The following is a 72,089-nucleotide window of genomic DNA, read 5'->3' as shown; positions in this document are numbered from 1 at the left end:
TTTCGTGTTTTCTACATCGTAAGACAGAAAACTTCGGTGGAAAGTTTTCGGCGAGTCACCCTATATATCGAAATTTGACTGCGATGTGTGATGATTTTCGGAAATTTTTAAAAATATTTAGAAGCGCACTACGCCACTGATTTTCCATGGATCGAAATCTAATAAAGTTTACATACATTGAAATGGAGTACCAAATTTCCAGAAAGCCAGAGGTGTGCAGGGCCATATTTCGAAGCCATGAATATTCACAAACATTCAAACTACGAAACTGATATTTACATACATATATGAAATCAAAAGAAATTCAAAATTGAGTTTTTGAAGCGAGCCTGGAGCTTTGGCACAATCTGTCGGAACGCGTGCCCGACTAAGGTTTTGCAGCCTTTTGAATATCTTTTAAGAGATTTAACTGCGTTTCGAACCTAATTAATCATCAGTTTTTAAAAAAGAAAATGTGTTGATATTTCGGTATTAACGAAGTGATTAAGTTTTCAATTAAAATCAGTTGAAAGTAAAAGAAAAAGAATTAACAATACTCTTTAAGGCAAAAACTATTGAAATTGTGCGATTTGAAAGGAAAACCAGTTAAAACATCGTGATTAATTTGTCAATCACATAAATCGAAATCCCATTAGAAGCCGGAGCTTCCAATAAAATCTATAAGACAAATTAAACCGTCGATCAATTAGAAGTCTATTAAAGCAAAACACTCTAATTATCCCATTTCTCAGATCGGCGTATTAATGGAGTGCGGGGCCTAGATAATGAATTTCCACTCACCAATGGAAAGTTCTGAATAGGAGAAAAACTTTACCTGCTTTATTCTCGGATCGTCGGGCTGCAGCTGAGGGATGTTTAATAAAGGAAAACTTCCTTCCACTGCTTTTTCCTGTTCTGCCTTGAGATCCGACTTTTTGTTGCTTTTTTGTTTCAAAGTTTGAGACTGGAAAAGATGGTTCCGTCTTTATTGGAAAATTATGCAATTAGATAAGGTTATCGATCGATTCTTCATAGTGACACCCTGATTACGAGAACATTACCTTCTTGGTGTAGTAGTTCATGCAAAGGGGCATGAAAACCTCTTGGAAATTGTTAATGGCTTGGGAAATAATAAGCATCGTCTGCAGCTGACTCCTGAGCATATCAATGTCTCGTATAACAAAAGCGATGTAAAACAATGAGAGGAAGTTATTTACAAACTCGAAGAGCACCAACTTCGTTACTCGATGCCTTTCGAACTGAGATTGCGTTCGGTGGTTTTCTAAAACAAAGAAGTTCGTTTTTGTGCTGGATAATCGAAATTCTTGAGGCATGTGTAGTAAATCGCTCTAATCGACCCTCCCGATTCCTCCTTCCCAGATCGTAATGGGAATAAAATTGCCCGATTTATTGAAACCTTAAAATCTCAATTTAATTATAATATTAGGAAGGTTTCGTTTCCGAAAAATCAACTTTCATATTGTATGTTCTTTTAGCTACTAAAACGCAATTTATTCAAAAACCAAATGTTTTCGTTGAACTAACGATATTTTGAGGTTTAATTTGTTTGTCCCCGATTTACGTGCCCCAAATAGTTCCACACAATTGAATTGGTCCCATTGAAAACGCTGGAATTCACCCCAATTGTCCCAAAATAATTTTTCAACCATATTGTTTGTTTTGAATGAGGGTGTGAGTTCGTGTTTGTTCCTACCCCACTCGGTTAAATAGGCGGCAAAATCCTTGAAATACACACTGATCACCATTACAAGTATCGAGTACACAACGCTGGGCACCATTATAAGGTAGTCGTTTTGGCCTTCCATTTGCTTGATGTAATCCTCGGCCCAAATGGATAGAAGCATTAAGTAGAAGGCGAGAATCATACAGAATATTACCACAGGAATCGACACTAAGTACATCTAGAATTTCAACGTTTCTTAGGAAAAATTCGCATATCGCGAACAATAAAAATGTACCTTAACATAAGTCATGTATCTGGGGCTCTGTGGACATACTTTTCCGGTTACAGCATCCACGCCCATTACACCTCTAAATTGAGGTCTGGGCTCGTCTAAGCTGGTCATTCCAATAGTGCCCCATTTGTAGGCCAATTCGTTACTTTTTCTCTTCCAAAGCTGAAGGCATCAAAAAGGTATTAAAGTAGCTACTGATTATGAGAATGAAGGAGGTCTTGTTTGGAAGTATCTAGGTTTTGCGAAAATTTATTATTCAAAATTAGGAGATAAAAATAATTTGTGAATGTTTTTAGAAGCTTGACATGCTTGTTTTTTTGATAATAGAAACGGGGATTAGAAAACAATAACATTATCAATTTAATCAGTTTGCTGAAATAATAAAAGGTGATAATGGTTTATTTACAGAGTCGTGAAGGGTAACAAGGGTATAATATCATAAGATACATGCATAATTTTCAACAAATGGACGTTGCCCTTAAAATTTGCATAAAAAAATGCACTTTTATAGCTATTTTATCCTGAAATTAATCGTTAAACAATCTAAAAGCCTAAAGGAGTCAATGCTATATTATACAGAGAAATGAAGGGCGAGAGTTTTTGAATGGCAGACATTACATAATTTTAAATAACCAACGCTTTATTTTCCAAAATGATGATAGATAAGAGTTTCATAATATATTATAATTAAAAATTATATTAGAATCAAACATTTTTATTATCACAAGAAGCTATTAAATTTAGAAGTCTAATGATCCTCAACGACCTAATTCCATAAACTGGTATAATTTTAGCTAACAACTGACGCTTTACATGTAATTTTATTTACTTTGATTTATTTAAAACGATAAAAATGAGCTTAAAAATCTATAAGTAAATCGACCTGAAACCGTTTACAATGTCGCTTTTCTTAGTGCTTTAATAAGAGACTAATCATAATTAACCTGATATAACTTTTTTTAACAACGTTGAAGAAAATAACATAAATTAGAAACGTGCTATTTTTTTCAACAGTGGTAAATGCGCGTTACCAATGAGCTGTGATTCAATTTGATTTAATTTTCCTGCAGGCGACATCTGCCGAGAGTAAGTGGAGTTATTGAATCAAGAAGACGGGGTTACTAGCACTAACTAACCTGATCTAAACTGGGTTAAGGCATTAAAACCTTTCTTGAAGTGTCTTGAACCTGAATTAATCTGCAGTAACCTGTATTAACTATAGAAACAATAAAAAAATTCTTTGAAGTTTCCAAGGAAACGAATCATTCACTGTTTAAAATCCAATTAATTTCTTGTTTGCAAAAATTCCTACCAAGACATTCAAGTTCTTTTCAATTTTTTCCCGACAATTCCGCTTCCCAGACACACCATTAACAATTTAATTTTAGGGCACGTCTACGTTGAACCGGCATTTCGCTAAACGAAAAACAATTTCCTTTATGGCCATTGCCGACGATTTCGGTTTCCCGGCGATATTAAAAGAAGTTCGGGGAAAGTGTCATATTTTCATTGGAGATTTAGGAAGAATTGTTAGCCAAAATTACTTTTTTCTGCTTACCTCAAGAAATAACGTGACACAAATGACGTTAAAAACGCAAAAAAATGGGACAGTTTCCGAGATTATGTACCCCAATAAACCTAGAACTGCGGAAACTGAAAGGGCCAAGGTATAGAATTCCAGGAAGGCGAAGTAAAGGGCGATGGATTCGCCAAAGTAATCCATAATATCACCTGAAAATTACGATTTCTATAGTTGTTTTATCCGGTTTAGCTGGAATATGGAAATTTTGCCCGGGAATAAAACACTATAGCTTCGCAGCTTAAACTTGTTGCCGTTAATATTTCAGGAGAGATTTAAGAGTATTAAACCATCTCATTTAAGCCTTTATTGTTAGGGCGTGAAGCCGGGCATTAAATCTTTGGTCTAATCTACCTGAAAATCGATTTTTCGTTTCCCAAATTATATGCAATTATAATGCAAAATCGATCGATTAACTCTTCTCTCGAACCCGAATCCATCAAATATGGCGTAAATAATTCGATAACCTGTTCAAAATTCGGAAATAATTGAATTTTGCGAGCAAAATTCTCATAAACAGTCCTCACGCGTAGTTGCCGCCATGTCTGAAAATCAGCCGTTTCAATTAAAATGTTAATTAAAAGCAGAGCGGTCTGTGTAATAAAAAATCTGCGGTTTAAATTTAATTTGGAAATTCAATGCAATCACATATATGAGGTATTCGGAATTTTGCTGCAAAGTTGATTGGAAATTACTCAAAAACAAAGTAGAAATTTCCAGGCAAGTTTGATAAAGGCACTGGCCCTTAATGCAATTTATGCCCCTGTTTCCAACTTTTTCAATCCATCACCCGTGGCGTTTATATCCAAAACGTCGAAATAATCGAATTCCTAAACGTAACGCAAGTTTTATCATATTATACCTATGGGTTGTTTAATAAATCTCGGCATATACCATGTTCCAGCCAATTTCTTCAATGCCTCATCATCGTGTAAAGGGTAGATTTTCGTTATTAAATTGCAGTTGTGTGCAAACGGGACTATGGCTTGATTCTCGTATAATTTATTCAATGGATAGCCTGCCAAGAGTTGAAAAAATTACCTTAAAATCCCTAGAAATGCACACTGCAAACCTGGAATAAATTTCTCGTACTCTAAAGCTCTTATATTCTCCAGTTCATGCAAAACCATGGACTGACGGTCTGATAGAGTCAAAAGATCGTCTATGGTTCTTCCATTAGTCAGGCAATCATTTATTTCAGCTACAGTAAATTCTCTCCTAATTCCTCGGAAATCCACTTTTGTCAGTTCGATATCTTCAGCAATTTCCAAAAGTTTGATTTTTGTTGCAGATATATGAAAAGTGTATTCCTGGAGAAATAACCAATACAAAATATCCTAATGGAATAAATTCTCATTTACCTCTTGGGCCTCAGTCTTGGGTTGCAATATGGCGACAAGTTCTCCACCCCCATCCGTTTTTTTGCCCCTAATTTTGGTGGCCAGCCATTGAAGGGCCTTTTCATGGATATCCGGTATAACTTTCATGACAACATACGTCGCCGGTAACTGTGTCTCCTTGTCTTGTAATTCCAGACCGGAAATGGATCCAATATCCACATGTAGTCTTTTTGACATGATTCCGGAGGTTTTTGCTACTGGACACTATATGTCTTGAATGACAAAATTAAAAGGCTAGGAAACGTGTTACAGCGTTATTAAGACGTAAGAATGTGAATGGCAGAAAGAATAACAGACAAAAAATGAGAAGGGTAATAAGGTCAGTTTCGGTTTCGCACTTCACAGATATGGGTCAAAAATTTAAAATTTTATTTCACCAACGCTCGTCGTGTGAAAAATTAACTCAAAAAATTAGTACCACTAGAAGCGAACTGTTATTAAAAAATATCGGGAATGGAGTCTGTCCTTTTCCTTCTCATCCGTTCTGAAGTCTATAACAAGGATAAATATATCGCAAGTTCAATATTATTATAATTTTCTTTTAGGAAAAATGATAGAAAGTGAGTAGAATTACAACGCTTCAAAAAATATCAGAAACCTCAGACAAGGATAGAGATATCTAAATTTTTATTCACGATAATTTTTCTTGAAAAAAAAAAAAAATTAAAATTACTGTAAATATTTCTCTCATGACAAATATCAAAGTTGAGTTATTTTTTATACGTTCCCTTTCTTTTATTCTTTACGATTTTTTTTCTTTTTAGAAAGATTTCTTTCCTTCCCTTCCCTTCCTAACGGTTCGTCTACATGTATGGTATATCAAAACTGTATCCTCTTTCGCATTTATACTGATGTGTACATGCGCTCTCTTAAGAGTGCGCATTTGTGGGAGGGGTTTCGACGCACACGATGTATTTCGTGACTAGCAGCGTAGCCTAAGGCATATCATACTTTCCATCTGCTCTATGGAAACCAACAAAATTGTCGAGATGGCTTGCCGTATTGGAAAAAGTTTAATGATAAAAAACGGTCCTGCAGAACACACGACAGCGTAGGCGGATGTAAATATTGAGAAAGATCGTTGCGGATTTCCAATGCGTGCGGAGAATAAGATGACAGATCTCGTATGGACATTGATCCAATTCCTCCAGTCAGAAGAAGTGAAGGTGAGCTCACAGTCTGGAGAACAGCTCGATTTAAATTTCTTGATCCAAGACTGAATATTTTAAAGAATTATTTTTTTTTTGTGAATGGATTAAGACAAATAAAGGGCAATTATTATTTTAAATTGTCATTTTTTCTCTGTTTTTCCCCTTGTTAAGAGTTCGCCAAGTCCCCTAACAACTTCGGCTAGTTCGGAAAGCTGAAAAAAAAAGTGAACAGGCCCAGCCGTTAGCGACTCACTCAGTCTCAAGGGACATTGAAAAACAAATTTCACTCGAAAAGAAAAATTTTTCTCTATTGAATTAACTCGAAAAAACTACGCGTCTTCGACATGGGATTGCCAAGAAGTTGGTATATACTCTGATATAAAACAACAGCACAAGTTTCAATAAAAGATGAACTTGTCTTAATCCAAAATTTAACGGTTTTAGAAATATAGCGTAGACGGTAAAACAAAAATAAATATTATTGGAGACATGCAGAATCCAATTTATTGCCTTTAAAAACTCCTTACTTAGAAAATTTTGCGCAATTACCGTGATTACAGGAAAAATAATTTTAAAGAACTTTAATAAAAATCGCTAACTTTTGGACCAAGGCAAGTTAGGTTAAATCGTCGAGTATCGACCTCAGGAATCAGTGGTAGTGTTGTACAGACCATTTAGAGACATTCTATATCTAGCAAAGGTCATAAATAAATTTGGGAAAAATTAAATAGATGTTTATTATGTTTTTGTTTAAATACAAAATGTGTTGATAATAACGATAATGACAAATAGAAGACTATTAAAGACCTTCTAGCGTCTTATCCTAAAATTGTTATCGCCCTGGTAACTTCAGTATAGTGTAGTATTATCGCAGTTCCATTAAATTTTTGTCCAATTATATTTTTAAAACTTCAATAATAAATTACTAATAATCAATATTAGAACTATATAACGTTTTGGAAGTTCAATTATTAATCTTCTGTTGACTTTAACATCAACCTCGTTCTTGCAGAAACTAAGAATTTGACCCATATTAAGTTTTTTTCAATATTCCTGTTAAAGTTAGTTGCACACTAATTATTTGGTTTTTAATTGCATAATCTGTCTGATTATGTAGAAATTAATTAGTATATTAATATTAGTACAGAATAATTCTTGATTTTATGGTGAATAGGCTTTTTCAACTATACTGAATTTGGTGCTGTATACGTTTGGACAACTCTTGATTTTATGGTGAATATCAACTTTTGTGCAAATGCTAGTAGCACCACGAATACATTTAGAACAAATTTAAGATACGATTATTATGTTATGTTGTTGTTTAAACATAAAATGTGTTCACAATGCTGGTAATGAAGAATTCTAAAGTCTTACCCCAAGATTATTATGGTATTGACTACAATACTATTATAGTTCTATTGGTTACTCACCGACACTTATAACTACTTATAAATTACTAATAACCTATTTGTATAGTACATATGTATAACACGTTAAGTCACGTAAACTCGACCTGATTATTTATTAATAAAATATTATGTGTTAAAAATCAGATACACGAGACAATTTCCAATGGAAAACAACCGAAAAGTTTGGGGTTAGAACTGCATATAAGAGCGAAAAATGATCTCATTTTTATTCAAAATATTTGCTAGATGTTAAAAATAGCAGAACAGTACCATTTGATGAATGTTTACTGTATTTATTTCAAGGCAGTTTCCTGCAATTCTCAGTTGTCTTTATGGGCCTATAATAGTGTGAAAATGTGCCCGACAAGAATGCTACATGAAACTCATTTTTAAACTATTTTGAGGCAATTTATTTAGAACAAAACAATTGCATCAACTTTGTATAACTATCATAATTTAAAATTTTGGGAAATCGCCATGTGAATTAGCACAAATCTTGATAGATTTTTCTCAGCATCTGGCTGATATCATCCAACGTAGGCCTACCATAAATTTAAATGCAAATTATTTTCGAAGAGGGAGCCATCTTTTAGAAATAGGCTCAACATTACGGCGGACACAGTTCTCTGTTTACTGTAAATCAATATGTAGTTCATTAAATCAAATCAAATATGGAGTTGGAATTAATCAATAGTTATTTGCGTTAGTTTACACGAAGAAATCATTTTTGATTTTAACAACAGTTTACGATTAAAGGAAATAGAGTATGACCAATTTATGAAAACCTGTAATGTGGGGGTTTAGATCAAGCCTCAGTAGGTACACTGAAAGACAGATAGTGCCAGCAGTTCTATAGATTAATTTTAATATTTTTTAAGTTTGAAATTTGCATGAAGTCTTATGTTGACAGTATTGATGGTATGTTGCAATGTTAAAGTGAAAGCTTAAAGTGCTTTGAATCTCTGTGAACCACAATCATCCCCTTTACCATGACAACTTCTTTCCTCTGAAACATTTTTGCCCGGTTTTACACTACATTTTTGTTCGTTAGCCACCGTGTTTACATCCACTTTTCCTCCGCTCCAACTCTGCAGTTAAACTGATTCTGAATGAGGATGGCATGCCGAAAAAGACGCCCTATACAATATTTTCGCGCTTATTTGCCTTTCCAATTTTGAATTAAAAATTTTACAACTGCATGCGCTTATTCCTTCAGGTACAACATATTTACTTTTCCCTCAATTATCATCCTCGAATAAATAAAATGTTCGCGCAATTTTGAAAATTCGCCGGTGAAATGTGATTAAAACGTCTTTTTTTGTTGTCGAAACCGAATTAAAAAGAGGCGAAATTCCTAATGGCTCTCAAAACTTTCAGGTCTTAAATCTTCTTCTTGTTGAATATCTTTGCTTTAGATCGGATAAGAAGATGCCCGGGGTCCTCGAAAGTAAGGGTCAGTTAATCTGTCTATCCTAAGGGTTTAACAAAATAATATTGGATTTCCCGGGATACATTTAACTGGGTTAATGAGTATATTTTTTACTCGAACTTGAAAGACGCAAAAGGCTGTTTAAACTCATTAGTCTTGGATCTTAATGACAAGCCATCGCTTGTTTCCGTTTTATCTTGCAATTAAACTTGTTGAAATAAAAAGTTCTTTAGCGAGGTTTTTACATTCCATCAAAAAAGGAGTCAACTATAGTGGGAAAACAACAGATTAACCCGCGACATAATTTAGTCGTACGGTGTCCAAACTGAGAACTGATAAGGAGAACGCATTTCGGAAGTCATGTCCCTTTAAGGGAGTCTCATGAAAGACTCAATTAACCTGCCTGTCCCAGCATTTGACAAATAATATTGGGTTTCTCCGAGTACTTTTATCTGGCGAAATCTGGACTAATGGATAATTTTTTGTCGGGGGTTGGTCACGAGCTTGACATGTCCGAAAGGACATCAAATCGATAGGAAAAATGCTCTTTAAGCCGCAAGAAATGGATTCGGAAATAATCGCATTCAGAGAAGCTCTTTTTAAGTGAAACTTGTACACGTCATTCTCATTAAATATACCGAGTGCCTAGGTGAATGCTGGACATAGGGGATTAACATGGGAAACCGGTATTTATTTTTTTGCGCCTGGACGGATTATTCAATTGAAAAACTTTAATATGGAGGTCATAGTAATCTAGATCGGCCATCATTCCGTAATTTTTACTCTAATTAGAATCGTTTTGGCTCACACCGTCCTTAAATTTCAAAAATCTGAAAGATCCGCGTAACCGTCAGTGAGAAAAAAGATATAGGTTATGTCATCGTAATATTATTATAGGTAAGAATAAGAAACTTGTTTATTTACCGTGGGGCCATCAAAACAGATCACTTGAAAATTATCTTCAGGTTTTCCATTGATTTTTCACTGAATTAACTCGTAAATAAGTTAAAAATTGCTTACAAATTACAAAACGAGAAAATTCACTTGACGCGAAGTTTCTACCCTTATGTTGTAGGTAGCTTTGCATTTGTTTAATTCTGACATTGATTCTGGCCAATCGTGGCCTTGAACGGTTATGCGGGACATTTAAATTTTTTTAATTTGGAGGCGTTTTGAGCCAAAACGGCTCTAATTAGAAGATTGAAAAGTTTTCGGAATGATGGTCGGTCTTGAATACTATAAGCTCCATATAAAAGTTTTTCATTGTATAATCCGTGCAGGCGCAAAAAAATAAAAATCGATTTCCCAAGTTAATCTCCTATATCCAAGGTTCGCCTGAACACCTGGTATATTATACCTATTAAACAACCATGATTGACGTGATGATTGACGAAGCCTGAATTTCAGGAACTAGATTTTACCCCTGACGCCCTAATTTGGAGTAATATTCCTAACCTCCTGCGCGTATGTATGAAGGGTGTACTTACCTCGAAACTTATATTGATAATATTGAGGATATGCCTTGTTCCAGATTTATGCCCGTTATTGGCAATACATTGATTTCCCATTTAAAATCCCATACAGTTACCGCTTGCAAAGATATATTAGAGAAGAAGCCATGGAGCAGTAACATACTAGAAAGCACCGATTAGAGCGAGTTACCTGCCGAATTTAACACGTTGATGGACAGTGAAAAATTCTAAAATATTCAAAATAAATCATGTATGCATCAATCATACATAATACACTCAAAATAGATTCTAATATTCTCAAATCGTGTAACCTAATTCGTTTCAAATTTTGACTGGATATGTGGTTATGGAAAAGTTCGCCATGCGACTAAACTTATTGGCCCCCTAACGCGCTAGTTCCACTATAATTAGGACGGTGCCCCAAGTAATAATGCATTACCGTGGAACGGTGTTAGTGAGAGGCCTTATATTTAGACAAGGAACAGAACTGCCGTACCAGAAGTTACAAGAACTTTCCACTATACTGCAGTAGCAGTAGGAGTCCCGCGATAATAATTTCAAATTACTGCCACAACGGCACTGCCCCTCAACGTGTTAAGAAACCATTGATTTCCTGTTAATAATATTAAATTATGAGGAAACTTTCCCTGCTTTAAACCGCAAACATCACATACTATACATGCTTTAAAATTGCGTATCTCGGTTTCGCGAATCCGCAGAGGATCTTAATCAGGCTCGCATATAGTTTCTTTGCAAACTGAATTATAGCTTCAGGTTAGAATTAATCCCTGAGGTCTCCAGGGAATGTGGAATTGGGAGTTTGAAAGTTCGCAGACTAATATAACCTTGGGAATAACCTAAACAGTTTGCTAATGCCATGTTAAGATCGTCATTGAATAATCAATTTTGTTATAGGTTGATGGCACGCAATATGGCCAATAATCTTGTAGAAAATGTATAACATGAAAACTTATTGGAAAATTAATGTACTATTGTTTTTTTAAATTTGTTTATTGTTAATAAATGAGCCCAAAATACATATAAGTACCTAGAAATATATCATGACAAGGAAATCAATTAGCAAAAAAAAAACTGTCCTATTAGAACTCGATATATGAATGTCCTTGCCAAATTGTCAAGATGTAGGACAAAAAAAATTCCTGATGCTTTGGTGAAGGAAATTTCTATTATACCATTTATAAAAATGACGAAAATTTAGTGGCAAGCTCACAAAAGAAAATGAACGTTTAAGAAGAAATGGAGGGAAAATATTCGACAAACCCGCGACATGTATTTTTATTTATTGGTGATAAACGAGAGATGACCAGATAACTTTCCTCGACAACTGTAAAAGACGCTAAAAAAGTTAAAAATGAAAATTATATATACACTGTATATATCTAGTTCTATTAGTCTGAACAGAGCTCCTGTGGAAGAATCTATAGTAGTGACGAGGGTCTCATGGAAAATATTTATGTAAAGGAAATTCCGATGTTTGTCATACTTCCAAAAGGAAGGAAAATTTTCACGTTCGAAAAGAGTGATGAAAAACTGATGAGTCTGATGGCTATTTTCTAGAAAGACGAGCAAACCGCAGAGGAGGAAGACTTAATATAGTTATGTTTTGGATGAAGAATTCGTCTTTATCGAAAACCACCTTAGTGAAATTCCACGATTAGCGAGAACGCCGGTTACTTTGCAGGACTGTAACTTGAGGGCCGGGACTACTAAATATATCGAAGATTTATGAGCGACCGATACAGAAAAGCCATATTGGTCTCGTTGGCTCACCCGTCGGAGAGAGTTAAGGCTAACATCCAGAAAGGAGAAGAGAAATACATATATAAATTACTATGACCAAAAGAAGTATACTGCCTCAAAGTTCGAAGTAGGAGATATCGTAATCATGAAAATATAGCTCACTCAGACAGGTCAACCAATTGAAGCCAAAATAATCGCAGACCTCTAGTTATCCGATAAAAGTGCTTACTGGAGACACACTGAATGGAAAATCTATGCGAATAAAGGGGCAAACTTAATAAAATTGCGAGTCATGTAGTTAGTTCATCACCTTGACGTGAAAGATTTTTAAAACTTCTTCACATTTTGGTGAAGGGTAATCAATCGATCAATGATAAATTTTCGGTGAATTTTTACACTATTAAATAAAAATCAAATTAACTTTCAAGTCTATACAATAACTTATAACATTCCTAAAAACAAACCAGACAAGGATGTTTTTAATGTTCTTCCATCAGTCATTTAGTTTACTTTTGTTGATGCTTTTGCTTAATTTCCAAAAGAAAATTTGGGCAGTTTGGGAGACGGAAATATCTGCGAGTAAATTTTCATTTATAAAATTTCCTGAATGTGCGATAGTGATACGCATTTGCCCATTTGCTAATTTTGGTATTTCATTTTTGCCTCTCCAGTTCCAAATCAAATACGCTTTTAAGGCAATGAATGAACTGCGAATTCACATTCATCATAATAATTTTAAAATTTACTACTGTGCATGTGTGATACAGGGTGATCATTAAAAAACCCTCAAATAGGGGCAAACATATCAGAGGCATGTCTTGGATACATCCACCAGGAGTTATTTATTCGTCAAAAGTTTAATGGCAAACTGCAGATGCTCAATCCACCCTCGAGGTTTCTGATTCACTGCCTACGGTTTTTAATGACTTCTTATAAATCAGTAAAAAAATTGAACACTTTTGTCAAATTTTTAAGTTCGATAACTCATAGAAAGCCTTGACAATATGGTGAAGGCCACTGGTGAGTGGACAATTAACCTTGGAAAAAACGAAATATTATGAAATCAAGTGAATGACTTACATTTCACCCTTTCTGCATTTTAACAATGGCGTTTACATTTGGCATGCATCCAGCGCCTATTTACAAAGTCAATATGGGAAAAGTATGTTAAAAAGGACTTAGAGGGCGATTTATCGTTAACCACTTTGAATTTATAGGCGCATTTATTTTCACGGAGCCGTGGCCATGTCATGTCCTCACTAAAATATGCTTTGCCCGTTTTGCAAAGGCTTCCCGAAAACACCATAATAACGATATTTTATTGAAAATAAGTTTATTTCGTATAAACTAACGATGTCAAAGAGTGTGCGTTTGAATTTTCACCGTATTGGCAAAACGTTGTAGGTACATACATAGGTCTCATCGCGTCACACGAGACCTCTGTTTATGACTACCATTAATCTACATTCTACTTTGCAGAGATTGTTCTCCGGATCCTGTATAAATAAATTAACAAACTTTAGAGTTTGGGGCACGTTTCAAATTGCGTTGTACGATTATACGCCCAAAAACTAGAATACATTCACGTGTAGTAATTACGGCACAATTTGTCCCTTTGGCATTCCGGAATAACCCGGCCAAACAACTAACTCGTTGATAACTTGGGGGGCCAAGCGTTTCTTGTTTATATGCATAATGTTCCAGATAGCGGGAGAAGGGGAGCTTCAACGCCTTCTCTAATTAGCTGTTTTTCCTCGTTTTGAGAAACTTACCGGCAAGGGAAGTTATTCTTATAAACCACGCAATTAAGAGATTACACCACGTAGCTTATTTTTCCATGTTGGTATTCCGAAAATGCGGCTTCGCCTTTCTCGAGAATCCCTGTATATCCGCCACTACACAGTTTACACCTATAACAACCCTTAAATCACATACGATATGCGGGTAGATAGCAGGAAAGTGGCAGGAAATTACTCGTATACAAAGGCCTAATTATTATTCCGGAATGGTAAATAGATGCCACTTGGCAGGCAATTCTGCCGCATTTTGTGCGTGTAGATAAAATTCATGACAATTCGTTTCGGCTAGACAATTCAGTGAGATAAGCGAGTCCCAACCCTCTTCAAAAGGGTTCAATTGTTATAACCGGTGATCATTAAAAACCAACCTCGCAGTAGGCGGCGAACTGTAAACGTAGGGCGTTGATTGAGCCATTTGCTGTTTACCATTAAACATGTGCCTGAAAACAGGTAACAAATGAACTTATTCTAGACACACCTGTGAGATTTCAATAATCGCCCTTTATATTTTAAGTTTTTTAATACTTGAAGGACTTTTATCTTGATCATCCAATCCATTTCCGAGCAAGGAAATAAATTTGTATCAGGAAGTCTAATATTATTTGCTGGGACCGACAAGTTAATTTACACCCTCACAGGGCTCCGAGGATGTGTTCTTATCAAGTAAACTTAGAGGACTGAACAGGACAGGAACTAAATCAGAGGGATAAGATTCGGATTTGCAGACCGTGTCTGGATTTTAATCAGAGGAACTGACTCGGTGCGAATTGAATTTTATGAAAGTTAAATCTTTTGTGTTGTCCTGTGTTTATTAAAATGTTAAACATGTACTCAAAATAATCGATTTTAAGGTGAACTTCATTAATACCTCCATCCATTTTCCAATGATTGACAAGTCAATTTAGGCCCGAAATGCCATCGCTTCCGAAATCTCCATAGTAATTTAAATCTCCAAAAAATGTATTCTGCATTGCATGTCCAAAACAGCTTCTTTGTTCGATTTTCCTATATTGTTATTCAAATTGACTTGCTGTCGCATGCCATTAGAAGTACATTAGGACCTTTTTGGGTTATGCAGATCGAAACGTCACACTCAATTAAGTGCGACTTTAATCATGGGCCGTCTCTGTGAAAAAAGTAAAAGTTACGCTGCCGTTAAGGGAAAGATGAGTTTATGCGGAAGAGATTTACTGGAATTGAATTAGACTAAAAGTTGTTTTTGCCAGTGAAGCATCTGCATTACTAAATAATATCACATAAAACTTACCATAAATGCTTCATTTTACAATATTAATTTCCTTCGCCATATGTCAAGAACTTATCGATGGTTTCTTGACAATTTGGTGATGGCAAACTTGTCCAGAAGCTATACTTTTAGAATCAACTTGTGAACCATGATATAGAGGGCGTTCGAAAGAAAACTTAACTTAGGCACTTTCAATATAATTACAATAACTATAACCAAGTAGGAAAAATTAGTGTTGAAGGTGTCGACTCAAAGTATCTAAATAAGTTTGGTAATTGACTAAAATCGAATTGCATAACTGTCAAAAAAATTGTCGTAGAGGGTGGTTTCACCAGAATATCAAGAATTTATTCTTTCTAAAAAAAAAGGTATGATATATTGGTGTGACGACAACTAGAGATAATGACAAGTTATCTTTGGTTCCGTCGGTACATGCACAATAATAATTGTCAAACTTTTGACATTGTAGTAAATTTGTCGAAAAAATGTTATCAAAAACTTTCACACAAAATCACTCCTTTACCGAACACGAAGAAATGGATTGTTGACAATTTAACGGCGAATATGACCGTATATAGAGTAATGTATTCACAGTTAAAATCACTGCATATTCCTGCTTTAAACACGTATAAATCAGCGCAAACCCCATCAGAAGTAATAATGCAAACCTCAATTATCGTAAAATATGACCAGTTTTCACGCCATAACTATTAAAATTTCTTAAAGTTCGCATGAAAATAGCTAATTAAAGTTGTCGTTCATCTTGCTAACAGCACTTTACAACTAAATCCCAACTTTTACATTAGACTTTTAAAATAAGAAATCTAATATTAAGTAAAACTTGAAGACGCATGTGCACGATGCGCCGTAAAAGTTTCACAATTTGCGCTCCAAATAGACCATTTCTCTGGATTTCAGTTCCGCGCGGGCCTGTGTCAAGGTTGGGATTCTGTCAAAATTCACCCCCCAAATAGACGCGAGCAACCCCCGAAGTTTCGATGATGCAAAAACTGCCCTATTTCGATGCAAAATGGAACATTTAGCAATGGTCCTGATTGAAAATGACTAAGTTGCTTATTTGTTTGTGCAAGTTCCGTCCCCAAAAAAATGTTTTTTCAGTGTATGATGTATAAAAGACTAACAATAATAATTATTGTGACGTGTGAATATGCCCAAAAAACGTAGAGTGTATGGACCAATTCGCCCTGCTTTGTTTGGAATAACCTACTAAGGTACTTTAAAGAAATAAAACCAATAAATTAATGATGTAAGTAGTAGAAACATGTAGACGTGCACTGGAAATGCTCATTCCATTCAAGTTCCATTTGCGATGATAAATGAAGGCAGCAAATATATGCGTATCAAATATTCAAATTCGAATTAATCAGGAGTGGAATGAAAATAGGAAAGATGCTTCTGTCGAATTTAATGGTTTCACAATTATATTGTTCCATCTCACAAAATCCTGTCGGAATAATAATTAATATTTGTCACCGCTCGTATTTTGTTAAGCTTATTTCAGTCCCCGGCGAAAAGGATCATTGTAGGAACGAAAGCAATAATTAGTCTAATTATTGAATTGGGACCCAAGTAAATGGGTTTTGTAAATTAGGAAATATTGTCTCACACAATAAATAATACTTTTGTGGACTAGTTTGTCATTGTCCGCAGCCCTCGTCTGACGCGACCTACGACTGCGGTCCGGAATTTACCTCCCAGATGGATGACAGCAAATTGCCCTGGTAGATTATGGATGGCTCACAGAGGGATTAAGAGGGATGTTTCGGAATAAATTCCTATATTAAATGTCATTTAACGTTGCAGTTTCGGTGAGCTTTGTTTTGCTTGACCTAATTGAACGAGGAAGTTTCGGAAAATTGAATTTTCTAGTAAGAGTGCACTTTGCCATTTATCGATTTTTTTCATCATGAGAGTCATGAATGTGCTTTATAAGTGTTAAAAAGTTGCGCAAAAAATATGAAATAAAGCATCCTTAGAACCGTCGCTAAATCGTTAGTGACTGCACACATAGGCGCAACTGTAACGAAAAATAATTGAGCCATAAAATTAATATTCATGGAAATTCATGAAGTTAATTAATACTTATAGCACTTCATTTACTTCAATATGAATATAATTTTGTCGCACACAACACTCAGCGGGACTGCCATATATCCACACAGTACAAGAGCTGTTTCGCACGTTCGCATGTAGTGCATTTTCCCGACGAAACATTGGAAAAAGTCGAATAGATGAAACCCAAGGAACTCGGACAAAACGAAGATTTGACACGATTTCGCTTATTTTAAAATCCCAGTTAACGGTTCAAATAATAAGCCCTAAATTGCGATACAATTTGTGAATCCGTCCTCGTATACCAGACTGAGCTTACATTTGTGCACAGGCAATCAGACGTGATTCTTTAAGATTTTTTTGAGGTACCAGTTTTAAAATGGGATTTTTATTAGTAATTTTAAACGTGAAATTTCTCAGATTAAACATTTTAAAAGGACGTAAACCCTCCTAAACCTTTCAAACCTTGATGTCAGGGGTGGATAAGTAGAACTTGAAAGTGGCGGCTTAAAATTAGCATGGCACGATGGAATATTAGGTCCTTGGGGATTAACAAAAATAACCAATTTTCAAATTCCCGTATTTGGAAACAAATCCCTAATTTGTTATGCATTATTCAAATCCGTTTACGTTCCGTCAAGCAGTGCCTGGCATCGTTTGCTAAAATGTGTACTTGTTTTCTGCTGATCCTCGAAATTAGCATTCGTTGAGTATAATTTTTTAACATTTCCGAATAATGTTTTATTAGGGGACTTTACCAACAATTATTTAAGGCAATTATCGACAAGCCGCAAAATTTGACTTCAAGAATTTGGTTATTTACAGACTTTAAACTTGCGTGCTCCGTCATGCAAATTAGGCCTCTCAAAGAGTAAACTTTTAGGGGGTTGCGTGAAAGGTTTACAAACTTTTCCAAAGAGCTTAAACTCGGAAAAACTTAATTATTATAATACCGCAAACTCGGGTCTGCGGCGTTATTATTACATGTACCCTAATTCAATATTAACAGAGAGCGCTAAAAATGCAGTATATTTGAATTGTTTCCAAATCAAAAGTGACATTATTAAATATGCACGAGGTGAAATATAATTAAGACTCATTCAAAATTCCATTAACAGTGAAATAGGAAAAATGAAATGCCTTTGCTAATTGCCTATGATTTATGAACCTTGTGATTTAGCAGAAAATTTTGCCGGCTAAGGAAAACTTTCACGTTTTGTTTAATGATGTATATGGGGGTGAAGTTGGTTAAAAAACAAGTTAAAAATGCTGCTTTATTGTAATGAAAAGCTTCTTTTGATTGATTGTTACGAACTTAATATATGCAGAACACAGTCTCTATCCTGTACATTTTGCATATAGGAATGTATGTTCCAGTGCTGTTCTGGTTTGTTATTTATTTCATTTTCATTTAAATCGACCAATTTAGGATAGGTAAATATTTAAAAAATGATAAATTAAATTTTTTTATTACATCAAACCTTCTTGATATTATGGTGAATATAATTTTTTCTTGCTCTTTTCTTACCTTATATTTTAACGTTATGAGTTAATATTTTGTGTTGAATATCATTAATATTCTCTCTTTTTATGATTTTTTCAATGCTGGTAAAGTGAGTGTCGAATATATAATTAGACAATTTTATACTACGTACAGGGATGAACCTATGGGTAGATCCACCACTGATAGTCAGATAGGGTTCTTTTAAGCAAAATTCATGTAATTATCTTACGTACTTTATAAAAATCGTCTTTTTTATGATTTACTGATTTTGAGAAAGTTAGTGGCGGATTACAGCTAGGCATTTCGGTGCTGTATTTTAAGGCTTACTTATCCCTAGATCCGTCACTGTAGTATCAGTACTTTTTTCCATTTAGAATGACTTGTTAGGCAACGATTAAAACTTTTCCAAATGTACCTCGAAAGGTGCGAACAATAGGAAAGACTAATTGTGCTATTGCATGTCAGTTTATTTACTAAAATTACTCTATTATCAACAAATTCTATCAAATTGTGTGAACAATGCGAAAATGACTTAAGCATTTTATATATTACTTTCTGTCACGGATTTCCTTTTATTGGAGCTCTAAAACTAACATTGTTTCATCAGCCTCAAACTTTCTTATCGGGGCCTTCATCCAATTTATAAGCTTCCAAACAAAGTCCTGATGGCGAGAAGTTAATGCCGCTGCTTAAGAGATCCTTTTCCAGGCTGATTACCCTAAAACAAGACCGCCCCAACCCTGAAGGAGAAAAATAACAACCCTTTCACCTTCTCTCGGCGAAGTCTCTTCTGCTAATTACTCTTTTACAACTTTCTTGCTAATTAAATAAGTTACATTTGATTAACTCTTTTTGAATTTGGGAATTTGTGAAAATCCCAAGTTCTTAAGGTATTAGTTTCGAGTTGAGTCATTCGACTTTTCTGCCAAGATATTGGGCATATTTAACAAAATTTCCTGATTGAGTGGAGTTGAGGAAGAATGAATCCTCCTGAACGAAGGTAAATTTTGTAGCTCTTCAAGAAGACGTTCTATTCTAATGAATCTTATATTTTAAAATCTATCAGATGTAGGGTATATATTGCACAATGACAAGTTTGTTTTTTTAAAGAAACAGAGGCATACTGATGGAGCAATGGAGAACGTTTGGAAAAAGAAAAATATGATAGAAAAAGAAAATCTTGAAAAATTGTTGCCCTAAGTAGTTTCAACAGCAACATTTTCAAATTTAAAAAAATAGTGGTGTATATAAACCAATTTTGAGCACCTAAGAAAATATACTTGCAGGAAGGGGAAAATTTGTTAATATCTCAGTAGGGAACCAAAAGGAAATTGTATATTTATCAATTATTTTGGAGAGGTGTTAACAGGAATCTCGTCATCTCCGGGTGTCAAAATCCATAGGCTTCAATCATAATTCTCGGATCGTAGTTGGGAGGGATTCTCAAAATAGCTTGAGCCTCATTTCCCGCCACATCTATTCTGAGGGTGTAGGCCCTTTCCCTACCGAAATTTAGCACTCTCACCGACGTAATCCTGCGGGCTGGCGTGACCGCATACCACTGAACCTCTTGTATATCCGAACTTATTTCCGGCAGGACAATAACTTCTCTGATTTGTAGGACGTCGTTTGATTCTCTGTATCTGGAATGAAATTGAATTTGAGCAATTTATAGGCGAATGAATGGAATGAAAGGGCTGCCGGACTAGTGTGAGTTATTTTCGCTACGCCCGGAATATTGGCAATAAATTTCTCCCTGGAAACACAATAGAGAATCAGCGACAGCGTGGGTGGTTAAAAATCTGTCTGGGGAGTTAATTTATTTTTAACCTTTCTTTTGTTCTCACTTATGGTGGGCCGCGCGTCAAAACGGTAATTAGGCCTTTCTTTTACTTGAAAAATTAAGCCGGAACTCAAAGAAATTCAATGTAGCCAGGCCAGGGCTGCAAGAGACAATGCCCTTTATTTATTAACTCCAAACCACTCTTTTGCGGCCAGATTTGATACGGAAGAAATCCGAATTTATCCGAATCTACACCTTAAACGACAGGTCGGAGAACTTATATTAAAGGTTATCTCGCCAATTTGTCAAGAAATAAAGATATATAAAAGATCAATGGTGCCAAAAACTGTTTTCTTCTTTTTTAATTTATCTATTACTGGAACAGAGGCGTTTGATGTTGAATTCGAGAAGAAGGGCGTCAAATACCCACTATGAGTATAAAAATTGGCACCCAATTTTTATTTATACCAAAGGGATAGAGGATTGAACATGGAAGGTGCACAAAAAGTCAGAAGAGTTAATTTTTATATCAATTGATTTTGAAAAATTCTGGAAACTATTAGAGTTGTAATTCGGTTGCTTAGTTACCTTAAAGGATGAACTCAAATGTCCCCTATAAGCCTCAAAATCTCTGCTTAATTTTCAGGTAATCCAGTAGGGTGCAACTAGGTAGGTAACTCAGTATGAGAAAACTCTGGAAACAACTGGAGTTGCAATTTAGTTCTTCAATGAAACCAATGTTTTTTCTCAAGTACCATTTAATTGTAATTATAAAAATTATTTAAAAAATTATTAAACGAAGTAAATACGAAGGAAAATTATATTTTCCGTGATAGTCGTGGGTTTCTATGAGAAGAAGGAATTATATTGCTTACTTTTAATTAGCTAATTACTTCGCTTAATTTTCTCCTGTGGCACCTTTCCTTCCTCCGAGTTTAACTAGCCGAGGAACGAAATTACGTTTATTAAAGATACCGATCCCCTGTCTTTTATGAGAAGCGTTTTTCTTCTTGAGTAGTAAGATGTCATTTACAGCCTAATTGAAAACGGATGTGACAACGTCCATTGATTTATTAAAAGTAATTCAAATTAGTCTGGTTTTTTTGACATGGCGTAGGAAAAATGTTGTAACCGTTTTAATTACGGAAGTAACCTTAAGCGTCTCTCTTCGTAGTTAGCTCGACCGTCATCATCTATAGCTTTATTGTAGTAAAAGAGCTACACAGAGTGTCTGCCGAGTCGATTTATATAGTGAGGAAAATTAAATTTCAGAAATTAGTCGTCGAAAAAAAATCATTAATATAATAGAAAGCAATACCAGTGAGTGGTTTATCGGTTTTAATAACAAATATCTTCTAGATAAGCTAATGTTCTTGTGCGGTGCCGATTTGAATATACTAGAGTGAATCGTAAAAGATTTGAAAAATCAGTTTTATTCCTACCAACATTTTAGAATAACTAAAGTTACGATTTAGTTCTCCATTTACATTGAAAGCCGTCCTCAATTACCTTGTATAAACATTAATATTGCCGCTCAATTTAAATTTGAAGCAGTGAGAATCAAAGTTCAAATCTGACGATTCTTAGAAAATGGAAAATTCAATTTGAATTTTATTCGATTTTGAAAAATTCTCGTAACATCACGGGGCGCAATTTAGACTCGCATTTTACTTCTCGAAGCATGCTCGAGTGTAGCTTGAAATATCCTGCATCGATCCAAAATTGGCCTTCAATTTTGAGACAAACCAGAGGCCTGCAGGGATGAAATTTGAAGTTTTTCTTTTACCCCCGACTTTTTTTTAATGACTCTGGAAACTAGAGTTTCGTCGTCTATTTTCTCTCAAGTATGGTTCTAAATATTCTATATGAGCACCAAAATTAGCATTTATTTTCAACATGAACCAATTGCCAAGAGGGTTGAAATGTGAAGATTTGTTGAGAAAGGTTTCGGGAAGAATCCACTTTTCCCCACTTGTCAAGAAAAAAAATCTATAGTTATGTTACCATTTGATAGATGGCACCACCCGACATAGTTAAGTTAAAAAAGTGAAACCACCATTCTATCAAGAAATCGTATTATCATATTGTTTCCAGCTTTGTTTACAAATGCAGTATTTTGTCGAGAAAAATAAACAATTAACGCTTCATGAATGCCCTCTAAGCTTTATAAATTTCCCGCATTACTCATGAACTTACTCCAGAAATTACGCAAAACAACTTCCTTGCCGCATTGATCCCACATATCAGCCTTCATTCGACGTGTCTATATCAAATAAATGCCGCTGAGTTTCCACGTTTTAGTAAATGTATTCGGAACACGCGTTGACACAGTCTGAATACAAAACGTAATGCCTTTTGAAACCTTTGCAAGAAATATTTGACTCCATCTGCGGCGGTTTTTTCCATGCAAAAGCGATCCCAATTTCGTTTTATTTCGGTGACTCGTAGGTACGAGACAGGATTTTTAGTTTTCCTTCATACAAATATCTCCATTTCCATAAACGACTTAAACGACATATCTATTGATCGTACACTCATAATGTCGCTTGAAAATTATTGAGACAACGAGCCATTTAGCAGACCCTTGTCCGGGCCCTTAGGGCCTTCATAAGGATAAATAAATAATGACATTTTTTTGGCCGTTCTTACGCTTTTGTTATGATAAAGTCCTCACCGGAAAAACCTTTTAGGTCTGGCGTTTTCGATTTTTCATCCCTGTACTCTTATCTTTTGCCGGCAGCCATGAAAACTAATTAAGTTTTTGGAATTGGTTCTGGAAAAATGTTGGTTAAAATTCACTTATAATTCATGTTTTTCTGCATCATTGTAATATTTAAAAGTTGTGTTGCGATGGAAAAACCTCTGCCCGGCTCCTTTTAACCTCTGTCCAAACTAAATGTAACTGCAACCATTCTTTATTAACACCGCAACTTAGTTAAGCCCTGTTAACTTCTTTCGCATTGAATTTATGAGGATTCCCGGCAAGTTTTAATATTGTGGTTTTTGCTCAAGCTAAATATGAAATGATAATTCCAAAGAAAGTCGACTTGAAAGGATCCATAATATAAATCATTACCTACCTGTAGATCAAATCCCCTGGATTGCCATAACCGTTGTCTGCAGCAATACGTTCTTCTGTATTTCCCACTTTAGATTCCACCCCACTTCTTGTTTTAACGAATTGTAATTTCTCCGACTCGTCCCTTGGATCAAGTACTTTTATTTGGGTTTTAATGGCTTCGTTAGTCTCGAGGCCGAAACTATCATTAGCTAGCAGGAACACTGCCAGGATAAAAATTGTAAATTCCATGTCTGGATGGGTAATTTCGAACAGAACTCGATTAAATTTGTAGAGTTTCACTTGCAAAGCACGCTCTCGCTTAAAAATAAAACACAAAATTGTTGAGCTGATTAGGACGTTGAGTCTTAAATAGGTCTTGATATTCCCGGGAATTTCTTCGGTATCAACGTATTAGTAAATGCGATACTTATGTTAATGAAAGTGACTATCTTTGTAGGCCAATTGCATTTGAATGGCTTTGATAACATTCATTTGCTCACTTTGCCACGCTCTTGGTGTGAATTAAAAGATATTAAACTAATTTAGATTAGAAAAGGACAATAAAGGCAAATCCGGATAAAGGGTTCCCTGAAAAGGTTTGTTTTGCTCTTTACCCTGGCAAATTTAAAATAGAGCCTCGCCCGATATGTTCGGGGAGCGAGGTGTGTTGAGCGCCACTGATTTTGATTGATACAAACACATTGGAACATATCCAGTGCACAGTTATCAAGATAGAAAAGAAAGCTCTCAGAGTTAGGTGAAAAAGAAAAACCCAACATGTTCTTAAACCTTTCTCATTATTGTAGTTGCCCTGCTTATTTAAATCTCTATTTTTTCACTTTTTAACTTTTTTGCCTCATTAGATATTTTTTTTGAAAAACTTGAGTTTGATGCACTATCGAGGGCTAAAGCGGAAAAATCAAAATATTCTCAAATTTTACCCCTACTTCAATTTCCAAAAATTTCAACCACCGTGTGCTGCATCTCCTCACTTCTCCGCTAGGTTATGTTGTAGCTCTAGGTCTCTGCATGAAATTACCTAATCAGAGCTTTTTTCCGAGCTTAGTCAAAATTTTCTGCGATTTTTGCCTTTACAGTTTTGGAAATTTAGGTCATCTCGAGGCCTTGAATTATAAAAATTTTAATTTTATTTGGGAATTTTGCCTTTATTTAAGTTCCTGCAAGAGAAAAGTGCAATAAAAAATATTTCTTGACATATTGGTGGAAAATTCTTGCAGTTTCTGATGCTTTTTACAGGCTGACGCCACCTATCAGAGTATTTAGAACTTTAAGCACTTTTTCTTGATAACAGAACGAAGTAGTAACTTTTACTAAAAAATTCTAGTTACGTTTTTGTTTCAAACTTTGCAGAATTCTGAAAGCAACGAACCACGGCCCCTTAGCGAATATTTGTCAAACGTGTTTCTCTCATTTCCTCCATAAAATAAACTGTTCAATTGTGTGCCTGTCAGTTTTACTATTCGCTTAACTCCGTCTTCGATAAAAATAATTTTATTAGAAAGAAACTTTTATGATTTTTCACTTTACCTCGAATTATTAACACTCGAAAATTGATTAGCTGCTTCGGAATGGATAAAATATGCCGACAAAGACGAAACTGAAAGATCGTATTTTTTCCTCCCAACCTCTGGGAGATTTCAATATTCCGAAGCCTGTCATAAACACTGCCTTCACTGATGTTAATTGCTAAGCTCGTTTTTGTTCCTCTTTTCCCGTTCTTTCCGCCCGAGAATATTTTGAATTCTGATGGTTATAAAATGGAGAATATTTTATCTGATGGAGATATTTACGATTGGAAGACGCGAAAAGGGGGAAATATTCTAGTCGAATGAGCTTGTTTTTGTAAAGTGCGATAAGAATAATGATTTTATCAACATTCGCATAAATTTTACTTGAGATGAGGTTTAGCGAACACGAAAGCAGATCTTATTTAAATCCGTCTAAAGGATAACTGATGATTCAAAAGTGCCGCAGTTCTTACATTTCCTGAACATTTCTCATTTAAATCTTTTTCATCATCAGTCGACCTAATTACGAAAATCTTGAGCCTCCAGGGTCTTTATTATTCCCCTGGGAATTTCGCAATAACGCCGATGCAATACCGTCAATATCATTGCAATATTAGAAGGGCTCGATAAAGCCCTTCATGAAATTGAAAATACCGCAGGTTCCTAATAAAGTTACCACTTCAACTCGCTCATCATCGGAGGAACTCTAAGCCCGATTCATCGGCCATCAATTTTTCTAATGGATCCCTTTTTCAATAATCGAAAATACATAGCAACGGGTAGAGCGAAGGCCTTTCTGTCGACACACGTTTCCGATAGTATCGAAGTTAAAAATGGGCAGACGAACGCAGGAAATTTTTGCGACGACCAACATCAAAGCGGAGTGTTTATGACAGCCTTTAGGGTCCTGGATCTGCCAATCTGTTTTTCAGAAAAAAGGACTTTGAAAGCATTAAGTTTTTCCTTTGACGTTTTTGAGGCGGAAATGTATTGCGGTAATTGGAATATTCAATTTAATAAGCAATTAAATGAACTCTTGCCCTCAATCACTCTGTAGGACGGTCTGAATATTCTCAAATATTTGAATCATTCCAACTGATATAACGACAACTTTTTTTTCTATGGTGGGCCTCTTTCTTTTCAATGTGCCTGAAACAATTTCGCAACTTCACTCGAACTTATTAGAGGACGAAACCATGAAAGCCTTTCATCGTAGCCTTTCGCCTAGATCCGGAACGATTTTACAAAAACGGCTACAAAGGAACTTTGCTAACACGAGTCAAATAGAATTTGAAGCGCCTGTCTCTTTTTCACCGCAAATTTTCCGGGATAGTTATTTTTAAAATCGGGGACTTGCACCTATTTGCTTTCAAGGAAATTTTTCCTCTTGATTAAAATAATAACCATGTCCCTTCAAGACAAGCCTGATTCGATTTAACACACTTGGCGGCCCCAAATTCCATTCGTATGCCTACGCTCTCCTTTAACCCCCACGTTAATTGAGTAAACGTGCTCATCAACCTCTTTCAAATAACTCCTTTAGCACGTCTTTCTTAATTAAATGCCACGCGAATATATTTTAAAGGGGAACGTTTACTACTCATTTGGGGCAACACTAGAAAATAAGGGGTTCAGCATAGCATAATGATTTTGAGGGTGGAAACGGGACATTTTTGACATAGACAACTTCAATAGTCGATGAAAAACTGGCGGAATGAGAAGTGACATTTCGATCGTAGCTGCTCAAAACAATTGCCTGCTCACGTATAGCAACAATGAAAAACTATTGACAACTTCGTTCCAGAATGCCAAATTTCTTTAATAGTGTGTTTGGAGTTGTTTGATTATCGCCCATTTTCCATCGATGATTTTTTAGAATTTGTTAGTCTTTGAGGAGTGTTCGAGTTCAGGTGGTTAGATGCTTCGCATGCCTCTGCCTGTTGTTGAGTCCCGGCCCTAATTTATATTCAAAATAGTAGGGATATAATAGAGTTATCTCGCTGATATGCACGGCGTAGGATCATTTCATTATTTTAATTAACATTTCTAAGGGGTAATTAATAATTTTTGGAAAATTGGTGATGGTTAAAATCGATGTCTTGTCACTGTCTTTTTTAGGCAGCTTTTGTCGATCTAGGGCTGCAGATATTCTCATAAGAAAATTGATTTACGTTTTTGAAGGGATCGAAATAGCCGTCTCGTTCGTCGCTGCTTGTTATGAATCCTGGCACTAATTCGTTTACAAAATAGTAAAGATGCAACAAGTTCTTTGAAAAAATCATAAAAGTGATGGATGCATCAGACAATATGCAGTAAAGTATCAAACTTGATTTGAGAGCATTCAAGTTCAAGAAAATGAAATTTGGAAAAGTTCTCTGAACGAAGATAAAAGGAATTTCTTGACGAAATTTTGCCAACATTTGCTCTTAAAGCTCCCATAAATTGTAAAAATAGTGCTTCAGGTAATAATAAGATTGACGGACTGAATTTGCATAAAAGTTTATTTTCCAGGCTCCAACGTGTTTCACGATGATCATGCGTTTTTCTAAGCACAGAACCGAATCATAGAACTTTGAATGATTTTTAAGGATCGTCGAGAGACAGTTCTTCCCGGGAAATGTCTCCTTTTTGAAGGAAATATTAAGAGTTAGCAGAATTTTCCTTCGTTAAGCTACAATCCAAATAAACCTTCTGCAAGAGTAAATTTAAATGAAACTAACACTGCTTTAAATTTGCATCCTAGAATTCCTTGAAATTTCATGATGTTTAGTAATTCTTCTATGTTCACTCTCTTCATTTCCCTTAAAAATACATTGAGTACGTCTTTAATTCCCTTCTCACAACGGATATGACTTAACTGTAAAGAAAAACACCATCGAAGCGAGGTTAAGCTGCGAAGTTTCCACTTGGGCGAATTTAAAAAGTTACAAGTTGTCGAGTTCACGGATTTCAAAACAAACATTTTTATATTTGGGAAGTTTTCATTGAGTTTCCTGGAAAAACGGGTATTATGTACTCGCCCGGAAACTTTGCCTTGGAAGGATTGTCCTTACAGATATTAAATATGGCGGGTTTGCACTCGGAGTTAGACACAATCACTGATATTAATTAAATGTCTGTTTCATAAAATATGGAGCTCCTCATTGGTAATTCGGTTTTAATTAGTATTCCTGAAAATCATTCAATTATATCGTCCAATAGAAACAGGAAATGTTCATTAATAATGGCATTTTCCCGTATGGATTATATTTTTCTGTAATTTTTGTGTAAATCTTACATTACCACGATTGGAATTCATGGGCGTGCTTTAAAAATAATTTCGTTATTAAAATATAGCATTATCTGTATGCTCAATAAATGGCAAAATTAGGTATAATATTTTGAATTTCGCTGTCTATGCTAATGAACCATTTCCCGAAACCTATTTCAATAAACAAAGCGGCTCAATGACGCAAATTAAATATCAATATTGTTAAATTCGAGGCACACATTTACATATTATTATAAATCCGGCACAATACTGCATAACCGAGATTTTTCGCTGATCTACTTGGAACGACAAAATTCGATATCGGAATCGAGATCATTGCGGGCTGAACGTTGCATTACACACACCCCAATTTAACTTCGTAAATGGAAATCACCAGCCTGATATTTTCCTATAAGAGAACTTAAGGAACTGCAATTTATCTTGTCTGATAAACAATTTTAATATTACGTCAGTAGTGAAGAGAGGAGAGGATGCATTTCGAACTAGTTGATGCTCGGGCGCAAACTTTCCTCCTGGGTCGGACAAAAGTTTCTACTTTTTGTTTGTTGTGATGGTAAGCTGGGGAGCTTAATTAAAATACATTACATGGAGAGGAAGTAAATATAAGGGCGGCATATTAAATCACTTAACACTGCTTTTTCACTGCGGTTCGGTAAGCCATTAGGAACAACTGGGTGCATCAGCCTTGCTATTCGAAAATAATTTTCCGGGGTCCTGTCGAACATTTCTGCCATGCCGTCGGATTTGAGGTGCGAAGGCATTGTTCGGGTCTTCTGAAATTGCATGAGAGCGCACACCTTTCGGAATACTTCCGACTCGAAGTTTATTAGTTACAAAAAATGTATTAATGATTTATTAATTCCCACCATCGATCTCTTCATAAGCCTCTTGCAGTACTTCATCGACCTTCGACGGGGGAAGCACAGACCGCAGTCGCCGTTCTTTCCCGTCAGTACTTCCAAAATTGCCCAATATACCTTCAATCAATCCCTTCAGTTCAAAGTAGCAAATCTTAGCGCTTGACACATCTCTTTGTATGTTATGTGATTTTTGAATTTGATACTCGTTAGTGTTAATTTGCCCGTAGAAATCTCTACGCTCATCTTTGGCAGTTTTCGAGTCATGCAAGGATCATTGCAGAAACTTGTTTTGAACATTGTTTAATGGAGGCTTTGACATGATTATCTTGCTTCCTGTTAACTTGAAATTGTGCGCTGTGAACGCATCAATAACGACAAATAATGTTTGCTAAGGATCTCGGAAATTTAATAAAATACTTCTTGACATTATGGTGACTGACAATTTCTATCACGTTTTATCTGTAGCGGGCTGTCACCATCAAACAGAAAAGGAACTCTCGATTGTTTCTTGACAAAGTGGGGAAAGCCCTTTCTTTAACGGATATTCTAGTGAACTCGAGAAAGATTGGATTCAATTTTGGTCAAAGATTATCGATTGGTGACACAAGAGTTTTGGTCCTCTTTTGATTACAAAAGGGGCGCTGTAAGAGAAACAATACGCTTTCAATGTCCATTGTGTTATACAACAAAAGCGCTACACAGGGCCCCGTTTTTCGCCGGTTTCTATTTAAATGAATGCAAACCCGTTAATATATTAACGGGAAATTGCCAAGCACGTTAGTTTCCCACTTTAGCGATCCAATTTTCCGCCGATCAGTCGATTTGCTGGGGAAACAATTATCTTTTGTCTCCTCCGTGCGTTTCGGAATTTATTAAATTGTGTCTGTTACGCAGCATTGTTTTGACACGTGTTTCCTTGAGTTAATATCCCCGTGGAGAGACGAAACATTCGCAGGAAAGTCAGGAGATTAATATTATACTTCCGTCGTCGCCCTACTACTGTTTCTGAGCCACGGCAAAAGTGACACACACAAATGTTGAGATGATGTATATCCTCGGCTGATAAGAATGGGTTTATTGTGGTAATTAACCCTTGTCAATCAGGGGAAGTTTGAAAAACAAAGACCATCTCAAACCATATTTAACACGAGATATCCAATGAAACTGGATTAACTTGCTGTTATTCGAGGTTCCTCTTATTCACTTTCCTTGATGCTCAGTCTTCTGAAATTTCATAACTGAGAGGTGAAGTGAATCGAGGCTTTGCTCGCCACATTTCACTTCCTTTTCTCTATAAAAGGGGGGTCTATTGACTGTTGCGTGATAAACAGGTAAACAATGTTTAAATACACAATACCATTCACGCTCTTATATCGAGTGCGAGAACATCATGTAGCTACATAATGACATTGAGAAGTTTCCTTTCATATCTCAGAGCCATTGTAAAAGACGAATCCTTCCGGCATAAAATTAACTTTCCGAGCAGGTAAAACCGCCACAATTCGGGCAAAGAAAAATTATATGCATGTTTCCTTGCCGAAAGAAAACCTCGTTTTCCTACGTAAGAGCCCGACTTCACGATCTGCCAGATTTTGCATCGTTTGATCTCAAATCCGTTTCAAGGGCTGTTGTGCTTTCCAGGAAAAGCAATTTTGTTTAGTGTGTTTTCGACTCGGTTTACATCGAAAAATGTTCTTACGTCCGAGTTTATGTGAACTCTGTCTGATTACTTTTATTCCGAGTACAGAGCGACTAGCTTATCTCGGACGAAAATAGCCTCATATACTGGGGAAAATGGAAGTTTTCAAGGAAAAATCAATTTGTTTAAAAAAGTAGTATTATATAAACGTTTAGGTAATGTATTATTCAACGCCATTTCATTCACTGGCCCATTCTAATTTGTAATGTTTCATGTTCTATTTGAGTTCCAATAGTCACAAATTATTTACAGTAGGCCAATTTGCTTGCTTTCTAAATTATACACCTCAACTATACATAGCAGTCCTATGCTAATATAATTACTTACAATAGCCGCAAACCGGGTTTCGGATTGAACATTTAGGTCATTGTTGGCTATTGAACAAACAGGGATAAAACTAGCCATATTCAAAGTTTATGTTTCATATGATACAATTTTGTTAAGTGATACTTTCAATAATGTATAGAGCCCTCAAAATTTTCGCATAGAGGCCACCGACTTCTGATGATGTATGATACTTCAAACAGTGTACAAAAGATTTGCAGATTCAATAGAACTACTTCATGAATTCGAAGATTTTGAAAGTATTCCTTGACATAATGGTGGCTAGAAAGTTTTATGTTCTGCGTTACGAGCTTCAATTGGCTGGCGCTATCTAAAAATTTACCCTGAAACTTTAGGTTTTTTTCTTGGCATTATAACGACTGAAAGTTTTCAGTTGATCTCTCAGTGTTTGCACTACTTTATCAGTAAGAAAGAGGGATTGAAATCGGTCGCAAAACAGTGGTTGCTGACGTGGAAGAAATTTACTAACCATTTGCGACATCCAAGGTTGGCTTCCGCTGAAATAAAACACCGCAATTTTCTAGATAATTTAAAACCGAGTTTAAGGTAATTATTTGTGTTAAACTCTTTCAAGTTCTTACCTTATGCCATGCTTGCAAAGCAACACCACATCCCGCACCGAACTAACACAATGGAGCCTGGCAGTATAGTCGACTGTTAGCTAATTACACCGTGTTTGAAGTAAATGGAAAACGTAAATAAGCTAATTTAGAAAATTATAGGGCAAATTGGCTGGAAAATTCCATTTGTAAAGCGGGACTATTAATTAAATCTGCAAACGAGCAAAAAGAACAACCATTATGTAGTTTCCTCTAGGGGATGTTTGAGAATGCACAGAGTCAGATTTCTTGGCCGAAACTCTTCTTCAAATTTCGCATCTCTTGCATATTGTTATTGGTCGAGCAGATTTTACCTGTCTGCAGGTCATCATACTTAACTTATTGGTGCTTTTAGTGTTTCGCGCAACTGATACCAATTAAGCAAAAATTTCAATTTAGTTAGCAGATGATAAACGAGCAAACTACTGGACTACACCGATGCATCACTGTATCAGATAGTAACAAACCGTCGCAAATTATCCAATTTACGCCCTGGGTGATTATGATTATATATGGTTCTGACACCTAACGAAGGAATTATTGTGTATCTCTATTGCTGACTCATTATTTGCCCTATGGAACACCAGCCAATTGTCCAGTAACACTACCAAATAGGAGCTTTGAGGGGATTATTAATGACCCATCGTAATCAGGTTTTATCCGTCGCGTACACTTTTAATTGATCGATATTTGACACTCGTTAATTTTACTTTTAATTACGGTTTGTACGCTATTTCACACACCTGGCAAAGATTAGTAAAACTTTGCTTTAAAAATAACTTATCACACAGTGGTGGGGCTACGGGTAACTGAGCCTTGGAAAGGGAATTCAGGTGGGCCTGGATCTGCTGACAGTACCCATGCGATTGGCTTACTAAATTGTTTTAAAAATTAATAATTTTTATCCTTTTGAATTTTTTAAATATTTCTGCATGATGCTCATTTAGCATCAAACTGTAAATTATGATTATCCAATTTTCTCAGAGCCGTGACGATTTTTCGCAATTTTCACCGGAAGGTAACGACATTTTTCTAGAATTTTTTAAGCCGTCCCGGTACCACCCTGATTTTTTTTGTTATTCCTGTTTTCTACTTGAAAATTATATTCTCTATTCCCTCGTATTTATTGGCTTTTTTTCATTTCAGATTTCAAATTCAGATTTATTCATTGCAGGAAACGATTTTACAGTCAGTGGCGCATCTGCCTAGCTATGTGTCTGCCGCTGTTTTTGGACTATTTTTCGATTTTAGATATTTTATTAAAACCTCCAATACCTAGTATAATGTCGACTATGTTTCTATGTCCTCGTGCCTGTGCAACCAGGCAAATGAGGCCCCACTTTGTCCTTGTCGTGCAAATGCGTTTTAAAAGAGAGGCATAAATTTCACATTATTTTGCTAAAAACATTTCGGTTATATACGCCAAGACCTAAAACTGAAAGAGCTTAACTGGAAATACTTTACATTATTCTTCGTTTCGTCTCACTGCTGAGTTGAAAGGATCTAATTGCTCTAATTGTATTAATTCGGGATTCCGGCCCCTGGGCCACGAATTAATAATTAATTTTAATATTTCTATATATACGTTCTCATTTTTGAAGGCGTTATAAAGGGAATTTTGCTGAAAATTCTATTCCCATTGTAATTTGTTTCCTGGCATTTGGATCGTCTCGAGTAATTTGTTTGGGAAATTCAAACGAACGGAAAACCTAATGACCGAAAATAGAACTTTTGTTCCGGTATTACTACTTCAAAACTGGAACAAAAAGATGAGCCACTTACACAATTTCCCGACCCATATATCATTCGGAATATAAAGTTAAGCCCTAATTAATTAATCGGGCTTTCTGGACGTAAAGTTAAATAAATACAATTAAAGCAATTAATTCCTTTCAACTTGCAAAACGTTAATTTAAAATTCGCTTGTAAAGATTCCCTCAAAAAGGACCCAGGCATATTTTGTGGGGCAAATTCCCTTTTAGGAACTAAACTTTCTATAGACGACCCAGTTAGATTGATTAGCTGTCATGTGCCACAATACCAAGGGCTTAGGCTAGGACAGTTATATTTATTTATAAAAAAGGAAATGTGTAAGTGCGCCATTGCCCTCCTGATAGCAGTCTACAATCGAGTCAAATTGAAACCTTTACAGTTACAGGCAATAATTAATTTTAATTAAAACGGAATATATTCTTGAAATTTTCCACTCGTGTACTTAATTATCCCGTATTCATTCGGGTTAACATTTAACGTTGAATAGTCAGTGAAAACGAGATCGTGCGAAAAGTGATCTCCAACGACTCAGTCAAGTAATAAATGAAGACGTTATAACTGAATATTTAACCATTCCGTTTCAATAATGAGATGAGATTAGAGTTCCCGAGTTTTGCATTAAATTCCTCCTTGAAATTTATATGTATATACGAATATTATTTAGTCAGTTTTGAACATTTTTTATTCTTTAATAAAATTCTTGACATCTTGGTGGATAAATATACAATTCTTGAATTTATGATATATAGGGTGTCCATTTAATAGCCCCTCAGACTCCTATGAGTTTGTAATTTCATATAAAAACCAAATACGTGGCTAATGCAGGTAAATTTTAAACTTAGTGAAAACCCTACAAGGTGTTCCAAAAAAGCGAGTCGTCATGAAGAGTAATTTTTTTAATTACTCAACCTGCATTTTTTCCACGTGATAGAATCCTTTTTTGGTCTTGTGTGTTCTTTGACATGACCGAATTAAAATTAGCTCCTTTTCAAAAATTGACATTTTTTGAAACTGATGTTTTGTTAATTATAAGCAATAGCTAGAAACATGACAGAGCTATATTGCTGAGGATGAAAACCGGACATCTATAACATGAAGAAATTACTGAAGGTACGTCACTGAACCGTGCAAATTAAATGTGCTTGAGGTCGACGGTTTCTCTTTAGCCTCAAATCAGTGTTGTGTTTTTTAAACTGGCTACACAAAGCCACTTTGTTTCCTTGAATGTTGGAAATATATTTTCGTGCTGCTAGTTGCGTTCTAACCTTACGAGTTGGCATAAAAGCCTCCCCTTCAAAAGTCGTTAATCAAGGGATGTATAAAACAGCTTTGATGTGTAACGAGACTTTGCGAGCCGCACACGAGTATTTTTTCCACATAATTTTAGCGATCGAAGACAGTAATTGCACTTACCATCTTCGCACTTTTTAAGAATAGAGAAAGTTCCAGTTGTTTCACTTCGGAAGTGAATTTTTAATAATGAGCTATTACAGCCGTTTGGCCGTAGAACTAGCGAGAAGTTTAATAATTATGAGGAAAACTTTTTAAAACCCTTGACATAATGGCTCCAATTTAAATGACTTAAGTCAGTTAATTAAAAGCGGCCGCCCATTAAAGACGTAATTAAAAATATTATTCTGTTTTATGCGAAAGTTTGCCTCGAAGTATCATCGAAGTTTGGAAATAAACTGTATTATTAAATTTCTCTTTTTCTCGATATAATTTCGTCAAAATTCAGACAGATATCTTCAAGAATTAAAAAGACAGACAAATCCTCTTATTCCTTAACAATCTAATAACAAATCTCTTTCCACGTAATGGATGATACAGCCAACTGCATTCGCCGCTTTAAGAAAGTGCCGGGTCTGTCTGAATTGGGGTGGAAACCATCATTCCCTTTCCAGATATTACTCTCGGAAAACACAATATTTCGTTCCGTCCTTTGGACGTATATAAAAATGCCGTGTAATATATCGGATTTATTTATCAGAAAAATGCCCGCAAAGGTAACAGATATCGAAATTAAATTGGGCACGAATTGCAAGAAACTATTCGATTTTGATTGCTCGTTTGTAGTATTATTGAACTAATCAGAGAAAATCGAAGTTTGCAAATGAAAAACGACGATTTTGTACCTTAAATGGCAATATGAGGTCTACTTGAAATCGAACAAGTAGTGAAAATGACATCGAAGCTTTTTCTGAGACTTTTTTCTTTGAGTCTCAATGAACAGGTATACCCATCAATTTATATTCTAACAAAGCAATCACGTGTGACATTCGTCGCTTAGACGCTTCTCAATCTGAATCGACAATGAAAAATCGTTTCTCAAGTAATGGATGTTATAAAACTGCATTTTCCTCGCTCCGCCGCTCGAAAAGGTGATAATTTCCGGTTAGGGAAAGAATCGGAAAGCAGCCTTTATCCTATCACCTTTTAATGTGTTATTTTATTTCTGCAGGTTAGGTAGGAAAGCTCGAGATTGGCGCCTTATGTTCAAATTTACGACTCATATGCTGAATCAGAAAGGCCAAAAAATATTTAGTAAGACCAAGTCTGCGTTTTTTTCTAAAATTGCCGCAGTGCTTTCTGATCCCATTGCGAGGGCATTGCAAATTCAAAGATTCCAAAGCTGACGCTACCAAAGTGTTTTTTTTATATGTTAAATCGTCTTTTTAACGTTTTACCGTTTCAATTAGGATTTTTGGCAAGCGAATTCTTCCATAAATGTCAACACCGCGTTTCGTATTTGTTTTAAATCAAGATGGACGCTTTTCGAACCTCGCTCGTAAACTGTTACGGACGTCACTGCGCAGATTCTCATGCAGCGTTGCCACTTTGACAAAAGCCTTAAATTATTAAATTAAAATCATTTTAAAATTACTGATCTTAATCCATTGGTGCAATGAATTAATTCCGAAAATATTTTAAATCTTAATGTTCCCGTTTTATTTAAATTCTTCCAGTTGCTGAATGGTGCATAAAATGATTTTCAAACGACAACGTTGCTCTTGGCATCCGCTTTGAAGCCCAAATAGCCGTTCTTTGGATCTCTTGAATAAACTTTCATTGTTTTCTATCCACAGATTCAAGCAGCGTTGCCACTTTGATATAGAGTCTAAATTTTTATGTCAAAATTGTTATAAATTTCTAACCTTAATTCATTTCAGTTAATAAAGAAATTTAAAAAAAAACAAAATAAAAATTGGTGAAAACTTTAAATGTTTTTTAATGTTATTATTTCACTTATAACGCTACCCTTTTTCAATAGTGCACAAATTGGTATAAAAACCATAACGTCACATTTGTGATTTCTCTGAAACCAAAACGAACACTGTCCGAACCTGACATAGAAGCTTTTAATGACTTCATGGCGCCGATTTTTAAGCGGATTAGCCACTTTGATCTCTAGCATACATTGAAATTATTATAAAAGTCCCGACTTTGTGCAATGAGACAATTTGAAAATATTTTAAACTAATGCAAACTTGTTAAGTCTTCTTTTAAATGTTATCGATTTAATTGAAATTTTGAATTTTTTAATGGTGCACAAGATTTAGAAATGAGAACGTTGCGTTTGGCATTTGTATGACGCTAAAGGGATTTTTTAATCTCTCATATAAACTTTCATTACCGTTATTACAAACCTTTGTAAGCGGCATTCTTGGTTTTAATATCGTTCTAAACCTCCCAACCTTCTTTTATTTGTACAAAGAAGCAAATTCCAATTTTCTGCAACATACATCGATCCACAAATGAAAATACATGATATTTAAACCATTTGTATTTCTTCCAGTTTCAATGAAAATTTGTAATTTCTAAAAATGGCAACATCGCCATGGGCAATTGTTAGGATCCAAATGGGCCGGCCCCTCTTTTAATACTTTTATTGACGTTTTGCGGGTCTTTAAAAGCGGCGTTAAAAGGTTGTTATTATTTTAAAAATGTTTATCTTTATCTGCTCGCAAAATGTAACAATTTAAAAATATTTGATACCGTGATAAATCGTAAATGAAAATGGTTCATGTGTCCAACTATATTCAGGAAATATTTACAGTTTCTCACGCAAATTGTGAAAGTGCGTGGGGGGTTGCAACTTTGACGTTGAGTCCAAGCAGAATTTTAAGAATTATTACAAAAGTTTTGCCCTTGATCAGTCTGTATGATGGAACAATTTCTGTATATCTTAAATTTGTAATTGATACATAGCTACGTGGAATAGATATATACGCAAAAGACATAGAGTGCTCTATAAATGATAATATTAATGTTCAAGGCATTTAATCGAGACCAAGATGGCTGCTTCATTAGTCCTGCACATAAGCTGTCATTGACATCATTGTGAAGCTGTTTAAGCAGCGTTGCCACTTTCACTTAAAGCTCTGGTCTAAAATTAGTTAATTAATTACTTGAAATGTGTTTCAGTGGATGTATTGTTTTGAATAATAGAAACAGCAGAATTAAATTTCGCATATGTTTGCTTGGTAAAATCCTGAGTAAAAACTGTCTGGATTCGATGCGAAAATCTCATATTTCAGCGGATGTTTTTGGGTACGTGGCGCGAAATAAAGATAACAGAAATCTGTTTACACTGCATCTGTAGTCATGGGCAACATCCGAAACCGACAGCCTGATGGGTGATTGATGAAGATGAATAATGTACTTTTTAATTATGTTAATAAAGAGAAATTATGCGCGAAATGCGCGGTTTTTTTTTACGTTAAATAAACAAGTTGGCACAGTGGGTGTGGCCCATCAATCATCCGGAATTAAAAATGAAAATACTCTGTTGCGTCCTGCATTTCCCCCTGTGGGACGTCTATTCTGGTTAACATCGGTATTTTTTCCGCAAGATGGACGAAGACTTTAATCTAAAAAACGACGTTTCCCTGTGTTGTCACATCTGTTTCCGTGGTTTTGACATAGTCCTTTTTAAGCGATTTTAAATTGTTATTTACCGAGTTGAGAAAGGGCTGTCTTGAAAGCATTGAACGATAAAATACATCCAATTTAGCCAAGCAACTTGCCTGCGATACAAAAACGGATATTTTATTAGAAAAGTGGAAACGAAAAGCGTGGCAATTTGAGCAGGATGTTTTCTTTTTCTGATCGAGAACACAGTGAAAAAGTTTTCGAGATATGGGCGGAAGATAATACGGGTGTATCACTGTTTGTTAAGCCGTATTCGTCAACAACGTTTTCAATTTTCATCAGCGGAACAAACTCGGATAAGCGTTTGATATCTGGAAGTTGTTTCACGTAGAATTTGTCAGCTGAAATGTTTAGTTAACTAATTGCCAAAACAACGTATATTCGGTATAGTGGCAAATCTGAAGCTGACAGTTAAATGCTGCAACTTAAGTTGCGTTGAGTTTATAACTCTTCGCAGGAGATAATTATAATTCAATGATCATCCAGTTTAACGAATACAAAAGTTTAAATTTGTATTCGCAGAAATATAAAACTATCCAGATTTTCCAGGGACTCTCATTATAGAGAGAGAAAAACGAAGCTAGGAAGGCGGAAAGAGATTTACGGAGCCGAGCACCTTTATTATGGATCAAGTGTATTTTCCTAGCGGAGTTGGAAAAATTTTCTGTATTATGTGAGCTCTTTTAAATTGAATTTTTTCGGAGAGGCAGAAATATTAATTTTCGCTACCTGCATTAGAGCTTAACATTTCTAATCATAATAACGTAACGTTACGTTTCTATTACCTCCTCCGAAAACGATTTTTTTGGTGTGCTGCCTCAGGCAGCACTCCAAAACAAACTCTAAAGCAAATCTAAGATACTTCAAGCTAAATTATTGTAATTTACACAACATCCAGATGTTTCCATCCTTAATTGTTGTATTTGTTTACTCCACATCTCCCTGATTCTGACACTCGAATTTATTTCCAACCCTTTGAACTTGATGATAATTAGGATAAACATCAGTCCTTTATCTACAAACCCTCAGATTTCAACTCTGTACGGTTTATGTGGAAATTGGGTGCGAATTTTGATATTCAGAGAAGCTCTTTGAATGCAACTGATAGATAACAAAACTGCACCTTTGTGCATATTACGTCGAAATTGTACGCCATCTTGGGTGCTTTCAGAAGGCAATTGACCCCAGAGTTTGAGCATTTTGTTGTACTTTCTTTGACTCTCGATATTTGAAAACGTAAACCAGATCGACTTAAAATACCTTAAATTAATCGGCTTAACAAGCTCTGTTTAAAGCTGGATTGTACTGGATTCTACCCGATTGGTTGCGGAGATACGAGGTAACCTTTATACCTCTGCATTGAATCATTATTATTGCGGGGGAACTCAGTGGCTCATTGAATTTCTTATCAGTCAGAGATATGCACAGTATATCAATCGGAACTCCATAGACACGTATTCTTGACTGTTACTGAAAATCCGAAACAGCCTGTCCTTCTTACTGAAACGGACCTATTATATGCCTACCTGCACAAAAATTGTGCCAAAATTTTGAGGAGATTATTTAGAATACATAGAGCCGGTATCTCGGAAATTCGTAGAGAAATTGTCTTCGACAATAACTCGAATTAATCGACTCTGCAAGCTCTATAAGCCTATACAAATTCCATTGTAATATTTATTTTAGTTTCTGAGATACGGCGCTACTTTTATTCTATTTATTTGATTTTGAAAATTCCTGTTTCAAGTTCAATGTGTCGAGAAATGCACTTTCGAGGCTGCAGGACCTCTAATGATCGAGAGAACATAAGAACCAAATTAGTTATTTTAGGCTAGAAATAGAGCCTCAAAAATTTTTAAAACTTCAATTAAATCAAATCTATCCCTATAATTGAGAACATTTTTATAGTGCCCATGTGAGGGCGACGTTAGATATTTAGCGAATTGTATTCCTATTTTTACAACTTTTTTCTTTCAAAATTGAGAGAAATCGATAGCACCTCTGTGTTATTGAACTTCTGCAAAACAGGACAACTTAGTTCAGAATAAATATTCTTGTTTTTGAAGACAAAATTGTAACTTTTGACCCGATTTACAGTATTTTTCGAAAATGAATTTAATGCCATAATTTTTTCTTAGGATGCTGTTACCCTGCCGACGCCAACACCTGCAAAGCCTAATTGTCATCTGGTTGATTTGCAGCGGCGTCGCAGGGGGTACCAGCCCTCTTTGTCCCACCTCGTGCACCTGCAAACCCTCGGACAAGGGCAAACGGCGGATTTCCTGCTTAGCCGGGGGCATGACCGACCCCATCCCCACCGGACAAATGGACCCCCATACCGAAATTTTGGAAATTTCTGCACCACCGGAGCGGAAGAATTGGCTCAGCGTCACATCAATATTCCAAGTAAGATTTTTTGTTTAAAAACAATTTCCCTGTGGAATTTTTTTACGCTAAAAAAGGGCAAACTAAGTCGACAACCGAGCAATTTTTGATAAATATTAATTGGCAATTAGTGTTCATTGGCGCCTCTTTCCGGAAAAATGAATATTCCCCTGGAGGAAGAAAAGTTAAATTGTCGTTCCCGACCATACAGTGTAGATTCCGAAGATCTGAACAAATTAGAATGTCAGCGGGAGGGGTGAAAAGTTGTTTGCATTTCAAGTTTGAACCAAAACAGTTGCTCTAACTTTTCAGGTTAAAACCGCATACATAATGCAAAACAATTCAAGTTATTTTCTTTCCTTACTATGATAATAACTACTCGTTTTCTAGAGTTTACCAAGCTTCGGCAATTTCCAAAACTGTAATTATATTAAATGCGAAACCTTATTAAAGCGGCTTTATACAATTGAAACTAGCTGCCTTTTATAGCTGGGAATTAAAGAAGCTAATTTAATTTAGATAATTAAATTCGCTTCCCCTTTTAGAATTACGGGATTAAATGAACATACTCTGACTCTGGATCTTCTTGTCTCAGAAAGTAATGTTTCTATTTAGGAGGAGGTTATTTAAACGCATAGTAATAAAGCTGATATTTTCCTTCACTTTGGAAGATAGATGTGGTGGACACTCCTACTGGTGTTTTTTGATAATCTAAACACTTTGGTGAAGGCGCATCATTAGATGATTTTGTAGATAGAAAAATAGGGAGAAATTTAGGGGGCTCGACATTTTTTTCCTTTTTTTATCGCTAAACGGCATGTTTAACTTTTGTTAGTTTGGATTAACTTGTTGAATTTTATATCAAGGTATGAACATAATCACATTTTGTGTTAAACATTTCAGTGGATTTTAGATTACACAGAAAACTTTAAATTCCAAAAACTTAAAACAATTGTGAAAAGGTAAAATATCTATATCTATATCGGTTTATTCTTGCCCTTGTAAATTGCCAAACTAGAAGTTTTCAAATTATGTTGCAGTTGTGGTAAATTTTTAACATAGAGGGTCTCAGGGAAAATTGTTTGTCTTGAATATCTTTTCTGTTATTCGCCAGAAACAAAGTTAAAACACGTCAAATTTAGGGAGTACAAAAATAAAAATAAAACCTTAACCATGTAGAGAATAAAATTACCTTTTAAACGAAGTGTAACACAACCCCTCTTCCAATTTGAAAATTTCAAAGGGGTGGTTTCCAGGGGTGGAGGGATGATGTTCCCATCCATATTCAAGTTGAGGTGGTTTAGCGTTTTTTTTTTAACAAACAACAGAAAATATATTCAGGGTGGACATTTTTCCCTGGGGCAGTGAATATGCAGTGTGATGTGCCAAAAATTTACCACTGTAGTACAGTAGGCAAAAACCAAAAGTAAACGCCAAACTAAAAGTCTTGCACGTCATCAAAGTTCTGTCGCGCTGCCCTGCGCTGTTGCCAGACTTCCGAAGAAATCTTTGTGGCGATATACATACATATAATTTGTTTCAGGACAGTCAATGGTAAGATTTAATAAAAAAATTAAAATTATATGTAAATTAATATACAACACAGAAGCTTCTACAGAAAGGAAAATATAAGAGCAAAAATCGACACAATCATCAGTATTAGATAATAATCTCACAAAATAATCAACACACAAACAATCATGGGTTTGCGATTGACGGCAACCCTGTCAGTTTAAAATTTTCCTAGTGATCATGTTTTTGTATATCTCATGGGAATTATCGAATTTTTGCTAAATGACGTCACATCAAAATTTCTGACCATATTTTATAATATTTATGTTTATATTTTATTTATATTTTATTATATGTATATGTACCTATATGACCATACTGAATATATTTTTAATAATTAACACGTTTTACCTTCGTATGATAATGATAACTAAGTAAGTTTGATATACAGGGTATTTCAAATTCGACCCTCACCATTGGGATCTCGGAAACTAGAGGAGATACGAAGAAGTTTAAATGGGGACAAAGTTGCGTAATCTAGCGTTTGATCAAATACCATTTTCAAAATTTTAATTTTCCGAGTACTTCCGAAGGTATCCGAGAAAAACTAAAAATTGGAGAATCTATTTTTATTTTTTTTAGTGTTATTTGACAAGGAAGATTAAATCCGTAAGTACATTTTCATTGCCACTTTTTCTCAGCTACACGATGACATATTCAGATTTGCCATCTGACGTTTCGTCTTTCCGCTACCATTATCAACTTTATTTTTTCTTATGGGCGCCATATTGAATTTTTCGACAGAAAAATAGTGCGTTTCACTCTGATTTCATTGATATAAAACTTCTTATAATTTACTTTTTTAAAAGTCGAAATATTTAAATAAAAAGAAATATTACATAGTTGGCCTTAACTTCATCGAAAAACTTTCTTTTGTTCGCGTTATATGACAGAACTCCTCAAACGAGATTAGAGCGTGCACAGATTTCCAATGAAAATGAGCTTCAGAAATGAAGAGACACGAGATATGTTAAGACTTTATTACAAATTTGATAGGAACAGTACGAAAACAGCTCAAATGTATTTTGAATTATATCCGGAAAGACAACAGCCGCACAGAACATTATTTAATACTTTGGATGAACATTTAGCTGAGTTTCGTACCTTTGAAAATCTTCTTCCATTCTGCTTCCATCCTTCATTTTAGGTTTTTGGTCAGTTTGGTGAGTTTGGTGCTTTCGAAATGTTCATCCAAAGTTTTAAATAATGTTTTATGCGGTTGTTGTCTTTCCGGATATGACTCAAAATACATTTGAGCTGTTTTCGTACTGTTCCTATCAAATTTGTAATAAAGTCTTAACATATCTCGTTTCTATTCACTTCTGAAGCTCATTTTCATTGGAAATCTGCGCGCACTCTAATCTCGTTTTGAGGAGTTCTGTCATATAACGCGAACAAAAGAAAGTCTTTCGATTAAGTCAAGGCCAACTATGTAACATTTCTTTTTATTTAAATATTTCCACTTTTAAAAAAGTAAATTATAAGAAGTTTTATATCAATGAAATCAGAGTGAAACGCAGTATTTTTCTGTCGAAAAATCCAATATGGCGCCCACAAGAAAAAATAAAGTTGATAATGGTAGCCGAAAGACGAAACGTCAGATGGCAAATCTGAATATGTCATCGTGTAGCTGAGAAAAAGTGGCAATGAAAATGTACTTACGGATTTAATCTTCCTTGTCAAATAACACTAAAAAAAATAAAAATAGATTCTCCAATTTTTAGTTTTTCTCGGATACCTTCGGAAGTACTCAGAAAATAAAAATTTTGAAAATGGTATTTGATCAAGCGCTAGATTACGCAACTTTGTCCCCATTTAAACTTCTTCGTATCTTCTCTAGTTTCCGAGATCCCAATGGTGAGGGTCGAACTTGAAATACTCTGTATATGGCTTCCGAGATAAACATAAGCAATGTGGCCATATTATTTCGTCATACATGATGTGCGAGACTTTAAGTTTGGCGTTAACTATATAGTTAGGTATTATCTTGTCCCTTCTTGATGGTCCCTAATGGGCTCCAGTTGTCCATGGCGCCAGGCGTCTTTGCCAGGATCATATGTCAGATAAGATGAGATGAAATGCAGATGATTACAGCATAACGAAGATGGCTATAGAACTCATGTACTGTTGGGGTACTATGTCTATCTGTTTACTGTGCATTCCAATGCCTTATCGCTTCGCTCGCAAAGGGGGCGAGAGACCCTAAGGGCCATAAAAAAAATCAAAACAATAACAAACTCCTCTTCCTTGGTCACGTTCAGTGCGGTGTTGCCGCTTACGCTTATTTTTACGCTTAAGTTATTAATTAAGTTTTCAATTGCTTTTAGCGATGTTATAATTGAATAATTTTAAGTTTTTTTGTTAGATGTCAAACATCAACATCTGTCAAGTGCGTTTTTCCACATTTTATTCAAATTTTAAAGTTTATTATAGCTTTTCGGTTACGAACTTTGATATTTTTTTTTAAACTACTAGGTTTTCAACTCCTATTGTGACGTACTTTTTTGTTCAAAATGATGTTCTTAATCATTGGTTAAATTTAAGAAAGTTAATTCCCTAACACCCTGTATATATTTCAATTCGCACTCTGGGACATTGGAAAGGCATTTTATGTGATCTTTCAGGTTAACTGAACCTATTAACGACAACAAAATCCCTGTTATTTACCTCCATCATCCTTTCGAATTATTGTATTTTCTATTTAACCCTACATTTATCGTTAAACCGCTGTCACATAAACAAACACAAAACCAATCAGCATCATTGATAGTTTTGGATCGGAAGTTGAATATATTATTGACGACCCCAAATAATTCAGTCATCTACTTCCCCTAATGGGCGTGTTGACCATGCCTCAAGCCTTTGTATTACCTTTATTTGTACAAGTATTATGCCGTAGTTCCAACACAAACGTGTATCTAATACCTATTTGTTCAGGTGTGTGTATTTTATAAGAGAATGGCTTCTCTCAAGACAGGACCTCATGTGTGGCTCATTGAAGATGGTCTGAAATAGCAACTAAAGCATTTAATACCCCTAAACTCTCAGTGTTGTAGGTGTAAATAGTAAACACCTGTTGTTAACTTAGCTAATCCAAATTAATTTCTGCATAAGCATGGTGGTAAGATAAAGTAAACTAATTTAGAAGCTTATGTCAGGGAAGTTAATTTGGACCTTCCTCGGGCTTTATGCACCCACGATTCAGTTTCCTTTATATGAAGAAAATGTAGTGATACATTAACCACATAAATTTCAGAGTTAATTCTTGACATTTCGAAACATGAAAAGCTCGTTACTGCTTTAATGCACCACCTAGGCATCAAGCTTCATTGCTTTAAAATTTTTCCAACTAAAACGCTGCCCCTCTCTCTTATTACCTACTTACAGAAAACTAGGAAATTTCAATACTTTTAATGCAAGATCCTTAGTTAAACTGGAAATTTTGACAAATCAATTGCTCCATTTCCGTGGAAATTAAGGAATTAATCAATGCTCCTCTTTACTCCGCCGTTTCCATGGAAATCATCCTGCTGGCAAAGTTACCAGGAGTTGGAAAGACTGTCTTAAAATTGATATATCTAACCAAATTTAAAACTTGACACAATAACTGTGATGAAATGGGGAATTATATCGTAAAGGTAATAATTAGCCACATCTATTTGCTTGTTTAATTACCAGAAATTTCATTAATCTTTGCCAGTGTCAAACATATTATAGTCAAAATATGTGTACATAGATTTGGGCTATTTACTCCAATTATACTATTATCGATAAGCTAGGTATGAGGAATTAATGTTTGAATTGAAATAATTAATAAATCAGATTGCGGATTTAATTACCGATGTCCAAATTCCAAATGATGTAATCAATTTTCAGTTCTATCAGTCTGTGAAGGCTTTCGTCGCAGGTCAACGCACATTTGGAAATACTTTAGACAAGATTTAGATCTGATTTAGGATTGTTTGAAGCTAAATCCGGTCAAATTTTATAGAAAAGTGTACAATATCACGAAAATAACTCAATTAAAATAAGATCAATTGACGGCAATAAAAAGTCGTGAACAAATCTGGAAAATTCTTCAAAAAATGTTGTTCAGATTAGAAAAAAATTAAACTAAATTAGGTAAAATTAAATTGTGAGAAAATACAGGGAAAGTCGGGGATAATTTTCAATTAAACGTTTGAGAGAGAAGCCATGGAACAATATCAGGTGAATTCAAGTTATTATTAGGTAAATTGAGAATACTAGAAGGTCTTGAATAAATCTGGAGACCAAATTGGGTAAAAAAAATAAACAAATATTTTTAAAAATCGGGGAAATTGCGGATAAGTTTTAAGACAAAGATAATAAGAGAGTTTTTTGAACAACATTAAGTGAGTTAAAATTAGATCTATTATTGAGGGTAACAGGAAGTCGTGAATAAATCTAAAAGGGAGAGCTTCCATTGAACTTTTAACCTGGCAAGCAATAGTTAGACCTTACAGTACACATCTCACTACACTGGACTGGGCGGTAATAGGTTAAATGAACTTGACTATATTCGGAAGAGTCCCTCAGCACTTATTTCCATACTAATAGTTTTACCCATTGCACTACATATCGAATCTGGCCATCGGTGAGCAACATAATGCGTTTTACCTGGTAATAGTTAGGCCCCACTTCTCAAAATACTAAACTTAAAATGTATTGAACCTACAATAGCGACAGTACCAAACATCACCGTTAACCCTCGGGCAAAGATGTTAACTTTGCCACTTTGAATCGTCCTCCTTAGGGCCGGTTTTTCAAACTACTGGTAACGTTGCCAGCAAGATAACGTCCATAGAATTGAAGAAATTAGCCAATGCTTCGCTTTAATTTCGTTATTTCTGTTGAAATTACCTTGCGGACAAATTTACCGGGGGTTACCAGAAGTTTGAAAAACCGGACGTTAAAATGGAAATGCGATACCTTAGACCAAGTTTAAAACTGGACCTAGTGAATGTGATTGGGGCATTATATTGTAGAAATGCTAACCTGCCACGTCTATTTGCATTATTAGCATCTGTTCGCAGATTTGCAGTTACCAGGATTATCACTAATCTTTCCCAGTGTCAAATGCAGGGTATCCAAGATAAAGATATTCAGCACGGGGATCTCGCAAACATTACCAGATAGAGACTTGATTAAATGGGAAAAAAAGTTTTCTGTTATCTTGGACACACTGTATATTACAGTCACAATATGCGCGCATAGATGTGGGCTATTTAGTCAAATTATGCTATTATCGATATGCTAGATATGAGGATTAATGTTGGAACTGAAATAATTAATAAATGAGATTGCGGAATTAATTGCTAATGTCCAAATTCCAGTGACGCAATCAATTTTCAGCTCTATCAGTCTGTGAAAGCTTTTGCCGCAGGCTAACATACAATTGAAAATATTTTGAATAAGTTAAATTTGTCCAGTAGATCAATTAATTAGCAAATTAATATGATGTCGCATCGCAGTGTACGTAGACATTACGAAAATATTTGCTTTTTTTTCCAGCATTTCAAGCAAATGGAAGAGCTCCACATAAGCCACTCCAACATCAACCAAATAAACATGCACGCCTTTTGGGGCATTCCCACTCTGAAAATACTGGATCTGAGCTGTAACAATATTAGTGCCGTGTTCGACCACAACTTTCGCGGCCTGGTGAATTTAATCGAACTCAACTTAGACGAGAACCGCATATCGTCATTGCAAAGTGCCGTGTTCAAGCATCTGACCGAATTGAGGATATTGAGTTTACAGAGGAACAAACTGCACATGTTCGTGCCCAGGACGTTCCTCAAGCTGGTTAAATTACGCGTGTTGCGGATTAGCGGAAACAAGTTTGACGAGCTGGATCCTGAGGCCTTTAAGGAAATTCCGGTAAGCACAGAATTCAGAATTCCTTATGCAAACATCAAATAGCAGATATCTTCAACGATCCGCGAACACTCGCGCTTATCAGAAACTAACCTAGACACGCCATTTGTTACTTTCAGGCCGCAAGTTTCTTGTCGGATAAACTTGGCTAAGTGCAACTGAACTTAGCAGTAAATCATTTCGGTTTCTTCAGGTTTGATGTTGGCGCCCCAGGTTGTGAATGATGTCCTTTTCCTGTAACAACTCAATTTCTTGCTAGAAACGACCCTTGGAGAAATATCTCTTTTAATCTTTTAAGTTCGGCAGCAGCAGCTCGGCTTTACTGTTTGTTTTTCAAGATGGGTTAACGTAATAAGTTAATCCTTTAAGAAGATAAAAGGAAGTGAGCAGGAAATTAAGGCGAATCTATTATTAAAATCTTGCTTTAAAAGACAGTTCAATATTGAACTTCTGCTCTCAATATTTTCCTCATAGTTTATGTAGTTGAATGATGTCTGAAATTGGTATTGATAGTAGTGTATTGTGGCAATATACAGGAACGAGTTACAAAAAGAGTCTGCACCTGCTCTTTTCCGGCAATAAATTTCCATTGGTTCTCTTCTTAATTTTGGTGCAGTTCCAGCTAGCAGCAGTTACCGTATATTACGAGGATACTTCAGATAGATTCTCGTTTCGTTTGCTTTTATTTAGGTCGATGTGAATTTGTAACTAAAATTTATTGAACTTATATATTTTTAAAAAACCTACACTCGTCTGCAAATCCTTGGAGATGTTTGATGGTAAATCTGTCCAAAACGTTTTCTGATTGTTTTTGCACGATATTTTTCCTGGGGGAAAAGTTTGAAGAGCGATTTTTAAGCCTTTCGTTCTATAAATAGTTCTTTTCTCTGTTGTGACGAAAACAATTCAGACGTCGCGGCGCCTTTGCCGTCCATACATGTCCGGAAAGACGTCTTCGACGTAATGTCTTGTTTTGCTTTCCGCGTTACGTAGTTCGAACACAAACATCCTGTAATGAAAAACCATTTTTGTGTGTTTACAAGGTGTAATTTATTTGCCTGAAAATGTTGGTTTTTATGCACTTTTTAATCTCGCGTCGAAACATTTTATTAGATTATTTGTGCGAAGGCGGAACTTACGTCGTTGACTTTAATTTGTATTAGAACTATAGACGGTATCGAAAATTTCGAATTATGAGAATTTTTTTGAAAAATTATTGAGTTCTTGACCATATGATGAACTAATAATCTATTAAATTAAATCTAGAATTCGAGGGAAGGACTCAGGGGGTCTGCGAAATTGTCTGCTTGGTATTTTGACAATTTTTTAAACTGGTCTCAAATTAATAACATTTTAATGAAATGCCATGAAACTTCCGACAACGTATTTAATTTGTAACAAAATTTTTCAAATATGGGACAACATCAGAGTCCAGTTCCCAGAGAAAAATCCCCAGAATCGAGGTTTTTTAAAACACTGCATGGCGTAACAGAAAGCTATTGTTACTTGCATACACCAGATATTATAGTCCCACTTAGGTATTATGCTGGGCTTACCCGTTTCCTTTTAAATTTAATGAAGCTTTTCAGGAATATTTAATGTTCATTTTATGGAATTTAAATAATTTTTCCAAGCTGTTATTTAAAAAGCAGATAATCTGCGTTTAAAATTCTGCTGAATTTTAATAGATTTTGTTTTCTTTTTTGAATTCAAAAAAGGGGGGTTCTCATACCCTCAAGCTTGGAATATTTTTAATTTTTGCAAAATGTATATAATCTTTAAACGTAATTTTTGTTCAATTAATCATTTTCAACATCCAACCAAACGTACCCAAAAAAAAAGTTCAAATAGGAAACGTAGTCAACTTTTTGGAGTAATGCTCTGGTGTAAACGCAGTTACTTTGAAAAATGATGGAACAGAACAGCATGGCTGCGACGTGTATATATGGTTGCATGCACCCCTGAAATTATTGCTATTTGATTGAGTTTATGTAAAAGAAAGTTTATGGAATGGACCTAACTCATTAGGGGGAAATTCTTTTAAAATGTTTATTTCTAACCTGGACTTTCTGGACGCAGACCTTAAATATGTAATATGTAATAGCAATGCTAGATTGTCATTAAATCACCTTGATACAGAGGATTTCCTAATGAGCGATGCAGCTTTGCCGAAAGCGACTTAAAACGATTCAGATTTGCAACAAGATATATCTGAGGATGCCATATAAATTCAACACTAGCTGCGATTTCTTGCCTGATTTGGAACGGGAAATTTGCATTTCTATCTGGAAACTGTCTTGACGAGGTGATTTGCCCTAAAACTTAATAATTTATGCAGTGAAAGAAAATTCCTTCTGAGGTGTATTAAAGAACGCCGCAGTTTTTAAAAACCATACAGAAATAATATACTCATGAGGCAGCCAAAAGGGATTATTATAATCCTTTCCTTTTTCCCTTCAGAGTTGGCGGCATGAAACGAAACCGAGGCGGCGCAGAAACTCGATATGAATAAGAAATGAGGTTGCGCTAAATTAAAAACAAACAATAAAAAATAATGATGTGTGTTTCGCTGAAAATTGTGCTGAGGATTATGCATAACGATATGTTGAGCTGAAAATTGTCAGCCAAATGGTTTTTTGAAGCGACGAGGCGAGCGCGCAGCCCCATTGTCAGACACGAGGGTCGTATTTTCTGATTCGGTTATTTGGGTTAACATCATCTAATGATTAATGAATAAACGTCCGGTCATTAATTTTATGTGCACTATTTTGGTTTATTCGCGTTTAGGGTATTTCATGACTATAGTTACTGCCCTGAAGGTCGCTTTAGGATCCATTTAGTTTCTAGTGGGAATATTTCAATAAACTCTCTTTAAATTTTTAGCTTCGAGCTTCCTACATAATCTATGAATTTCGCAAAAGTGCCCGGAACTGAACAAGGAAGTAGAAGACCGGAAGAATATATCCAAACTTTTCTTGACAATGAAAGATGCAGCTATTTTTGTGTGAAATTTGCAATTGAGTCACCATTTGACAGTACTCTTAACAGCTTAAGACTTGTTGATTTATATGGGAAAATGTCGTGTGAAAATATTCGAAACATCAACTAATACCTGGGACTTCGCTCTCCAATAATTTGGTTCAAAAATAAATACCTATTGAAGGAATTCACATTGGAAAAGTTCTAAAATACCCTATATAAGCTCCCACCAACATGCAGCTTTATAGCAACGAAAACATTCGAAATTTACAATCGCGTTGGGAAGCCAAACAACTTTTTCTCGTCCACATGAAAGTTTGGAGAAATATCCTTTTAGTTAGTTTATTTTTCATTGCCCCGTTGGTATAGATTTAAAGGAAAGTTTCTAGCCGGCAAATATTTACTTCAATCTGTCGACTAACTATGCGGAAATGTGCTTTATTAAAAGGAGGTTATTTTCTGGATTAAATTACTTGATGTTTCCATCAAAACGTTCATTGAAAGACAAGCAACTTCCCATACAAATTTTGACTAATTACACATCTCAAAACGCTGCTGTCTCACGCTTCCTAACTTTAAATAAGGTAATGTATAAGGCAGAAATTAACCGAACACCTGCAAAACTTCAGCTCCCTCCCCCTCTCTCTTGGCTGAATCAATTTTATAAAGTTCCGTAAATTACTTCAAATTAAGAGTAAATATTTGGGAAACTTGTTCCAGGTAATCCTTGCGAGATGTCCTAGTTTCCTTGAGAGTAAATTTTTGGAGTTTGCCAACTACATTTTCCTGTTCTCGAGCTCGGAAATTTGAATTTCGAGATTCTAATTAAATACCTACTCATCTCTTTCTTAAAGGTGGAATTATGTAAGATCCTATCTCTCTGTTTCTGAGATATAAAGTCGGTTCCGACTTTATATCTCAGCGGGTGTGTCTCAAATATTTTTGATATAGGTGATGAATTTTCAGGGAGGTGCATCTGCCAAATTCACGCATCACCACAAGAGAACAGGCAATTTCATATTCGCAGTAAACTAAATTTAATGTAGACTTTGATGAAGACAAGTTCAGGCTTAATTTATTTCCCTTTAGTTATCTTGCGAAAGCCACTCAAATACAAAATGGGAGTAAAGTTGATTCGGTTTCAACGAAATATTTATTTTTCTTTGCACCAAAACAAAACCGCTAATTTTTGGCCTTGTGTCCCCTCAATATTCTGCCACTTTCACAAGTTTATCAGATAATAAGCAATGATGATTAAACAGGATGTTAAATCTTCGCATTATATAATATTATATGTACGTCGTGTTAATCAAATTTTGATATTTTTTTCTTCCAAAGGGCACTAAATACAATATTTCAAACACATTCTTCTAAATTTTTAGCCTTAAGACTCTTTAATAATCTACTATAAGTAATGAACAACGACGTACTTGCCCTGAATTTAAAATCCTTCCAAATTGTTGTTAACGCTCTTAAATTGTTCCTCTATCGACGATAAGTTGAAATATTCAACTGTTCAAGAAAGTTGGCTAAACTCACGAACACCATTTATCGGAATGTGGATTAAAGGTCTTAATTTTTAATTAAGGTTTCGAAGCTTTGTGGGTGGTGTTCTGTGAGTAAATCTAAGAGGAAAACCTATTTATTAATTACGAACTGAAAGATGGTAAGTGACTGACATTTTCATTACAGAGTGACTCTTAATAGTTACCTAAATTCAAAACTTGTTCAAACTTATCATAATACTTTTATGAAGGCACCCCAAATTTGTAGCCTCAAGCTTCCTCAATAACCTGTCACATAGTCAAATTTATGATGTAATAAATAATATCAGGCCCGAATTTAAAACATATTTTACTTTCGAAAGCAATTAGAGAATTTCTACCAAATTGGCGAAAAATAAACAATGACTTGTTAAACTCAGATTTTGGACCCTTTTAAACTTTTTTGACAATAGTGAATATGTTGTTTTTCTTATTAATTAATTAAATTTATAAATAAAGCACCTCCCTACAATACATCTAAATACATATTTGACGTGGACGGTAGAAAGAACTTCGTATAATCTATCGAAATGTGCTTCAAACTAATTCTTCTTAAGCTCGTTGATTATGGTTTGAAGTATTATGAGCTATTTCTAGGAGTTTGAACTGAATTTTTGATGGTCAATCTAAGAAGAACAATCTATGAGTAAATTTTTAGTTTAATTATAACGGGAACTTGGCACATAACTTGACATCCAATCTTCTAATTCCACCCACAACACCACCGTAAACAAACCCTCAAGCTTCCCCCTTCGATATACTGATACAATTTTTTTTGTTCCAGGAATTGCGAACGTTGGAATGTCGACATTGTGGCCTCCAGCGGATAAACACCCAAATCTACCACTTGTTGCCTTATTTAACTCACTTAGACCTGGGATACAACGTGATTCAGTATTTATATTACGACGAATTCCAGGACCTGCACCGCCTACACAGCCTGAAACTGGACGGCAATTTGTTTCCAGTTATTTTGGAACACACCTTCGTAAACCAGCAGCAATTGAAGTATTTATGTTTAGCCAGAAACCGGATAGCAAAGTTGCCAGCAACTGCCTTAAAGAATCTTACCAGTCTGGTTGAACTAGATATCGGGTATAACAAGCTTTATAAAGTGGAAAGCGTGGCTTTCTCTCATATTGCCAGAAGCCTGGAAAAGCTGATAATCAGTGGGAATAACATCAAGCTTGAGGGAATTAAAACTGTTGTGGATGCTGTGTATAATGTGGTGGATTTGAGTGTGGCAAATATGAAAATCCTTGATTTTCCTACAAACTTTTTTCCAGACAGACTCAAGTCTTTGAATCTTTCTGGTAACAACTTGACCGAGTTGTTTCCAGAAATGTTGCCTAAGCAGCTGGAAAATTTAGATCTTAGCAATAACAAACTAAAAGGCCTAAACCAGAGTGCCGTACTCCATCTAGAATCATTGACATCAGCTGATCTGCGCGGTAACCCATGGACGTGCGAATTGTGCCATATCACTGACATGTTTTTTCGTGTAAACAAATCGAACCTGTTTACGAATCTAACTTGTGCCTTTCCCAGTGTTCTAAACGGTAAACCCTTAGCTAAGTTAAACTTAGAAGAAATCCCCCCTTGTGGTGGGACTGAATACACTGAAGAAGACTTTGAGGAAACCAGCAGAAGAGGGTTGTTCATAGGCCTGGTTTGCATACTAACTTTAGGCGTTTCTTCAGTTACATTCGTGATTTACTCCTGTGTTAAAAGACATAGAGATAACGCAGCGCAAAGAGAGAAACGGACTTCGGAGAGTTGTCAAGAGAACAATATTGCTCATGCGACAGTATTCAGCAAAAGCCAAATAAGTTTCCAGTTTCCTTTAGATTTGACCGAGAGGAAATTGTCGGTTTCTACTATCGATGAGATTAAGAAGGAAGATCGTCAAGGCATGTCGAATGGGTCAGTTGTGACGGGTCTGTAAATATCTCAAAAAACAATGGTACTTCTGGCTTGTCCCTTTAAAGCTATTTAGATAGACCGAAATTGTTGAAGTTATCACAGATGTAAATAGATGGATATGAATGAAAGTGGAATAATATCGAAACTAATTTCCGACATATCGTAGAAAACGGCGTGATTTAATAATTGTAAGATATAGAACAGTAAGAGTATTAATGTATTTATCTCTAAAACTGCAAATTGGCTGAGGTATTAATAAAGATTGTATAATTTTTTAACTAGTGGTTCTCTATTCGTTTTTAAGTGATTATCGAGGAGTCCCATGGATTTTCATGGATCAACCTCGTAGCGATTATGGACGAAAAAACTGGTCGAAATTGAAAACAAACGGGAATCGCAGTGTTGTCATACCTCTCTTGTTTATATTTTTTATGATTTTGCAAAAATTGAACTGATGAATAGTGAATTTTTCCTCTATGGCTTCATCAAAAATGAATGATATCTCCGATAAACTAAAAGTGTAAACAGACAATTCAAAATCGATTACGCTCTGATTACCAGTTATTTCAAATTCCCGAGTTCTAGCTGAGGCAAAATCAAACCGTTTGATACAGTCGCCTGGGGAAATCCTTTGAAGCAGTAAATTTGCGTTAGCAGTTGACAAGTTTTCTGCTGCCTTTGAAATTAGACTGGATTTGTGTATCATTGGACCGATTTAAAAGCTTCCAGATAAAATATCTCCCCTTTTAGCGAGCATTCATCTCTCGTGTTTTCTATCCCGATTCTGGTTCAAAAATCCCTTGTCTAGGGTGTAATAGAGAAGCAAACACAAGAAGATCTCGGAGAAAATGTTAATTTAGTCGAATTTGAGATTGAGAGAGAAAACTCAATATTTGTGCCCGGAAAATTAACAAACACTTTGACAGATTTGCCCGAGGGGTTTGGTTCGACAGATAAAGCGTAATCGACGTTAATTGGCTGATATTAATCGCTCTAACTTCGTTCCGGTTACCACTTGTTTTGAGGCGAAAATATTAAAGCGAATTTATTGGATATTGCTTGCAATTCACTCTGATATAATTCTGCACGTTCGCGATTGAATTTCTCAACATTTCAGTAATGAGCCTTGATCACTTCATGAGGCCACCTCAAGAGATCCAAATGATGAAAAATGCCTCTTTCGCAATAAACCTAGATCCTGACTTCCCGAAACAATCAACGACTTCCTTAACGTTCGCCCGAGAAGAAATTACAGTAGCGCTACTTCCTCTATCAAAAGTGGCCAGGGTTGGAAAACAACCCCATTGTATATGCCATAAAATAAATTACGAAGCCAAACGCGCTCGCCCTGTTTGTTCATGTATAAAAAGAGGATCATTAATACTCATCCGAGTGTGAAAAACACATGAGCGAATGCCAAGAAAATAATTCTGCAAACGTGTATATATCCAAACATGTTTCGGGAAATTTTCGCTTCTCACGTTGTTGCTGTTTATTGCCGAGATTTACGATGTATGAGCGGCAGGCATTTAAATTTGCCGTGAAGAGAATATTGAGGGATATAATTGTAAATGACAATATGTATCTATGTATTTCATTGGGAAGGGTTTTGAGTACGTTTTAAAATTAGCTCGAGTATAGCTCAAGAGAGGTATGTGAGTTATGTAAAAACAAATATACTGGGAAGGTATATTATGTACCTTTTATAATGTTATTAACGGAGTGTTTCCTAAACATACGGCGTAATTTAAGTGAATACTTCTTGAGCGAAAATAAGAAAAAAAAATTATAAACATATACCCGAAAGCGTTTCATTTCCGGAATACAGAATGCTAAAAGACAACCCTGATGTTTACGAAAGAATTCGGCATCCACTTAGAGGTAGATTCAATTCATGTAGCCTAGTTACTGGAAGACATTTTAAATCATCTTGTAGATTTTAAAATGTCAATTTAAGGAATATTACAAGAGGGTGGTATGCATCAATGCATAACTTTTAATTCGACATTTTCTCATGCTCATCCCCAATATTTTCTTTTCCTATTTGACAGTTTTTAGAGATATATCCTTCAATTTGATGGGTCCTACACAAAATAATATTATTCCTTACTCTGCTTTATAAACACTCCAGATGGCGTTAAACCTAAAGCTTCGTTCTTCTGCCTAATGCCTTAGTCTTATTCTAATGTATAAATTCACCATAAATTAGCTCGGAAGAAATAAAAAAGTGTGGGCGGATTCAGCACCAAATTCCGAAAGACAGGGACAATATTATTATAGTCAGAAGGCTGTTTTTCTGCCTACCGTGTACAACCTGTGAGATACATTAGCTAAACTCTGACTTTCTTCAAAGTACAATCGCTTCATATAAAAGTGACTTTGAATTGTGCCGATTTAACAGTATACTGACATAAGATAAGACTCTAAACCCAGAAAGTAATATGAAATTCGACGATGTCATCATTCTTGACAAAGAACTGAACAATTACGAGAGATCTGTCTCAAAAAGGTTAGAGATTACCATCCATAACAACATTAACAAATGAACTGATATAGAAGATTTAATACCATATACTTCAATCCTATCAATCACTGTCAGCACAAAGATCGACAGAGACACAATAGTACTTCCAATAGCTCACTTGAAAAACCCTGGTTCCTCCAGAATCCAGTTAAGAGAACATAAAAAATATGGATATGAAGAAGTAGTAACTAGAGGTGTTTATTGGATTCAAAAAGAATTATAGTATTAATTTTTTTTTTTTAATAGGAAACTTGTTTCCTCAATCAGTATGATATTTAACTTGATTTGATTGGAGCATCTACAGCATTTTTTATAGAAAAAGAAACTTTGTAACCAAAGTGTTAAGAACCGCCTATTATAACATACATTTTAGTGCTAAAGAGGCGAAATATACCTACGGGGCATAAATCCCGCTAAAACGGAAAACACGTGGATAAGTGCCAAGAACATTAAATGTACACGGTTTCCTGCCCCTGGAATTTTCAGCATTAAACCTGAGGGAATCAGTTAAAATTTTTTACTTCGGTTATAGTTCTACCTGCATCTGCGAAAATTTAGTTAAACGATTTACCGGATAATAACAATAAAATACTGCAATAAGTAGAGAATTTTTCTGAAATAAATATCTCCATTACAGACCTGAGACCGCATGCAGAATTTTCATTTGCTCAAAAATAATTTTATTTATTGATCATAAATATAAAATAAACAACGAATGTATTTGCAATTCCTCCTTTTGTGTTTGTGCAAAAACATGTGATAAATTAACAAAATAAGCATTCGAATATCCCCGGCAAATAAATTTGGAACTGGCAACGCTACATTAGAGTCATGCATATTTCCAAATGGCTAAATTCCGAAATACCCTTTTACGCTTGAGACGGCCCTATAATAACGCTTAATGAAGCAATTGCGATGAAATATGGAGCACCTTCTAGAAACTCTCGAACTTTCGCATTAATAAACATACAATTTACGGGAAACTCGGATAAGACAAATGAATATAATCAAGCCTAATATTTTATGCATTTTATCTTAACAAATGTTGCTGCATCTCTTGAGGGAAATTAACTGCGCAAATGCTTCACAAAGGCGAAAGGAAAGAGATGTAAGTTGTTAGATCAAGTAACACTACTTTTCATCAAAGTTCCACAACAAGAGCCAAAAAGTTGAAATATTGTTCTAGAGATTTGGAAATCTCGCTGGAAACTATGCTGGAGAAGCCAGACGTATATTTGCTTGTCGCTAAACTTGGCAAGGTTAGTTTGTCATTGTAAAATTGTATGGGGTTGACACGATAACGCCTCAGAACATATACAAGTTTTGAAAAGAAAATAGGGGATAGAGAAAATTCAATGTAAAATTCTGTGAATTTTTTGGTTAAATATGAAGAAATTTGACTCAAGAAAAATATTATATTTATGTATAATGCAAGTACAATGTCGGCCAAATTTAATGCGCATTCAGTTATTCAGTATAATATTTTTTTGGGAATAGAAAATCCCAGTAATTCTAGAAATATTGGGGAACAAATTTCGAAATAACGTCCTCATCTAAAAATAAGTACCTCTTCCTGATAAAAAAAAACAAATATTTAGATATAAATAGTATTAAAAAATATTTAAAATGTTTTTTTCTTAATTCAAAAAAATACTTTTTTTTAATGTTTTTCTTCACCTATTTCGATTTTCCTATCTTTTGAATATGGATTACCCGGTCGATAATGTAAGTTACAAACTCATTTTCTGTGAAAGAAAGGAAAAAAGCGTATTTAGGACTCCCAGATTCGTTAGAACTATCTGCGAAAACCTCTTTAGTGTTTGAGTCGCGCTATCTATGCACTGACTGTTACTTTCACTTTTACATATTTCAATACGCATTCGTGTGCTAGGATTTTCAATATTAAATCAGACTGGGCTAATTTATATTAATTAAATCTAAGATCTCCGTTACTAATATATTCAAGAACCATAAATTTTAAGCAGGAATTAAAATCTGTTATTCTGCAGCGCTCAAAATTACCTACAGGTGTCGCAGGAAGTCCTCTTATCACTTACTTTCGGCGCATATAAAGAGATTTCTTCAACGCTAATCGTGCTAATTAAACACTGAAAGACCACTAATTCATTTTATTATTATTATTAGATAATTGCATGGCTGCAGTATAATTTTGACTACTATTCGTCATTTTGGAGTTAAATGATTTCAACTTCATTAGTAAAAGGAATGGCCAAAAAGCCACAAGAAGGCCTGACTATAGATAAAATGTAGCAACTGACCAAAGGACCCAAATTGAGAATGAGCGCATGGTTTTTAAATTGAGCTTTAAAGGATTCTATGTTACTCAGATAAAACCATTACTATAGGTATTTAAAGTTATGAATTAGAAAGGACAGGCGTGGTTTAATTTTAATTTTTCTTCAACCCTCTCACTATACGTTCAAATTTCACATGTTCACTTTATATAGAATATTTCTGGAAAACTGGGACACAGGAAAACATCCATTCGGTGTCGTCATGAAGATTTCCCCTCATCCCACCTTTATCAAATTGCACAAGTCATTCCGTTTTTGAGTTATGGAAAAAAATAATCGGGGATAAATCACAAAACTTTGCAACCTTACTGTTTTTAAAGCCACCCGGGGTGGAGTATTATTTAAATTCGTTCAGACTTCTAGAATCCTTTCAAAAAATGTAAAACGATACCATATATCTACTTCAATTCAAATGTCAATTATATTACAAATTTACTCAAAATGGTCAGTTGAGCCTTTTTGTTAAAAATCGGTAAATAAAAGAAATGTCCTGTAAAGCAGAAATTTATGTGATTTGTTCGATGCAATTTTGCAGAATTTTAGCTTTTCCCTTGTTTTCCCAAATATTTTTGAAATGGAGTTGTCCTTGAGTATTTAGCTCAACAATCTCTTATAGTTTATAAGATTCTACACATATTTGTACCACCCCGTATAATGTGGGTGCAAGATTAGTTAGAGCTGTCTGGCTCTGGACTGACTGCAAAAACTCCTTAAGCGGAAAGATTACCTTTCGGCGTATCTACTCACCGACAGCACAACTACTTTAAATATTTGAATGTTTTATGAATAATGCTAATCCCTTCACAACTGTATAACTTCAAGCTCTACATGCTAGAGTTTTGAGTGTTAACAATAATATTAATTAAACTTAAAATGTTCTTTAACAAGTCGAAAAGCCGTAAATAAGCGCGAAAAGCAATTGGTAACAATGCAGCGACAAGAACTATGTATGTACCTGTAGGTTTAGCAGGAAGCTAGCTGGTAAGTCACTTTTTAGCGCTTATCAAGCATATTCTTCGACATTATAATTACATTAATCGAACACTAAAACCACGTATTACCCGAAGAATTTATTATATGAATGAAGAGCACTGTAGTGAAAGAACGCAGCGCTGCACTATACACTAATTATTTTAACCGCAATTTCGCCATTTTGAGTTTCAATAACAACTTATTTCAAGGTCGGCGTATTGGCTTTGAGCGCGGTCGATCGTGTGAGTAATGCCCAACGGCCCGAAGAGTGGCGAAAAAGCCCGACAAGGCACTCTATTGTTCATGACATTTTCAGTTTAGGCAACCAGTTAAACTTGACAGTATTATTGTTTTCCCTTTTTGGATCTTAATTGCCGTTTAAAACCGAGTTATAGTACGGATTATTAGTATTAACTCAATTATTTATTGACTACTTGATCCTTTCTAATGAGAGAAACCCTCGTCGAACTCACCCGATTAATAAATCGATAAAAAGCATATGGTACAGACCTAAATCGTCATCCTCCAAAACCCCAATATCTCAAAGGGCTGTCTCGAACGCTCAGTTAAACTCCTAATGTTGCCGAAAATTAATTATTGAGGGATGGGTCTGAATAATTTACGATATACATATACCACCGAGCAATAAGTAAAATTAAACGAGGCTTTACTAATAATATCGGCAGTTTCGGGAATATCAATGAGTTACAGTTTACAGTTCCGGTACAAATTTTATTTGTGCTAAAACCAGACCTAAAAAAATAATTTACGTTTGCAGGAGTGTAATGAAAAACCGCGGTATAAATTTATCAATTTATTGGCAAGTGACGTGTACAATGTATCCCGGAAGGTTTGCGGTTCCATAAAAGCGGCGCTATGAGGCTCCATAAAAGTGGCGCTATAAAGAAATATCGCTAGGAAAGTTGGATAAAGTCGCTACCTTTGCCCCTGGAAGGGCTTGAAAATACAGTAAGCTGTTTCCGTTCACCCAAAACTCGTATTTTATCTGTCTAGTGCAGATCGTCTTTCCCTTCTGAAACAAGAAGTTCAGCGCAATAAAGCGAGACAAATTATTTCTTTCTGCCAATCCGCACAATATAATTTCCAGCAATCGGCAAGTTTTCATTAATTAAACGAAATTTCAAGCTCGTGTACACCATCTGTCGTGCAAAGTTGTCCCCATTTATTGACTCGCTCTACCATAAAGTATTTAGGGGCAACATTGGGTTAAATTACAGCAGCATTATGAATTTAAACGACCGTACAATATCCCCTGTAGCCAGCCGAATTTTCGTTTTGAATATATCAAAGTGTAGTAAATTGGCTCAATTTCATATATATACATAGAAAGTTGCCAAGAGCTCTGTTGATACTCAAATAAAATCCACATTTCATATACTGAATCTTCTGCAAAGTCAAAAAGAACACCAGGGATGTACCTGAAATTTTTCGTTGAGAGCTAAACATTTTCTTCTGGCTGAACTTATTATATACTTTTTAGCCAAAAAGAGTAAATTACAGTTGTCGTAGATTCTGAGGAAGAGAAATCAGAATCTTATGGCAAGTGCTTTTGCGAGTTTTACATTTGCACATAAAATTACTTTAAACCCGGTCAAAGAACGGCCCTGTAAATTTTTTATTTGAAACTAAAATTAGGTAGATTGCAGAAAAGTCTAAATACTTTTGAATGAAGTTTATGAAAATGACAAATTTTTGTATCGTTTGGAAACTAAAAAGTTCGGAATTTTTTTTTATCTAAGCCGAGCTCTCGTCCGGCTATGGCGATTCTTACATAAAAGCAAAAATTTGTTAAAGTGTAGAGAAAATTGCAGAATTTAAACCGACTAGTTTTTCATGGATCGTGGTATCTGTATAAGTGATCCCTTGGCCTGAATTTAGCTGTCGTACGGCACTGGTAATTTTCATATCCTTAGGAGAGTTAAGGAGATTATAGAGGAGTCTATAGGCTTCTGGTTGATATTTATGGAAAATATGAGTTTTGTGCTTCGTATAAGTTAGAAATTCGGAATTCCGTTGTTTTTGATGAAAGTGAGCTACAAAATTCAGAATCTTATTACTTTTTGGAAATTACATTATCTGCGTAAGTGATATTCCTCGATTCCAGCTCTAGCACGATCCTAATAAAGTTCAAACCGAAAGAAAAGTTTGTTGAGTTATTGTTTCCTTGTATTGTAAAACCTATGAAAAACTCGATTTTAGCATGTTATAATTATTTGCACAGGTGGTAATTTTGAGACTAGCTTTAGTACACCCCTGAAAATTTTTAGGTCGTCGCACAGATTAGGCACATTGCAGAGAAAACTACATGCTTTCCACTGGTGGTTAGGGAAACGACGAGTTTTGTATATAAAAATATGTTCCTTTTATGAAGTTAGTCAAAGTTGTGATGTCTCGACTTTTACACCGAAACTGAAAAAGTTGGAACAAGACGGGCCTATCAGAAATTCCCAAGTCGCCTAATTCCGTGGCGTTATCTACACACTGAAACAAGAAATAAAATAAAAACTTCTATGTCAAGAGTTTAGGTCAAAAACAATATTTCTATAGTTTTGTTCACGTATTCGGACGTGACGTGATTTATCGCCAATCGTTTATTGTTGAGGACAGATGTGCTTATAGGTCGATCGTCTTGGGAATAAAATATCCTATCTACGTATTTTTTTCCTTTTTTCCGCTTCCACGTGGTGCATTTATCGCATCTGCTACAAACAAATATTAGATAAATTCAAATGCTATGAAATGCGAAACTTCATTTCAAGAACTTTATTCCGCAATCCGTAACAGAGAAGGAACAAATTAAAAGCAAATCTACTATACTCTAGAAGATCCTATTATCCCATTAACCCTATAGAAATCTACTCTAAGTTAGTTTGTGGTTAAGCGTCCTATTCGATCTCTTTCAAATAGTTTACCTAAACGATTTAAGTGGGTAAAACATGTCTGCTAAAAACAATACACAATTTACGAAGTCCTGAGGTTGAAATGCAACAATTAAACATTTTAAAACCAGGCGAGGTCCAATCATAATGAAATATCCTCTCGCATGTAGCATTAAATTCCCTGGAATGGTCAGTTTATGCTTTTTCCGTCAACTACAACCTAATTTGTTAGAAGTTAACCGGAAAAACTACGCGGATAGCTAGAATTGGATTCCCTTTAATTAAAACTTTCACATTTATTCAACTTGCGATGTTTAAACAACTCAATTTGCATTTCACCTTTTTAATTTTTGACATTAAAATTCTGTTTTTAGTACCAAAGGCGTAACTCGTGCTTAAATTTTATGAGCAATGGTTCATCTCTTTCCGAACTTCTAGGTCAATATTGAGCTATGCCCCTTATTTCCCTTACAGGCAATATGAAAGAAAAAACTGAAATAAAAACCGCCATAAAAACGTATTCATTCGGGAAACTGAGAGTATAAAACCGAAACTTCATTTTCATTCACTGAGCAAATTCAGGAAGGCTACACCATCAAAAAAAGGAACGATGATGACATGGAGGAGATATATTATTTGTAGGCAGTTTTATGGTCAATGGCTGGAAGGGAAATCGCAGGATATTTGAAATAGTTAATAATGTAACCAAGTTGGTGGCTGCTCATTGGCTTTTGAGGATTCCAGTCTTCATGTTTCTGTAATTTTCGCCCATTATTTTGTTCTTTTATGTTTGGAATGGTAAAACTCACATTTTTATAAGTAAAAATGATGGAAATTTGAATTATTTCCATGTGCCCCGTATAATAATAAATATAATGAACCTACCTATCATACAGAACGATTTCTTAATAGTTTCCTATAGATGTCCATTGATTTTCAAGTAATTTGAGATTTAACGGGACTGTTGGCAAAGTTTTCAAAAAATTACATTCGCTATGTTCGAAAAGATAAAGCTCAATTTTTTCATACTGAATACTCTGTATTTTATACAATATTTTGTTTTTGGTACTTATTAGGATTAACTGATCTATGAAAATCTCTACACCCATCTCTCTTGGTGTCCGGGTACTCTGGCTTTTTAAAGGCAGTTTTTGACATGATTCTCTTTATATCTTCGAACCTCAACATTTTTTCATTCTCATTTTTTTATAGTCTTTTTTATTACTGTCAGTCTTGTGCCTCTTTATCATTTACATGGAACTTACTTATTAAACTACTTACACGGAACTAATTTATTTGTAAAGGATTTAGAGCTATGTATGCATTCACCTTCCTTTTCTATATGTGATTCATTTCCCGAGGAATTCTCTATCGAACCAACGAAACTAATTAATTTTCTTCTTATGGAGAAACTAATACATCGTAAATGCAGACATCATTAAATTCTATGAAACTTCGATGGTATCAATTTTACTTCCAGTCTTCTTATCTGTCTTCCTCTTTTTTGAAGTCTGTCCCTGGATGACGTCTGCTTTACCGCAATACTCACAAGTAATCTTCATTTTCTTTTCGTGAAACTCTCACTTCATCATCAGCAGATGCATAATTGATAATACAAGTAATTTTTTCGATTTTCATGTATTTGTGCCAATAAGTGTAAATTTTGTGATAATTCGCGCAAAATTTAACAATTTTATCTTCATTCTGATACTATAAAATGCAAAGAGCTTTAGTTTTAGAGCTTCTACTTAAGATGGATTAGCCACATTAAAAAGACTTCATTTCAAGGAGCTTTTTCCGGGAAGGTTGTACAAATATTTTCATTTTTATATAAAACATTTAACGTTTTATCTGAATCAACATTCAGACCGTAAACGGCTATAATATCCAGCTTGGAGAGAAGCAAATTATATTTAGCTAAAGTGAGATTTTAGAATCTCCTTCCAGGTTTATAAAGAATGCGTTGAGGCTTAAATTTTCAAAATTTCACTTCGATTGAAGGTTATTAGAGCGAGCTGTAACTCATTTTTCCTTTTCTATTCAATAAACGAGTTTTCTAACGTTGAAAAATGTATATATTCAAAATATCACTAAAACATTTCTCTGATTTGCAATCCACGATTGTGTCTTGCTTGGGTTTAATCTTGTATATTTAAGCATGATAGATTAAAATGCAGTGGCTGTAATTTCTAGCAATTTTCATTATCCTGTAATTGATTCTTTTCTATTTCTGCTTCATTTTTCTGCAGTTCATCGATTTCATCTTTTTGCAAGTTTCTAAAAAGCGTATTATCCTCCAATGCAGTTTCACCACATGCAACAAATTTCTTCATTAATATGAAGCTGCTTTCCTCTGTACAATTTTGGCAATGAAATTTCACCACTCTGCTGTTGAGCCACAACACTTGCTTCAAATAAAACTTTTCACTGCCATATTTACTCTAGGGGATGCTCCTCACGTTTCTGCTCTTTTGCATATGATAAAGGGTACAATGTGTTTGTAATCTGGACTGACCTGAATTAAAAACCCTGTAAAATGTTAATTGTTATGAACCTAATAATTGCACTGAACAACTTTTAATATACTTTTCTGTCTTTGTTGGGTTTTGCGCAATTTAAAGCGCCATAAATTTACGGTCTGTCCCAGATAAGAATGAACAGAATGGGGATCTCGGAAACGGTAATTAATACAAAATCTCTTAAATTAGCAAAAACTTGCGGAATTTAAAGCAAATTAATAATTTGTTTTTATGCAGACTAAATTCCGAATGGTTAAGAAGATATCCGGAAAAAACCAATTTGGCGGTCTTCGTTTTTTGCAAACAATTCTTAAACGGCTAGAGTTAGAGGAATGAAAGTTTTACACTATTAAGACATTTTTTTGAGAATTTCGTAGCAGTGTTGCCAGTTTTTTCGTAAAATCCTAACTTTTAAAGATAAACTGTTAAGCTTTTGATTTTCATATAGGCGCAATATCGAATATTTACATTTTTAAAATCGTCATAAAATTTCCTTTTCAGCCATGTATGACATTTGGTATTTCTCTCAGAAACTTTATAAGTTATAGCCTTTAAAATATTTTTTGGTAAGTCTGTTATGATTTAGTCCTATAACAATGGTATTGATTTTCGAGTTATTATATACTTTCACGAGGTCAACTTTTTTATTATTTTGCAAAAGGATAAATTGCGAAAACAAACGAATTCATCCTGTTCGTTCATGCACAAAGATGGATTATTAATACTCATTCGAGGGCACAAAATGGATGACAGAGCACTAAGAAAATAATACTGCAATCTGCAACATGTTCATTTCGAACAATTTTCCTTTCTCATATTTCCTTACTTATTTGAGGATTTACGATATACGAACATGGATCTAAATAATGAAAGTTGAATAAGCAGTAACTGGCGATACTGCTATTGAAGGGAGAACTTAAAAACTAATGATGAAATATGTATATCTGAGGTTGATGTGGAGATGGAAACTACGGCCGTTTCTTGTCAAAGAGGCGATTTTGACCGGCCTGTCTGTGGGGGGTTTGATACAATAAGACGACTCTGAACTGGAAAATGGTAACAAACGAAGCCATGAAAGGCATGGTAGATGAATTGAGTGAGTACTGATAGCATAATCTCAGCGATGCTTCAGGAAAACACGGCCATAGTAGCATAGTTGTAGAAATTATGCCTCAAGCGTTGAAATCAGTGAACGTAGTTTCCATCTTAAAGGCGGTAAGAAGGGACTTTACAGTCGTCGAAATCGTGAAACCGATAAGGTTAGCAGCTTTCCTAATCAAAACATTGTGGAAAAAGCCGAAAATGATGTTTAACCCTCTTGCTAAAAGCTATTTCGTGTTAATATCTGTTAAATAAATTTAAACAAACCAGATCTCAGTTGCAAATCTTTTAGATATTCCTTTTCTCCTCGATCGTTGGATTCCCTTGATCTTTAGGGTGGTAACATGCCAAATTTGTTACAACATAAAAAAAGAAAAATATGTTGTAAGACAGTTACTGTATTTTCAAGTTTTATTTGCATTCGCAGAGCATGTTTCATATTTTTCCTATCTAAGTAAAATTGCTCCATTTGGCAAGTCTCTATTTACATAGTTTCTTGGGCAACACAATTTTATAGTATGATTTATTTCTTATATCTCTTAATTATGTAGATAAACAGTTGATTTTATGATAATATACAGATAGCAGTTGTGGTTTTTTGATAAACTGGCCAGCATATTAACAATATGCCGGATGTGTTTTCCATACATCTACATGTTCGGGATAAGCAGTAATTAAACATATTTTGTTCCCTTGTCACTTACCTTTTACCTGAATATGGTTTTGATAAAAAGATGACATAGTGGAGGCTACATCTTTAACGATAACATAATATGGCAGTGGTGGTTTCTCTTTGGATATAGCTGTTGGAGGTAGAACATTTAATCCATTAAAAATTGAAAAATCCCTTCATCACTGATCCGTTTTTCGGATCCTAAGTCCATAATTCTAAAAACAATAATCAGCATCTGAGCAGTGGCAATTGAGTCTCAATCCTTGTAATTAAGATAATCCTATTGGTAATCGCAGTTTGAGGCCCAATGCGAGGCAAATAGCCTTTATTCGGTTCAGGGCATAATCCTTCATCATGCCCGTGGTGCAACGTTTTACGCACAAGTGATATACTTTAAATCTTCTACATACAAATAGAATGATGTTATATCTAGTTATTTGATTAAAGATCGTTAAAAATTATCCGGCGCTATTTTTACTTTACGGCCCGTTGCTAAGGGTAACGGGCGTTACTGCAACTTTACGGCCCGTTGCCCCGAGCACTGAGCCGTAAAAGTATTATAACGCCCGCTGGTCGTAAACTCATTATTTCCGTCATGGAGATTAATGTGAAACAAACAGTTTCGATCGATTTATACGCAAATACATGTTATGAGCTTAATTCACTTTTGATAATTAACCGCCGGTGCAAATATTACATATTTACTTGAACGGGCACTAACTTGAATTGCAACATAATTTTCACCCAAAGCTCCATGAGAATTTGAGGATTGCCATTTTTTTGTGAAATCTTGTGAAATTGTCCTCCAAAGATCCATAGGTTTTTCAAGAGAAACTTCTTTTTTTAGACCAAATGATACTTTTCTCGCACTGTAATCTGGCGTAATCTCTAGCTGTTACGTATCTGTAAAACTTAGTCGTTTAAAGTAAAGACCTTATTTAACCAACTCACTAAAAATTACCTTGGTGTTAAAGTCAGGCGTGTTGCTGGTAAAAGAGGTTCTGAAACACGATATATCTTTGTTAGTTACTATTCTGTTCTTGCATGCAGATCATCAAATACTTCTGGAGTCATGCTTAAATTATTTAAATATTTTTCCAGACCTTTGGCCCTCACTTTAATTCACTTTAAAAATCTTCGTGAAACATTTTCATATCAACTGCGTTTAATGGATGAAACCAATATTGTCTCTCCTTTTTGGAGAGTTCTTCGGAATATTTTTCTTCGGAACCGCAAGGGCAACAAAATATTTCACTTAGCCCTGCCTGAAATTTGCTCATTTTTTTTTAATATTGCTAAGTATTATACGTGTAAACGAATAATTTAACAAATAAGTTGCTTGATACTAAAAAGGAAAAACGAATAAAAGGAGAGGATAAAATCCAGAAACGATGCCAAGTCAAATTCTGTTCGACTTTTTATGTTAAAATTGAATAAAAATGAATATGTCAAAACTGATACTTGAAAAGGTGGATTGGAGAACAAAGAGGGCACCTAAGGGTTTAATCGCCGTTCGTCGGCCTTTCGCTTTACTACTACTACCTGAAATTTATATATACAGAGGAAGTTCTATGTAGTTTTATAAGCCAAAAAGCTTTTTTCAAGAACTACCGCCATTTGTATGTAACTACCTTAAGAATGTTTCTGTTCATTTTCAGGTTAAAGCAAAAAAGGTGACAATTTATAGAGCAAATTGCGCTCTTCCGACAGATATCAGACCCTTGTGGGTGGCAGCAATAAAAGTTTACATTCGTCTTACATCTGTAAAGAACTTGATTAAAAAGTTTTATGAGGTGTTACATGTTCAGAAGTTTTGCTTTGCGCAAACTAAGAAAGTTATTTCATCTAGGTAAACTTTCATACTGCATATATCGAACTTTTCTATCGGATGTGAAGGGTTCGAATATCTCTATCAAGCAGTATGTAAAACGTGCATTATAGAGTATTGTCGTTAATGAGTTGTCAATCCTGATGGTTTCGAAACTTCGTTTCAGAAAGTTAATTTTTCATATCATCTTCTGACATAATAATTATTAAAAAAGTCTCAGATCCGAGATAAAGCCTTTAGGCTAAAAATTGAGCCTTTGTACTTTCTCAAGACAGCATGGAGATAGAGTAGACAACTCTTTAGAGTAGATAATAATGGAAAAATCATCGTTCAAAGTCAACTTTATATTATACAAAAATGTCACGAAACTCTCTATTAAAACAACAAAGCTTCTGGAATCTTAATATCTAGATTAAAACATTACTTATACACAAGTAAAAAAACTACTCTTAAAACATTGTATAGGTATTCTAAATAGTACCTAAAAGTCACATACATATCACAAATGCATTAAATAACGTTACAACTAGTATGTTCGAAGGTACTAGCCTCAATGATAACTTGATAGTCCAAATGGTTCCCTTGGCAAAAACTCACCAATTCCTCAAATTCAATCTCGAAACTAAAGCTTTCCGCAGAATGTTGTGGCGCATCAAAAGGCTCAAACTCTGATCTCTTCACTCGAGATTTCATCACTTTCAACTTCCTGCAATTTTGTGATATTGGAAACTGCTTGGCGAAAATAACAGTGAATGTGTGCGAAAGAATTCGGTTTCCATTACCAATGAACATCATTCCGAATTTGACTTTTGTTGAGATATGTAGGTTGTAGCTCCAGTAAAATTTGAAGATCTTCTCTAAAGGACAAGTCATAAACTTCCATATGTGAGCATTAACACAAATGCAAGATGTTTCTGAATAGATGGTGAAATTTTTATGGTTGAATCCTGAGCCAAATTTACGACGAAAAGATCGTATAAAGACATGTTCAAAAATGCTTCGTCTTCGATCTACAGGGTGTCAAAAAACACTTTTTTTTTCGTTCTTTTTTTTATTGCTTATTTATTTTTTATCAAGACTTTGATTTTATATACGGGGTGATATTATATGTGATATTAAAAATAAACAAGTAATTTAAAAAAAACGAAAAAAAAGTGTTTTTTAACACCCTGTAGATCGAAGACGAATTATTTTTGAACATGTCTTTATACGAACTTTTTGTCTTAAATTTGGTTCAGGATTCACCCATTAAAATTTTTACTATCTATTCAGAAACACCCTGTATATCCATATTTGATTTTAACTGGCGGATCCATTGAAATTACGAATAAAGTTAAACAGTCATGAACAATCAAAATTGGAAAGTACATCTTAGAATAATCGCACGACCTGCCAGTTAAGACTTCATTCTGGTATACTCACCATTTACAATGAAAACCATGGTATATTCCTGCTTTTCACTGCTAGTAAAGGACGCAGCTCTTAAAGTGATGCCTGACTTCAAGAAAACATTCTTTTGATGTCGTTGTATTAAGTGCTCTGGAAGGGACCCTATTATGCCCTTCCAGGAACACTCATAGCTGTTCCCCAATGGACAGGTTGTGGGATAAAACCTGCACACATTTACGTGCAACATTCTATCAGGTCCGCTGGCGATATAGGGGCACCCTTCCCATTTGCAAGGAAAGGCTATAAAGGAGTGGATTCTTTCCAGGGCCCAGGCTCTTGTTATTGATTTTTTGACTCTAATATCAAAAAAAGTTGGTATTTAAGGTTTTTTTTTTGTATTTGTTTTGAGGGTGTACCGGCAAGTCGGACAACTTATACATCTTCTCCAGCAATCGAAGCAAATTACGTGACTGTTGATGCACATCATTATAGGGGGGATTATGTAGTTGAAACATACAGGACACTCGAATTCTTTAGATATGTGTTTTTCCAATCTGCTGTCATTTTCCGTTAGAGGATAAGCTACCTGGAAAATTGGAAAATTGAAAGTTTTCAACGTTGTCATCTCAGAAATGAGCAAAAATCAGAAATCGGACAAATCCGTTTTTGTGATATAGTGAGGCATTTCTTGTAATTCTCTATATACGTATTTTAATGTTCTTTCAGCTGATGCAGCGCCCGCTTCAGGAGCTTTTACCGTTTTCGAGGTATTGGACTTTAAGTGACGTGTGTTCAGAGAGACGTGACTATCACTTTGGGGTGGTTTTGGAAAGAGGAAATTGTGCAGAAAGGTGTCATTTCGTGCTTACTTAAAGTTTCCTCACAATATCAAAGAAAATTAATTCAGTTGTTAAAGATTCTAAAACGATCGATTACT

The 72,089-nt window shown here is 35.1% G+C and overlaps 4 protein-coding genes across 7 annotated transcripts in view; 1 reads left to right on the top strand and 3 right to left on the bottom strand.

Moving 5' to 3' along the window:
• Positions 1-7,642, bottom strand: part of Axs (Abnormal X segregation) — a 10,096-nt gene extending 2,454 nt beyond the window's left edge. Inside the window, exons 1-9 of the mRNA XM_066403976.1 lie at positions 7,516-7,642; positions 4,896-5,146; positions 4,607-4,844; positions 4,397-4,552; positions 3,514-3,686; positions 1,959-2,117; positions 1,694-1,901; positions 1,041-1,261; positions 815-943 (exon numbers count right to left, since the gene is read on the bottom strand). Coding sequence (XP_066260073.1) covers positions 815-943; positions 1,041-1,261; positions 1,694-1,901; positions 1,959-2,117; positions 3,514-3,686; positions 4,397-4,552; positions 4,607-4,844; positions 4,896-5,111 — 1,500 coding nt within the window. The 5' untranslated portion in view covers positions 5,112-5,146; positions 7,516-7,642. The remainder of the gene's footprint in view (positions 1-814; positions 944-1,040; positions 1,262-1,693; positions 1,902-1,958; positions 2,118-3,513; positions 3,687-4,396; positions 4,553-4,606; positions 4,845-4,895; positions 5,147-7,515) is intronic.
• An 8,493-nt stretch (positions 7,643-16,135) lies between these two features.
• On the top strand, positions 16,136-55,176 carry LOC136418060 (carboxypeptidase N subunit 2-like). 2 transcript variants are annotated; one of them, XM_066403977.1, is made up of 4 exons: positions 16,136-16,433; positions 40,769-41,036; positions 48,120-48,488; positions 53,793-55,176. In XM_066403977.1, the coding sequence occupies exons 2-4, from the start codon at positions 40,770-40,772 to the stop codon at positions 54,951-54,953; spliced, it is 1,797 nt and encodes a 598-aa protein (XP_066260074.1). In that variant the 5' UTR covers positions 16,136-16,433; position 40,769; the 3' UTR covers positions 54,954-55,176. The 2 variants fall into 2 exon arrangements, with proteins under 2 accessions (XP_066260074.1, XP_066260075.1); XM_066403978.1 differs by lacking the exon at positions 16,136-16,433 and adding an exon at positions 37,613-37,624.
• Positions 20,018-31,997, bottom strand: LOC136418078 (uncharacterized). Its single transcript, XM_066403998.1, has 3 exons — positions 31,908-31,997; positions 23,642-23,940; positions 20,018-20,421 (listed from the first exon to the last, which is right to left on the bottom strand). Exons 2-3 carry the CDS (start codon positions 23,869-23,871, stop codon positions 20,169-20,171), a joined length of 483 nt encoding a protein of 160 aa, XP_066260095.1. The 5' UTR covers positions 23,872-23,940; positions 31,908-31,997; the 3' UTR covers positions 20,018-20,168.
• Positions 55,177-70,092: 14,916 nt separating the features above from the next.
• Positions 70,093-72,089, bottom strand: part of LOC136418001 (E3 ubiquitin-protein ligase Siah1-like) — a 5,639-nt gene continuing 3,642 nt past the window's right edge. The window contains exons 3-6 of one of the 3 annotated variants that reach the window (XM_066403888.1): positions 71,569-71,738; positions 71,186-71,508; positions 70,546-70,639; positions 70,093-70,469 (exon numbers count right to left, since the gene is read on the bottom strand). In XM_066403888.1, the coding sequence (XP_066259985.1) occupies positions 70,274-70,469; positions 70,546-70,639; positions 71,186-71,508; positions 71,569-71,738 (783 nt within the window). In that variant the 3' untranslated portion in view covers positions 70,093-70,273. Of the gene's footprint in view, positions 70,640-71,185; positions 71,509-71,568; positions 71,739-72,089 lie in introns of all 3 variants that reach the window. The other 2 variants (XM_066403889.1, XM_066403887.1) reach the window with 2 other exon arrangements.

Source organism: Euwallacea similis, chromosome 32 (assembly GCF_039881205.1).
Source record: "Euwallacea similis isolate ESF13 chromosome 32, ESF131.1, whole genome shotgun sequence".
Classification (NCBI taxonomy): domain Eukaryota; kingdom Metazoa; phylum Arthropoda; class Insecta; order Coleoptera; family Curculionidae; genus Euwallacea; species Euwallacea similis.
The sequence above is the reverse complement of the archived record's forward strand: the minus strand, read 5'-3'. Positions and strand labels throughout refer to the sequence as shown.

What these genes read in the sequence shown, in the direction of transcription:
- LOC136418078 (XM_066403998.1), bottom strand. Translation starts at nt 23,871, where the DNA reads ATGGAATTTACAATTTTTATCCTGGCAGTGTTCCTGCTAGCTAATGAT. An exon ending in CCAGGGGATTTGATCTACAG is followed by an intron (nt 20,422 to 23,641) that starts GTAGGTAATGAT and finishes ATTTCATTCCAG; the next exon opens with ATACAGAGAATCAAACGACG.
- LOC136418060 (XM_066403977.1), top strand. Translation starts at nt 40,770, where the DNA reads ATGCTGTTACCCTGCCGACGCCAACACCTGCAAAGCCTAATTGTCATC. An exon ending in GCGTCACATCAATATTCCAA is followed by an intron (nt 41,037 to 48,119) that starts GTAAGATTTTTT and finishes TTTTTTTTCCAG; the next exon opens with CATTTCAAGCAAATGGAAGA. An exon ending in AGGCCTTTAAGGAAATTCCG is followed by an intron (nt 48,489 to 53,792) that starts GTAAGCACAGAA and finishes TTTTTGTTCCAG; the next exon opens with GAATTGCGAACGTTGGAATG.